This window comes from Nicotiana tomentosiformis, chromosome 1, assembly GCF_000390325.3.
Source record: "Nicotiana tomentosiformis chromosome 1, ASM39032v3, whole genome shotgun sequence".
NCBI classification, from domain to species: Eukaryota; Viridiplantae; Streptophyta; class Magnoliopsida; order Solanales; family Solanaceae; genus Nicotiana; species Nicotiana tomentosiformis.
In genome coordinates this window covers 152,180,916-152,253,004 of record NC_090812.1, presented here as the reverse complement: position 1 = coordinate 152,253,004, position 72,089 = coordinate 152,180,916, and positions in this window count along the sequence as shown.

The window sequence follows — 72,089 nt, the reverse complement described above, 5'->3', positions numbered from 1 at the left end:
TTACCCATTGGTTCAGGTTCTTATACAATCTATTGTGACGTATCTCGTATTGGTCTGAGTGCGGTATTGATGCAGGGTGGTAAGGTTATTGTATATGCTTCACGGAAGCTGAAGGTTCACGAGAAGAATTACCATGTTCATGATCTAGAACTGGTAGCCATTGTTCACGTGCTGAAGATTTGGAGGCATTATCTTTACGGCGTGCCATGTGAGGTATTCATGGAACATCATAACTTGCAGTATTTGTTCAAGAAAAAGGAGCTTAATTTGAGGCAGATGAGGTGGTTAGAGCTATTGAAAGACTATGATATCACCATATTGTATCATCCCGGGAAGGACAATGTGGTGGCCGATGCTTTGAGTAGAAAGTCATCTAGTATGGGCAGCCTTGCTTATATTCCAGTTGGCGAGATACCGCTGGCATTAGATGTTCAGGCCTTGGCCAACCAGTTTGGGAGGTTGGATGTTTCTGATCCCAGTCGTGTTCTAGCATGTGTAGTTGATCGTCCTTCTTTGTTTGAGTACATTAGAGATCGGCAGGATGACGATCCTCATTTACCTGTCCTTAGAGACATAGTGTGGAACGGTGGTGCCAAGTAGGTTACTGTTGCAGTTGACGGAGTTTTGAGGATTTAGGGTCATATTTGTGTGCCTAATATGGATGGACTTCGTGAGTTGATTCTTGAGGAGGCCCACAGTTCTCGAAATGCTATTCTTCCGGGCACAACCAAGATATATCAGGACTTTCGGCAGCATTATTGATGGAGGAGAATGAAGAAAGACATAGTTGCATATGTATCTTGGTGCCTAAATTGTCAGCAGGTAAAGTGTGAGCATTAGAGACCTGGTGGTTTACTTTAGAGGTTAGAGATTCCTGAGTGGAAGTGGGAGCGTATCACTATGGATTTTGTTGTTAAACCCCACGAATTCAGAGGAAGTTCGATGCAGTTTGGGTCATTGTGGACAAGCTGACCAAGTCAGTGCACTTCATTCCTATGGCAGTTACCTATTCTTAGGAGCAGTTGGCAGAGATTTACATTCATGAGATCGTCCGTCTTCATGGTGTGCTTGTGTCTCTCATTTCCGATCGAGGTACGCAGTTCACCTCGTACTTCTGGAGGGCATTACAGCGTGAGTTGGGTACGCGAGTTGAGTTGAGCACAACATTTCATCCTCAGACGGTCTGGCAGTCCGAGCACACTATTCAGATCTTGGAGGATATGCTCTGCGCATGTGTTATAGACTTCAAAGGATAGTGGGATCAGTTCTTGCCCTTTTCAGAGTTCGCCTACAACAACATCTACCAGTTGAGCATTCAGATGGCTCCCTATGAGGCATTATATGGTAGGTGGTGTCGGTCACCAATTGGGTAGTTCGAGCCGGGGGAGGCTTAGTTGTTGGGCATAGACTTAGTACAGTATTCCTTGGATAAGGTCAGGATTATTTAGGATCATGTTCGCACAGCTCAGTCCAGGCAGAAGAGTTATGCCGATCGCAGAGTTCGTGATATTGCATTCATGGTCGGGGAGAGAGTGTTGCTTCGGGCATCACCCATGAAGGGTGTAATGAGGTTCGGACAGAAGGGCAAGTTGAGCCCTAGGTATATCGGAACTTTTCAGATTCTAGAGAGGGTGGGAGAGGTGGCTTACCGACTTGCGTTGCCACCTGGTTTATCATCAGTTCATCCGGTGTTCCATGTGTCCAAGCTTCAAAAGTATCACGGTGATCCATCCCATGTGTAAGATTTCAGCTCTGTCCAGTTGGACAAGGATTTGACTTACAAGGAAGAGTCTGTGGCTATTCTAGCCCGACAAGTTCTCTAGTTGAGATCAAAGAGTTGCCCTTAAGTTCGAGTGTAGTGGAGAGGTCAGCTTGTTGAGGCAGCAACTTGGGAGTCCGAGTACGATATGCGGAGTAGATATCCCCACTTTTTCACCAGCTCAAGTACTTTTCTATGTCCGTTCGAGGACGAACGGTTGTTTTAGAGGTAGAGAATATAATGACCCAAAAGGACATCGAATGTTTAGAACTTGAATTTGTGCTCTTAAGCCTTAAAAAATCTCATTTTTACCCTCCTCGTTTTGCGTGCATAGTCCGGGTGTGTTTCCGGAAAACTTTTATGTTAAAAATTAATGAAAATAAGAATTTTGCTTTAGAAATTGATTTCAGTTAACTTCGGTCAGCATTTTTGGTAAACGGGCCCGGATCATTATTTTGACGGTCCTGGTGGGTCCATATCAAATTATGGGACCTGGCCGTATGCCCAGTATCGAATTCGGAGGTCCCTAGCTCAAGTTATTATTTTTTGATAAAAATTAAAAGTCTAAAAATTTATGCATTTTTAAGAATTGATTGAGGTTTGGCATTGTTAGTACATGGTCCGTATTTTTGTTCCGGAGCCCGGCACAGGTTCATTATAATATTTAAGACTTGTCTGTGAAATTTGGTGAGAAACGGAGTTGATTTGACGTGATTTGGATGTCCAGTTGTGAAGATAGAAATTTTAAAGTGTTCTTGAGAATTATATTTGATTTAGTGCTAAGTTCGTAGTTCTAGGTGTTATTTTTGCAATTTGATCGCGCGAGCAAGTTCGTATGATATTTATAGACATGTCTGCATATTTGGTTTGGAGCCCCGAGGGCTCGGGTGACTTTCGAATTGGCCACGGGATGTTTTGGACTTTGGAAAATCTGGTTTTCTGCATATTCTGGTGTTTTGGCATGTCCTTCTTCGCATTCGCGAAGGTCCTCTCGCGAACGCAAAGAGTAAACTGATGAGGCCGGAAGTTTCTACTTCACGAACGCAAAGGCTTGGTCACAAAAGCGGACCGATGGGGGCATTACCCTTCGCGAACGCGTAGTGTTACGCACTGGGGGGAGTCAGCCTTTCCTTCATCGCGAATGCGAGCAATGTCTCGCGAACGCGAAGGCTGGGGTGTAGCCTATGCAGACGTGAACAATGTCTCGCCAACGCGAAGTCTTGGCAACCAATAATCTTTGCGAATGCAGCAGTGGCCTCGTGAACGCGATTCATATTGTCGCCCAGCACTTAAAACAGAATCTAACACGGGATTAAGCCAATGTTTTCACTTTTCACAAAACAAATGGGCTAAAGGTGATTTTCAGGATTAATTTTCTTCCCCAAAGTATTTGTAAGTGATTCTAAACTATTTTCTTTCATTTACCCATTACATTTTATGAATTATAAACGTAAAATCTTGAGTTTTCATGGTAGAATTCGGGGTTAGGGTAGAAACTAGGGATTTCAAAACTTTGGGGATTTAGACCTCAATTTGAGGTCGGATTCCAAAACCAATTACATATTCGGGCTAAGGGGTGAATGAGTAAATGGATTTTGGTCTGAACCTCGGGTTTTACTGAATGGGATAAGAGTTGTTTTAATGATTCTCTAACGTTGGCTTGCGTAGTAAGTGAAATGTTAGGCGACATCACTGTCTTAACGGTGGAAATTTCGGGTCATAACAGTCTGTGTCTTTTACTTATATAGTAGATGATTTAGTGTATAGAGTTTAGCTTATTTACGGAAGATTAAATCATTTATTCTTATAAGTATAAAGATCATGTTCACAATCTAATGATGGAATTGGACAAACCATGAGGAATGATAGTAGCACAAGATTAAATAATTTATCTTGATTATGGGAATGGTTTAATTCCAACTTCTTGTGCTAGTACATTTTGTATATATTGAACGGACCAACTAGAGATAAGTATTTTATACTGACTTAATAAAATAAATCCTCTATCCATTAAATGTACTTATACTCTTAATCTTGATATAATTATTATTAGCTGTGTATATTACTATTGTTTTGATTTATTAAAAGGAGAGATCCTTTTGTGGGTCAATATTCCTAGTAAATTGAACAATAATGATATACATTGGGAAAGTAATAGTTAGTTGATGGAATCCATGTCTCGATCTAGATATTGATGATACACCTTTATGAAAGCTTATAAGTTTTCATGTGTAAACCCTGCGGGTGGATTTTGTATCCGTCACATGAAATAAGTTATGTGAAAGTCTAAAGAAAAATACGCCTACGGTTATCCTCTTTAGAAAATTTGAGGAGTTGGTTGTAACATTGTTTTGTGGTGGTGCTTGTTGAACTTGCAATATGGTTCTCTTCCTTGAGACATCTCCCATATTAGGGTACACGGATTGCGCATTTGTGGCTGGAGTTATATTGATGTGGCATGTTTGTTTGATAGTTGTGTTTAATAATATGTTATTAGACCTAAAATGGGTACTATCAGGTTTGATTACAGTATATTCGGAAGGATAATATTGAAAGTCGGCTTAGCAAGTGATTATGGTTCTGGTTGGGGCGAGAGAGCTCCATGATATGGTGATCTGATAAGGGGTCATGAGATTCCGCATGTTTCTTTCATTATCAGCAATATACGAAAATTTTGGAACGTGGTTTTGTTTGTTATGGGGTTTTACACTAGTACTTGGTTAATGTTTGAGTGTTACTATGATTGGGAATGGTGTTGCGAGTATGCGAGTTGTGTGGTATGTTATGTGATTATATCTGGGGTTATGGTTATGGCTTGATACAGGTTGTTCAAACTTATACATTGTGTAGATGTGCGATTCGGGCCTTGAAATGAAATGTTTGGATATTAGAAATTGGATTCCAAGGTTAATGGACTAAGGCTAAAATTGTTATTTTCAGTTATGTTGTGTTCTCAGGCCTATATGGTAAAGGGAGACGTAGGATCACCCATGGTTATGTGCGTGGTAAGATGGAATAGTGATTTGATGGGTTGGAAAACAAATCTTGGCACGTTCGAGGGCGAACGTATGTTTAAGTGGGGGAGAATCGTTTTGAGTAATTAATCTCCTTTATACTATTTGAAGTCTTGAATAGCTTCATGTCATGTATTATGACATGTGTGAATCGTCGGCTTTGATTTTCATGTGTTTCGGGATTAGTTCGGAAAAATGAATTTCATGTTGGAAGCTTAAATGAAAAGGGTTGACCGGAGTTTAACTTTTGTACAAACAACTCTGGAATGGAGTTTTTATTGTTCCAATATCTCCGTATGGTTATTTTGGACTTAGGAGTATGTCCGGAAAATTACTTGAAGTCAGTAGTTAAATTAGGATTGTAATGACTAAAATAGAAATTTAAGTTTGAAAGTTTGACTGGGGAGTTAACCTTAATGATATCGGGGTAGCAATCCTATTCTGGAAATTGGAATAGGTCCATTATGTCATTTATGACTTATGTGCAAAATATAAAGTTAATTAGACTTGATTTGTTATATTTCGGCATCGAACCTAGGATGTTTTGACGACACTTCTTCAAGTATTATGGTATCACATTAAGCAAATGAGCTCCAAATTCAGTTCTAATTTAATCATTAGATCCGTATTGCAATTATGGATCCATAGAAAAAACAAATCATCGAATTCGGACATCGTATGAGAGAGTTATGCCCATTTCCTTGTCGGAAACGATTTTCCATCGCCGCCAACGCATAGGGCAGCGTGGGGCGCTAGCCCTGGTGCTTGGAATTGTTAGGGTACTGGAAACTGCGCCACAGGCAGCGCCCCACGCTACTTGTGGCGCTCAAAAACACCAAAGGCTCTATAAATGGGGTTTTTGGCCATTTTTGTCAAAAATACAGTTGGGGAGCTCGGTTTAGGTAATGTTTGGGCGATTTTTATAGGTAAACATTAGGGTAAGTGTTCCTTATACTATATTGATTATATTTCATGATTCCATATTTATTTATATCATGAATCCGTGAATTTATGAAAGAAAAATCAAAATTTTATAAAATCTTCCAAAAATGTAAAATGAAGATTCGAAAGTCAATCCGCTGTCGAAATTTGATAATTTTTGTATGGTTGGACTCGTATCGTAATGGGTGTTCAGATTTTGTGAGTTTCGTTAGATTCCGAGACATGGGAACCAATGTCGATGTTTAGAGCGGAGTTTGGAAATTTTGTAAATTGTTAAATTGTAAGCATTAGAGTAAGTTCTGATTTATTTGCATGTTTGTTTGAATAGATACGAGTCATTTGGCTTGAATTGAGGAGATAGGAAGGCGTATGGAGGTTAATATGCGCGGAATGGAATTTTTGGAGTATTGTACAGCTTGCTCGGTATTGGATTTGGCTTGTTCAAGGTAAGTAACTCTTCTAATCTTGGAGCTGAGGGTATAAATCCTGAATTATACGTGTTATGAGTTTGGTGTTGAGGTGATGCACATGTTAGGTGACGGGCGTGTGGGCATGCACCGTGTTAACTATGATTTCGTTATTCCTGTGGTACTGTGTAGTTACTTGAACTTATCTGAAATCATGGAAATCTCTACGTACTAGAGCGATTGAGCTGAGAATCATGTTAAAATCATGTTGAGGCGATATGCCAGTATTATTAAGATCCACAAAGGTCATATTGTTGTTGACTCAGTTATGTTCATTCATTTCATATCATCTCTCAGTCTCTATTACTATTTATTGATTCATTATATCATCATTTTGGGCTCATTTTCATGATATTGTGAACCCAAGAGACTGGAGAGATTGATGACCGAGTGAGGCCGAGGGCCTGATTGAGAGAATAATTATGGGATCGGGTTGCACGCCGCAGCAGACCATATTGGCTTTATATACTTTATTATTATGTAGATCGGGGTTGCCCACCTGAAGTAGGACTTATAGGCTTTATTATAGCACGTGAGTTGTCCGTGCAACGCATGAGTTCTCCGGGCAGATTATAGTGCTAGGGATGAAAGAGCCCCTCCGGAGTCTGTACACACCCCTAGTAAGCGCAGGTACCTACTGAGTGCGAGTTTTGAGTGCTTGTGCCGAGTGCGAGTGCGAGTGACTTGGGAGGATTGAGTGACTGTGAGGCATGAGTTACTGTGAGGATTGAGTGACTAGGAGGACTGAGTGACTGTGAGGATTGAGTGACTGAGAGGACTAAGTGACTGAGAGGATTGAGTGACTGGGAGGACTGAGTGAAATGATACTCTGAGAGTATGCATCTGGTTTCATCTCTGAGATACATTGCATTGACATGCACACATGGCATATAGGCATAGAGATGTATTTTTCCTCATGTTGTACGATATTACGTCATTCATGATTTCTCACACATGTTGGCAGATGGGCATAGTGATGCATTTGTTTTAATATGGTTATCTGGAAAGAAAAATGAAACATCTTGTTTATTATTGAAAGGATTTTGAGAAAATTATTGTTTTCAAACTTATTCACATTTTTGGAAAGTTCGGCAAACGATTTTGGGTTTCACTGATATACTTTGGGTTTCCTCTTAACTACTTCTTGTACTATTTGCTTTACGTTGTTATGGACTGTGGTGGACTATTGGTTCTAGACCCGACCTTGGTAAAAGTTTCTCAATGCTTTCAACCTAAGGTTAGGTTTATTACTTACTCAGTATGTGAGGTCGGTTGTACTGATACTACACTTCTCTACACTGCGTGCAAATGCTGGCTATTATTGTTGTTGTGCTCGATGGTTGCCGGTTTTGAAGATGTACCTGCGTTCTTGTGGTAGCTACCTCTTGTTCAAGGTAGCCTTAGACTATAAAAACTTTGCTTATGTACTTTTCAAACAGAAGATATATTTACTTCATATCATCTTTGTAAATTCTATTCTTAGAAGCTCATGATTTGTACTACTAGTCCTTGGGGAATGTATTATATTCAATTAATTATTGATTGAATCAGATTGTGTTATTTGGCTTACCTAGCGGGTGAGGTTAGTTTCCATCACGACTAGTTGGATTTTGGGTCGTGACAATTCTTCTCAGTGATGCTAAGATGTATAAGGATTTGAGGTAGCATTATTGGTGGACAATAATGAAAAAATATATAGTTGAGTGTGAAAGTACAAGAGGGGGGAGGGGGAGGGTGAATTGTAGCCTATTAAAAATTTCTAGTTGACTATGGTGTACTCTTCGTCCACTGATGCAGAGACAGACTGCCCAATACTGTTAGTACTTTAATTCAATCAAATACTAATCTCAACAAATAGTAATTGCTTATAGTAACATATGAAAGCAGTAAGGTAAATAACACCAGAAATTTTATACTGGTTCGGAACCAATGTGGTATCCTACTCCAGTCTCCTTGGGTTGCAATGATGTTATCTCTTGATCTCTTTGTGATATGAGTTGTGTATAGTTTGTGTGATTTTCAATGTTCACCGCCAACGTTTACAAGGTTGGTTTTCACTCGCTCACCAACAATGAACAAGGGTTGGTTTTAACATGCTCACCAACAACGACTTGGTTTTCACTCGCTCACCAAAGTAACGAATAATGACACAACCTCTAAGGACACACTGCCTCTCCAATATTTCTCAGTCTATCTTTACCATTTTGTGTACACAGTAAATCTACTAAAAGTAAATCTCAATGCTTGTTAAAAGTAGAACGAAGAACTTGTAGTTGGATAGACAATTGTATAGAAGGCTGCGTAAATCAATCCTTGAGTTTTTCAGTATTCTTATAGTCGAGTATTGTTGTATATTGGTCTTTTTATGCCGACGATATGTTACTGATATTTGATTCTAGAAATGTGTCTCTGATTCCTTCAAGAATGTTGGGCTAGATTAATTAATCCAAGGAGTGCTCTTGTTCCATGCCAAGATGCTCCACGCTTTACTTAAGAAATGAGCACCACTTCAATTTGTTTCCATTTGGTGGGGTAGATTAATTTATTCAATGAGTGATTTATGTTCTATCAAAGAAAGAGACAGCAAGCACCACTTCAATTTGTCTCCATTTTGTGGGGTAGATTGATTTATTTAAGGAGAGCTTCATGTTTTAGACAGCACTTCCAGTTGTCTCCCACTATGTTGTGTTTTCCATTGCTTTATTCCTTCCTTCTTATTTTTGCATACTTGAGAGATCGATCAGTGTTGATTGATTTTCTTTTTGAGCTTCTTGTCCTTGCCTTAATTCCTATAATCAGAGTAAACCACTTTGAATCTCTCATTTTACAGAATCTGCATACACTTGTATAACATTAGTCAAGACTTCTTTATGAATATAGATCATTATTAAAATTCTAAACTTAACAATCTCCCTATTTTTGATGATGACAATAATCTAAAAAGAGTTTGACTAATTTATGGCCCTTTTCTTTTCAAGTGTGCTCCTCCTGTCTTTAAGCTGGTTGTTGATTTGAATCTGCACTTAAGAACCTGTAGAACACCTGCAACTCTTTTTCTTTCTTCTCCCCATTTGACATCAATCAAAAAAATAATAGTACTAACTAAGCAAGCATAAAATTTGTACAGCTGAGCAATTATAGTGAGCATAGTCGACCAATGCTCACCCCAGAAACAACTAAAAAAAATAGTCTTAAACTGTCACACAAAGCAAAAAGTATTGTCTTAAGCATCCTATAAATTCATTTCCTTCCAAGGAAATATTTCAGGGTGTTGATCACTTTTAGTGATGAAGCTTTCATAAGAGGCATCAATGTCCTTGATGAGGTTAGTAATTTCTTTATACCTGCAATGATGTGTTGTATCAGCATCAGCTAGTCTAAATAAGAGGATTTTTTGGGTTCAGATTTAAGTCCCACACTACTCTGAGTAGGGATGACTTTTGATGCTTTGTCCTTTTTAAGACAAGTTCCCTCAATTAAGGTATACCCCATCATGGCAAATGTAGTCTTGACATAGGTGCTGGAGATAATCTTTGGAACATAGAGACAAATAAACTATAATTCAAACAATTTCAACTCCCAAAACCCGGTAGAAATAAGTCACAATCTTCTAAGAATTTATTCTCAATGTCTCTATATGTCAAGGTCTAAATAAAATATAAGGAAGAAACATAAAATGATAGAAGGGGACTCCGGAGTCTGCGAACGCTAGCAGATATACCTCGAAGTCTCCGTGAGCAGGTAACTCACTGACGTCTAGGCTGGTAAAATATACCTGGATCTGCACAAAAAGATGTGCAGAAGCGTAGTTTGAGTACACCATAACGGTACCCAGTAAGTGCCAAGCCTAACCTCGGTAGAGTAGTGACGAGGTCAGGTGAGGCCCTACTGGAATATAATAATAGTTTGGTAAAATATTTATCAATGTAGTAAAATAAATTGACATTGGAAATGAATCAAATAGTATGTCACATTTAATGACATCAAATAATTACAAATAATATCTCGTGGAATTAAAACAGAATTTCCTTCAACTTTATGAAAATCACAATAATTAATCTAAAGCAACTATGGCCATAAATCAATATCAACAAGGGCACTCCCGAGGTACCGCCTAGTAGTCCCAAATAATAAATAAATTCAAAATATCTCATTTCCTTATATCACCGCGGGAGCCTTCACAATTTATTTAAAGAAAACATTTTTTTCCCGAAATAGCATCCCGCGTTTTAGTCACCCTTATCACACTGCATGACTTCTAGTAGTTCCCCTACTAGCCACGCATATCAAGCCACCCTTATCTCACCGCATGTGTTTCAACACCCAGACATTATACCACCGCATGCGTATCAATATCACAATATATAACAATTTTCACCTCAAGTGCTCAAATAATTTAACTTGCCAAAATAATTCAACAACAATATTTTTCCACAATAAAGAGCTCACGGCTCATGCCAAAATAAATCATCAATAATATTTTCCACAATAAAGAGCTTACGGCTCCCTCACAATGAGTATAAAAATATTCAGGAGTAAATAATTTACGAAAATAATATTTCAAAATCTTTACTACATTGCTTCAATATCAAGTTTAAAAATGTCAAATACTTCATATTAATAATATTTAATTTAAAGAAAATCAACCTTCAAATAATGCACAGAATAAAAGAAACCAAGTTTTAACTAAACAAATAAAACAATTAGTAAGAAAAGATCAAACAAATTTGAAGTATATATCTTAGATCAATGATGAAGAATGTAACAAGAAAAAATAATTTAATAAATGCGCAACATTGATCTACACAATTTAAAAATATAATATTTCGCAATTTAGACCATGTACACACTCGTCACCTCGTGCACACGACTTTCAACACATTTCAATAATCACATTAATACCAATTCTAGGGGAAATTTTCCCCACACAAGGTTAGACAAGTCACTTACCTCGACTTGCTCCAATTTAACCAAGTATTATGCCTTTTCCTCGAATTTCCGACTCCGATCGACTCGTATCTAATCATAATTAATTCAATACAGTCAACAAAAATTATAGTAATCAATTTTATAAGAAAATATTACATTTTCATTAAAATCCGAAATTAGCTCAAAATTTGCCCGTGGGGCCCACATCTCGGAATCCGGCGAAACTTTCAAAATCCGACAACCCATTCAATTACGAGTCAACCCATACCAATTTTACCAAAATCCGATAACAACTCGACCTCCAAATCTTAAATTTTCGTTTTTGGAAGATTTTGTAAAAATCTTGATTTCTTCCATTTAAATCCGAAATTAATGATGAATATGACCATGGATTTATGAAATATAATCACATTTGGATATAGGACACTTACCCAAGTTGAAGTCTTGAAGAAATCCTCAAAACCGCCCAAGAATCGTGTTCCAAAACTCCAAAACGAAATGAAGGAAATGACCATTTTTGATCCTTAAGTTTCTGCCCCAAAAACACTATTCCGGTCGCTAAAAGTCCAATCCCGTCGCTAAAAGTATCACATCTGGTCGCTAATTGTGCACACCAGTAATATTTATACCAGCAATTTTATTTCACTCAAAAGTCTCTAACTCCATCATATGAACTTGGAATTGGACGATTCTTGTTCCTATGAGTCACAAATAAAACTACGAACCCATTTGTTCAATCGAAATTCAATTCGGAACTCATTTGCTCAATGTGATATCAATTTTGCTCGTTAAACAATTAACTCATATTTCGCGCTTAAAACTCAATCGCGACTTGATGACATTAGGCCAAACTTTCCAGATCACTCCTATAATTCATTATCAAAATGTCGAAAGTCTCAAAATCGAATTTCGATCTCTAGAACTAAAAATGGACTTTTGGATCATTACATGCGTATGTTGAAAACATCAAACTCTTCCTCGATAGCCTGTAGTGTATCAATCATAACTTCTTGTACTCAACTCCAACTTCCAAACGGTTTAAAGTTCTGCAAACTAGAAACAAAGTACTACAACTTTCATGTTTTTCTCATCGCCCAACTCCTTATAGATTGCGATATATAAGCTCCCAAAGTCAGCCTTGTGCAGCAGAAATTTCTGGCGATGGACACTGCTGTAGCCAAAATCTTCAGTACCAGCTTCAGTCAATCGATCATAACATTTTGTATAAATGTCTGAATGATAAATGGTTTATCATTCTGGAAACTAGAATCAACGTGCTACAACTTTCATGCTTTGATAATGTTCAGATTCCTTATAGATTTTGAGATATAAGCTTCCAAATTCAGCTCTGCGATTGCACCGGTTGCTGTCCAAAAATAGCTTGTGCAGCAGAAATATTCCAGCAGTTCCTTTTTTTCCGAAATCCATTCTGTTAACCTTCCGAAATCCACCCGAGGCCCTCGGGACCTTAACCAAATATACCAACATGTCCCAAAATATAATATGAACTTAGTTGAGGCTTCAAACCATGCCAAACAACGCCGAAATTACGAATCGCGCATCAAATCGAATTATGAGTTTTCAAATCTTTCAACTTCTATATTTTGCCCCGAAATATATCAAATCAATTCCGATTGACCTCTAATCTTGCACACAAGTCATAAATGACACAATGGATTTATGAAAATTTTCAGAATCGGATTTCGACCCCGATATCAAAAAGTCAACCCCTCGGACAAACTTCCCAAAAATTTAACTTTTTTAAGCCTAATTCAACTACGGACTTCCAAATAAAATTTCGATCACCCGCCTAAGTCCAAAATGACCATACGGAGCTATTGGAATCATCAAAATTCTATTCTGGGGTCATTTGCACATAATTTGACATCCGGTCACTATATGAACTTAAACTTTTAATTTTTCATAAAATTCCATATCTCGGGCTAGGGACCTCAGAATTTGATTCCGGGCATACGCCTAAGTCCCAAATAATGATACGGACCTACCGGAACTGTCAAAACACTTAATCGAGTCTGTTTGCTCTAAATATTGACCAAAGTCAACTCACTTGAGTTTTAAAGCTCTAATTTATATTTTAATTCATTGTTCACCTGAAAACTTTCCGGAAAATTTTACGGATTGCGCACGCAAGTCGAAGAATGATAAATAGTGCTTTTCAAGGTCTTAGAATACAAAATTAATTATTAAATTTAAACATGACAATTTGGGTCATCACATTCTCCACATCTAAAACAAACGTTCATCCTCGAACGAAGTTAGAAAAAGTACCTAAGCTGGTGAATAAGTGTGGATAACAGTTGCGCATATCATGCTCAGTCCCCCAAGTCGCCTCTTCGAGTGGATGACCCGTCCACTGAACCTTCACGGAAGCAATATTCTTTGACCTCAGCTTTCGATCCCGCCTATCCAAAATAGTCATTGGTTCCTCAACATAAGATAGATCCTTGTCCAACTGAACCGAACTGAAGTCTAACACATGAGACGGATCGCCATGATATTTCCGAAGCATGGAAATATGGAATACCGGATGAACCCCAGAGAGACTAGGTGGTAGTGCAAGTTTGTAAGCCACCTCTCCAACTCTCTCAAGAATCTCAAAAGGCCCAATATACCTAGGGCTCAACTTTCCCTTCTTCCCGAACCTCATCACAACCTTCATAGGCGAAACCCGGAGCAATACCCACTCACCAACCATGAATGCAATATCGCGAACCTTCCGATCCGCATAACTCTTCTATCTAGATTGGGTTGTACGGAGTCAATCCTGAATCAACTTAACCTTTTCCAAGGCATCCTGAACCAAGTCTGTACCCAATAGCCTAACCTCGCCCGGTTCTAACTAACCCACTGGGGACTGGCACCACCTACCATACAAGGCCTCATACGGAGCCATCTGAATTCTTTACTGACAACTGTTGTTGTAAGAAAGCTACGCAAGTGGTAAGAACTGATCCCAAGCACCCCCAAAATCTATCACATACGCACGAATCATATCCTCTAGTATTTGAATAGTGCGTTCAGACTGCCCGTCCGTATGAGGGTGAAATGTTGTACTCAACTCCACACGAGTACCTAACCCTCTATGTAAAGCCCTCCAAAACTGTGAGGTAAACTGTGTACCCCGGTTAGAGATGATGCATACCGGTACACCGTGAAGTCTGACAATCTCGCGAATATATACCTGAGCCAGCTGCTTTAAAGAGTAAGTAGTAATCACAAGAATAAAATGAGCTGACTTAATCAATCTATACACAATCACCCAAACTGCATTGAACTTCCTCTGAGTCCGTAGGAGCCCAACAATGAAATCCGTAGTGATCTACTCCCATTTCCATTCTGGATTTTCCAACTTCTGAAGCAATCCCATTTCCTCTCTACTACCGGTAATATGCTAAGCTTCCCAAACTCTCCGCCTTATGACTCAAGGCATCGGCCACTACATTGGCCTTCCCAAGATGATAGAGAATGGTGATATAATAATCCTTAAGTAACTCCAACCATCTCCGTTGCCGCAAATTAAGATCCTTCTATTTAAACAGATATTGTAGATTTCGATGATCGGTGTAGACCTCACAATGGACACCGGACAAATAATGGAGCCAAATCTTTCAAGGCACGAACTATAACTGCTAACTCAAGGTCGTGGATCGAATTTTTTTTTTCTCATGTACCTTTAACTGTCTGGACGCGTAGGCAATCACCCTACCGTCTTGCATAAATATCGCGCCGTGACCAATATGCGACGCGTCACAATACACAGTATAAGACCTTGAATATGTAAGTAATACCAACGCTTGTGTCAGAGTCAAAGTGATCTTGAGCTTCTGAAAGCTTAACTCACACTCGTCTGACCCTGCAAATGGGGCACCCTCTTGGATCAATTTGGTCTTAATAGTTATTCATAATCAATTACAGAATCGTCATTTAACCTCATGTTAACAAAAATCTCGTTGCAAACCTTCACAATACTGATAACTAGATGCGAGGCATGAAGACTTCATAATTATTTACCTAAATTAACGAGTAACATTTAACGCCACCTAGGCGGGCACCTACCTCGTAGGTTAAAAATTAATAATTACAACACGAATTTGACAACTATGCACAGAGAATTTCATATAAGAATTTTCAAATAAGCCTAACAGGCATGACTCCCTATTAGTATTATAGTACAAATTTAATTTCACAAGGGAGAACTTAAACACAAGAATTTTTCTAGCAAGGATCTCGTCCTTATATTACTCCCACCGCAGCTCGTAGCCTAGTTTAAACATATCAATTTATATAAAAATGTGATGATCTCGTCCTAAGTTCTGAATCACAAGTAATATGCACATCGTGCCAATTGAAAATTTCTATTTTCTCCTTTTAAATAATTTCGGTTACACCAAATCACAACACATAATGAACCCCACACCGGTAGGGCATATAATTCATAATTTGCAATTAATTATTCGGAATTTACATCAAATTTACCGAAATGAGTAACAGAAAGCCACATTTAGCCTCGCAGCTCTTATTAGTGACCAACACAAAATGAGAGGCGTAGTTATCTCCATAAAATCTCCCAACAGTGGTAAACACATAAGTAAATTATAGAATTATGAAGCTCACTCATAAGTGGAGCACAATAGGAAGACTCATTTCGATATTGAGAACCGAATAGAGTTAAGGAAATCATTCCTTTATATTATATCAAAGTCATACCTGTAACAACATCAACTGATGAAGCGACTTTCGCCATACCATAAAAGAAATATATCAATGGCTGGGTCTTTACCTCTAGGACGCCTTTTACCCGTCTGTCCTCCACCCATAACTGGTCGTGTGGGTGGTGGAGTAACTGCAATGGGGCACGTAGCCTGAGTAATTTAATGAAATAAGTCTCTCCCAAATTTGGGAAATTTTTCTCCTGATGTTCCAGTATCACCGTATTCATAATAACCCCTTTGCGGGTTAGGCTGCTCATATTGAGTTTGTGCCAGATAACTGAAATAACCATTGTAGGAACTCATATCGGTGGTGCATTAAAAGAACTTACTAGAGTACCCCGAGTAATCCGATGTGTGGACTGGGTTGGACGACTGCCTAAGCCAAGTGGGCGGTGTTGCATTGGCTGGTCTGCCTTCTTCATAGGCTTACCACGAACACTGGTGGAGAATTATCTCTCCCAAGGCAAATTTCTTCTTTTGTTATGCTGACTCAACACTGTTGAGATGACCCATTTCTTAAAATACTCTCTGATTCTTCTTTGGGGTAACCCTTACCCCTATTTATACACAACGATCACAAAAGTAAAGCTCCATTAAGACAAATCTTGGCACGAACCACATAGTCCAGAATCTTATCAAAAACTATACTTACTCTGAAGCACTCCAAAATCCGCAACCGTGACGTCCACGCTGAGTAGACCTTCTATAAATTTAGAGTTGTTTCTATAACTCCTTTGGTATTGAAGTATAGGATTATTAAGGAGGCGGACATACTGCAAGTCCCAACCTTATCCTCTACAAAATCTCAGGTCTTAAACATGTGTAAATTTTAGGGAACCTTTCAGTACCACATATATACATTTCAGGCCAAAACTGATATAATACATGACCTGCAATCCACCCATTGGTAGTGGACTCCCCCTACTCAGCGCGAAGTCATAGGTCACAACGTCCGATGATCCACAATAATAATCTTTACAGCTTGTATAAATCAACCAGACGCCAACATCCTTTGCACCCCCACATGATTCACTAGGTGATCTCTCAATACGTCCACATCTTCAGTCACAACCACACGTTGAGGAAATGTTTGAGCATCTCTGACTCCCTCATAGTCCATCTATGCCATCACGAACCATCGACGCACAACTGATACTGAGTGCGCAATGTCACACACGAGTGGATACAAAGGAATATAAGATATACGCTTCAAGCTAAATCAATGTCGCACGATAAGGAGTCAAAGAAGTGAATATTTCCTAACAGTTCCATAGCCTCTCGAAGATAAGTACAGACGTCTCCGTACCGATCTGCAAGACTCTACTAAACTTGCTTGTGACTCATGACACCTATGAACCTAGTGCTCTGATACCAACTTGTCACGACCCCAAATTCCCTCCGTAGGATGTCGTGATGACACCTAGTCTCTAAGACTATGTAAGCCTATCAATGCGGAATAATATTAAATATCTGAAATAAATAAACTATAATTCAATCAATTTCAACTCCCAAAACCCGGTAGAAATAAGTCACAAGCTTCTAAGAATTTATTCTCAATGTCTCTATATGTCAAGGTCTAAATAAAATATAAGGAAGCAACATAAAATGATAGAAGGGGACTCCGGAATCTGCGGACGCTGGCAGATATACCTCGAAGTCTCCGTGCGGATCCAGATATTGATACTATAGCATGTGAGTTGTCCGTGTAGCATGTGAGTTAGCCGTGCGGATCCAAATATAGATACTATGGAACGTGAGTTGTTCGTGCAACACGTGAGTTGGCCGTGAATATTATAGCGCTTAGGCAGTTAGAGCCCTTCCGGAGTCTGTACACCCCGAGTGAGCGCTGGTACCCATTGAGTGTGAGTGTTGAGGGCTGAGAGCCGAGTGACTGAGTTGTTGTGATGAGTTGAGTGATTGTTTTCTGAGAGGTTGTACTTGCTTTCATTGTCGTTGCAGTTAGTTTCTATATGTCATTGTTGTGAAATTCTCTGAAAGATTTTATATTCGGATTACATGAACTTGAACTGTATAAATAGATTTGACTTAAACTGCTGGATTTGAAAGCATGTCTATTCTTTGCTGGAATTACTGAAAATGAATTATAATTGTATAACTCGTCACTATTTTCAGTTCCTTATTTATATTGTTACTTGCTGAGTTGGTTGTACTCATACTACACTCTCCACGAACGTGTGTAGATCCAGCTGTTCCCGGACATAGCGAGTGTTGATTCTTTTGCGCAGTTGATTTTTCGGAGATTCTGAGGTAGTTGTCGTATTTCGCAGACCTTGCCTCTCCTTCCCTATCTCCTTGTTTACTGTATTTGGTCTCAGACTATTATATACCGTATTTTCCAGACTTTATTCATAATAGATGCTCATGTACTTATTGACATCAGGTTTTGGGGGGTGTTATATATGTATTTGTGAGTTTTTCTTCCGCTAAATTTAGATATTATGCTTTCAAACTTAAAGGAAATCGGGGGTTATTGATGTTATTGACTTGCCTAGAATTGAGATAGGCACCAGTATGACCGGGTAGATTTTGGGTCGTGACACTATGGTACAGACTTTTTGGGTTGGACAGTGCGTTGGGGATTTGAAGAAATGTCAAAACCCCAAATTCCTCCGTAGGATGTCGTGATGGCACCTAGTCTCTAAGACTAGGTAAGCCTATCAATGCGGAATAATAATAAATATCTGAAATAAATAAACTATAATTCAAACAATTTCAACTCCCAAAACCCGGTAGAAATAAGTCACAAGCTTCTAAGAATTTATTCTCAATGTCTCTATATGTCAAGGTCTAAATAAAATATAAGGAAGCAACATAAAATGATAGAAGGGGACTCCGGAGTCTGCGGACGCTGGCAGATATACCTCGAAGTCTCCGTGCGCAGGTAACTCACTGACGTCTAGGCTGGTAAAATATACCTGGATTTGCACAAAAAGATGTGCAGAAGCGTAGTATGAGTACACCATAGCGGTACCCAGTAAGTGCCAAGCCTAATATCGGTAGAGTAGTGATTAGGTCAGGTGAGGCCCTACTGGAATATAATAATGGTATGGTAAAATGTTTATCAATGTAGTAAAATAAAATGACATTGGAAATGAATCAAATAGTATGTCACATTTAATGACATCAAATAATTACAAATAATATCTCGTGGAATCAAAACAGAATTTCCTTCAACTTTATGAAAATCACAACAATTAATCGAAAGCAACTATGGCCATAAATCAATATCAACAAGGGCACTCCCGAGGTACCGCCTCGTAGTCCCAAATCATAAATAAATTCATAATATCTCATTTCCTTATATCACCGCGGGAGCCTTCACAATTTATTTAAAGAAAACATTTTTTTCCCGAAATAACATCCCGCGTTTTAGCCACCCTTATCACACCGCATGACTTCTAGTAGTTCCCCTACTAGCCACGCGTATCAAGCCACTCTTATCTCATCGCATGTGTTTCAACACCCAGACCTTATACCACCGCATGCGTATCAATATCACAATATATCACAATTTTCACCTCAAGTGCTCAAATAATTTAACTTACCAAAATAATTTGACAACAATATTTTTCCACAATAAAGAGCTCACGGCTCATGCCAAAATAAATTATCAATAATAGTTTTCCACAATAAAGAGCTCACGGCTCCCTCACAATGAGTATAAATAATATTTCAAAATCTTTACTACGTTGCTTCAATATCAAGTTAAAAAATGTCAAATACTTCATATTAATAATATTTAATTTAAAGAAAATCAACCTTCAAATAATGCACAGAATAAAAGAAACCAAGTTTCAACTAAACAGGTAAAACAATTAGTAAGTAAAGATCAAACAAATTTGAAGTATATATCTCAAATCAATGATGAAGAATATAACAAGATAAAATAATTTAATAAATGCGCAACATTGATCTACACAATTTAAAAATATAATCTTTCGCAATTTAGACCGTATATACACTCGTCACCTCGTACACACGACTTTCAACACATTTCAATAATCACATCAATACCAATCCTAAGGGAAATTTCCCCCACACAAGGTTAGACAAGTCACTTACCTCGACTTGCTCCAATTTAACCAATTATTGTGCCTTTTCCTCGAATTTCCGACTCTGATCGACTCGTATCTAGTCATAATTAATTTAATACAGTCAACAAAAATTATAGTAATCAATTTCATAAGAAAATATTACATTTTCATTTAAATCCGAAATTAGCTCAAAATTTGCCCGTAGGGCCCACATCTTGGAATCCGGCGAAACTTATAAAATCCGACAACCCATTCAATTACGAGTCCACCCATACCAATTTTACCAAAATCCGATAATAACTCGACCTCCAAATCTTAAATTTTAGTTTTTGGAAGATTTTGCAAAAATCTTGATTTCTTCCATTTAAATCCGAAATTAATGATGAATATGACCATGGATTTATGAAATATAATCACATTTGGATATAGGACACTTACCCAAGTTAAATTCTTGAATAAATCTTCAAAATCGCCCAAGAACCGTGCTCCAAAACTCCAAAACGAAATGAAGGAAATGACCATTTTTTATCCTTAAGTTTCTGCCCCAAAAACACTATTCTGATCGCTAAAAGTCCAATCCCGTCGCTAAAAGTGTCACATCTGGTCGCTAATGGTGCACACCAGTACTATTTATACTAGCAATTCTATTTCACTAAAAAGGCTCTAACTCCATCATACGAACTCGAAATTCGACGATTCTTGTTCCTATGAGTCACAAATAAAACTACGAACCCATTCGTTCAATCGAAACTCAATTCGGAGCTCATTTGCTCAATGTGATACGAATTTCGCTCGTTAAACAATTAACTCATATTTTGCGCTTAAAACTCAATCGCGACTTGATGAAATTAGACCAAACTTTTCAGATCAGTCCTATAATTCATTATCAAAATGTCGAAAGTCTTAAAATCGAATTTCGATCTCTAGAACTAAAAATGGACTTTTGGATTATTACATGCTTATGTTGAAAACATCAAACTCTCCTCGGCAGCCTGTAGTGTATCAATCATAACTTCTTGTACTCAACTCCAACTGCCAAAAGGTTTAAAGTTCTGCAAACTAGATACAAAGTACTACAACTTTCATGTTTTTCTCATCCCCCAACTTTTTAGAGATTGTGAGATAAAAGCTCCCAAAGTCAGCCCTGTGCAGCAGAAATTTCTGGCGATGCACACTGCTTTAGCCAAAATCTACAGTACCAGCTTCAGTCAATAGATTATAACATTTTGTATAAATGTCTGAATGATAAATGGTTTATCATTATGGAAACTAGAATCAACGGGCTACAACATTCATGTTTTGATAATGTTCAGATTCCTTATAGATTTCGAGATATAAGCTTCCAAAGTCAGCTCTGCGATTGCACCGGTTGCTGTCCAAAAATAGCTTGTGCAGTAGAAATATTCCAGCAGTTACTTTTTGTCAGAAATCCATTCCGTTAACCTTTCAAAATCCACCCGAGGCCCTCAGGACCTTAACCAAATATACCAACATGTCCCAAAATACAATATGAACTTAGTTGAGGCTTCAAACCATGCCAAACAATGCCGAAATTACGAATCGCGCATCGAATCGAATCATGAGTTTTCAAATCTTCCAACTTCTATATTTTGCGCCGAAACACATCAAATCAATTACGATTGACCTCTAATTTTGCACACAAGTCATAAATGACACAATGGATTTATGAAAATTTTCAGAATCGGATTTCGACCCCGATATCAAAAAGTCAACCCCTCGGACAAACTTCCAAAAAATTCAACTTTCGGCATTTTAAGCCTAATTCCACTACGGACTTCCAAATAAAATTTCGATCACCCTCCTAAGTCCAAAATCACCATACGGAGCTGTTGGAATCATCAAAATTCTATTCCGGGGTCATTTGCACATAATTTGACATCCGGTCACTATTTGAACTTAAACTTTTAATTTTTCATCAAAATTCCATATCTCGGGCTAGGAACCTCAGAATTTGATTCCGGGCATACGCCTAAGTCCCAAATAATGATACAAACCTACCGGAACTGTCAAAACACTTAACCGAGTTCGTTTGCTCAAAATGTTGACCAAAGTCAACTCAGTTGAGTTTTAAAGCTCTAATTCACATTTTAATTCATTTTTCACCTGAAAAATTTACGGATGGTGCACACAAGTCGAGGAATGATAAATAGTGCTTTTCAAGGTCTTATAATACAAAATTAATTATTAAATTTAAAGATGATATTTTGGGTCATCACAAGAAAATATTTGGTAGTACAGGGGATTTTCTGCGGTCCATTTTACTATCGCAAAACTAATCAATAGACCGTAGATCTACTGCGAAATGAAGTAGAAACTTGAGCTAATTTTAGGACCATTGTATTATCCATTATGTGGTCGCATAATCATTTCGCAGGCCGCACTATCCATCATAGATCCAACATAGAAATTTCTCGAGGGAAGTTCTACGGCGCATTATGCGACAGCAAAATTGGTGTGTGGACCGCAGACCTTTCGCAGAGTAAAGTAAAAATGCCAAGTTTTGGAGGGCCATTATGCGGTCCATTTTGCGCGCCACAGAAACGTTATGCAGCCGCATATGCGACCGCAAATCTGCATCGGGGCTTCATTTTTCTAATTTCTTTTAACTCGGACCTATTTCGATATATAGTCGTTGATGACCAATTGTAAGAAAGTGAAAGGGGGTTCCTAAACTTATTGTTTCTCAATGTTTGCTCAAGGCTTGGAGAATTAGCAAGGAAAATCTCACTAGGCTTTCATCAGAAAGATAAGATTCTACTCTCTAACCCTCAATTTCGGGATTTAACTGAATATAGGTAATGAGAAAAGTAATTCTTAGGTATGAGAGTTGTCCATTATGCATTCATGTACTATCAAGGTTTGGGGGAGATTTTAAAGCAAAACTGGATAGACTTTGGGTAGTGGAATGAAGGAATCCACCATAGGAGGATCTTGAAATCATAATACCCACCTAGTGTTTGATAAAATTCTCAAATGAGATGGAATCATGAAATCCTTCATAATTTATGTTCAATCTTGCTATATCTCTGAATAGATCAAAGTTGCTAAGACTTCCGGAACTATGTAGTAAATTAAGGAAATCACAAAGCAAGGTGGGTTGGACATTTTAAATTGATTATTATGAATAAGCCTTGTGTCGAAAGATATATGCGTTCAATATGTATTCCAAATGTTCTTGTTATGTTGTGTCACTATTTGAGAAGGTGATTTAAGTATGGGTTGTGTTTTAATATGTTATGAATTGAAAATGTGATTCTAATGAAAGCTATCATTTCTAATTGTGTAAGAAATCACAAGTGCATAAGACCGTAATTGCTCAAATGTCTACTTAAAGCCTTGAATAGAAATGTTTGTTGTTGACGATCTATGATGATGTTTGAAAGTGAAATAGTAAGTATAGAATATGAAATACGGCCAACGTGCCAACAATGACATTACATTTTGGACCATTGTGCCAATGAAACAAAGAGACGAGAACAAGATGTTGAAATAAGTTGTGAATCCTTTTAATAATAAATGCTTTGGGAGTATCATTTAGTCACCGAGGAAGGGTAGGTCAGAATAATCTAACTCCAAAACTACACGTGCCAGTGTAGGAGTGATTGTGGGGTAAATCTTCGTGTTAATGTGATGAGGTTGTTTCCCCTTTTACATGATGATAATGATGTGCTGAGATGTTTCCCCTTGAAAGTGATGATATTATTGCTAGCGAGAAGTTATGTGATGTCGACCCATACGAGATTGTGGTGAGACGGCTTAGCCGTTTAGGCTGATATCAGACGCCATGCCACGCACGTGGTGATATTGTGAGTGGATGTCTCGGGGCGAGACGGCTTAGCCGATTGGGCTGAGATCGTACTCCGTGCCACAACAACGGTGGTGTATCAGTGTTATAGATCTCCTAACATAAAATATTAAAACTTACTTGAATTTATCTTTCCCCTAACTTGACACCTTTATGTTGTTGAATCTCTTAATGATTCCATATTTCCTTCTCCGTTTACTTTTATTCATTCTAATGAGAGGGTGTTTAGTTTTACATACTAGTATTATTGCACATGTACTAACATCCCTTTTGCCGGGGACGCTGCATCTTTGATGGATGCAGGTAGTTTCATGGCAGGTAGTGTTGACCAGTGATAGCAGCACACCCTCTTCTCAGCTAACTTGGTGAGCCCTACTTCATTTCGGGTCATGTTTCTCTTGTTCTTTGTACATAGCATTTTGAGGTATAGCCGGGAGACATGTTGTCGGCACTGTCTTAGAACTCTTTTGTTTATGTTAGAGGCTCCATAGACGTAGTGTGGGTTGTATCTTGTTTTGGGAAGGTTGAACTAAAAATGTTGTAATCGTATGATTTGTTCCACTTTAACCATGATTGTGTAGTTCTCTATTTTGGAGACATGTTAATGATGTAACTTATGCAAAAGAACTGGTGTTGTGCACATGACCTCTTACAATCTAATTAATTAAATGTATTCTTCTCTTTATCCATGGATGGGTTGGATAGACGACATTGTACAGACCCGCTCGACCGGGGTAATTCTATTGAGCGTCGGTCATGACCCTGAGGTTGGGTCATGACACCCGATCACCTACCTTGGATGTTCATCAAATGGGGGATGGACATCGTGGGCCCCCTCCTGGCAGGGCGAGGTAAAGTACGATTCCATTTGGTTTTAACTAACACTCGGTCAACTCACCTTGGCCGTTCATATTCCGTTTTGGCCTCCCCAATGAGCTCAGTTGCGACAACAGACCCCAATTCAAGGGAAAGAAAACCGCCGAGTTCTTTGAGAAATGGAATATCAAAAGGATACTCTCAATGCCAAACCACCACGTAGGTAACGGACAAGTAGAGTCCTCCAACAAGTCGATGCCAAGAATTATGAAGAAAAAGCTTGAAGACGCCAAGGTACGGTGGCCGAAAATATTACCACAAGTACCGTGGGCTTATCGTACATCTCCAAAAATGAGCACATGAGAGATACCCTACTCTTTAGTCTATGGGATCGAGGCAGTAATACCAGTCGAGGTCGGTGAGAGCCGAAAAACTACGAGCAAAATGCTATTATAACAAAAAGCAAAGTCCATGCCGCTAAAAGTCGGGGACTACGTTCTTAAAGCTAGAACACAAGCGCGCAAAGACCCATGGGAAGGCAAACTACGAAAAAATTTGGATGGCCCATACATAGTCACGGAGAAAATGAACAAAGGGTTATTCCAACTATAAACAAAGGAAGGAATATTACCTACCTCAAGTACTTCAACTTTTAAGAGATATAGCGTCCCCCAAGTCATACTCTTTTTCCCTCACTTAAGTTTTGTCCCAATTGGGTTTTCTCAAGGGGGTTTTTAACGAGGAGACGAAGGGAACACATCAAGTCGAAGTATGCAAAGACAGAACCAGAATGACTAGTTCATTGCTCGACCTCTCAAGCACTCTCCAGGTCAACCAATAAAGGCACTAGATAGACTGGGACTAGAATGCCAGCCAACGCCATAAAATTTACAAATTTCTCCAAGTGTATGACCAAAGCAACAATGCTTGAAGTTTATTGTTATTTATCCAATTGTACGACCAAAGCAACAATGCTCTATTTTATGGTTTCTGATAAGCTTCGTACTTATTCGAACATATTTCTAAATTAAGGTTATGTTCGACCTCGGTCGAACTAACACCTACCGACCCTCAGCCTAAATTGAATTTAGATTACGTTCGACCTCGCTCGAACAAACACCTACTAGCCCTCGAACATAATTAAGTTAGGTTATGTTCGACTTCGCTTTAACTAACACCTACTGCCCCTCGAATGAAACTAAATTTAGGTTACGTTTGACCTCGCTCGAACAAACACTTATCCGACCTCGGCCATAATTGAGTTATATTATGTTTGACCTTGCTCGAACTAACACCTATCGGCCCTCGGCTGAAATTAAATTCAGGTTACGTTCAACCTCTCTTGAACAAACACCTACCGTCCCTCGACCATAATTAAGTTAGGTTATATTCGACCTCGCTAGAACTCACACCTACCGGCCCTCAGCAGAAATTGAATTAAGTTTACATTTGACCTTGTACGAGCTAACACCTACTGGCCCTCATCCGTAACGAAGTTCAAGTATGTTCGAACTTGCTCGAACAAAGAAACACAAGCAAAGATCACGTAATCGTAGAAACAATTAACCAAAGAAAATGATAAAAATGCATAAAATAATATGAGCATTCCATATTTATACTTAAACATTTTTTACTAAAACTCGCGAAGACGCCTGCACAAAATACAAAAGCATACAATAAAATGAAGCAAGAAGAAGGAAAACTACTAGTCTCCGCCATCAGGACCTTCAGTACCATCACCCTGACGATTTAGGCCATCTCGATCTCCCCCTTCATCATCACCATCACCCTCAGGTATGCAGAATCATACCAGGCGTTCTCTTCACGTTGGTCCATATCCCCGTCCTCCTCTCGTCACCATCTTCAGGCATGCTGGGATCATATCCATAGGCAACCCGAGCCTTGTGGGTCTTAACGCTAACACCATCAAGGGAAGCCGCAGAAACAAACCCTACCTTGTACAAATCGCGAAACACATCCAACATGAATCCATTCATAGTAAATGTCCCGGGGAACGTTTGGAAAATTTGAAGTGCGGGAGGATGACGGTTGCACAAGCAGGTGATCCTTCTCAGCCTCTTAGGGGGGCACCTTGTTTTGAAGGAGGGGGTTGTCTTTTGCCTTCACTGTAGATTGGTCAATCTCATGCTTAGCCCGGAAAGTCTAATTTTCCAACTCTAACATCTCTGACTTTCTCCGAGCCTCCAACTGGAAGGCTCCATGAGTAACCTTTATCTATAGGTGGCACTCTTCCAATTTCCTATGCAACTCGACCACTTGTGTCTAGAGGTCACCACATTGGGCCTCAACGGCTCTGCTAACCTCGAGCTCTTCCTCCTTACTTCTCAACATCCACTCAAGGACACTGCACTTCTCGATGACCCTCACCAGCTCATCATCCTTCTCCTTCAACTCATCACTAAAGGTCTGCAAGTTGCCAGCCTCACCAAACTGCCTGTGAAACTCTCGGTACTTGTCTCGGTACTCAAAGTATTTAGGTTGCAACTTTGCAAAAATCACCTTATGCCTCTCCTCCCTTCGAGCACTTTCAATCTACAAGATCATGGTTTGTATTCATAAAAATAAAGAAAAAGAAGAAGCTACAAAAATGAGAACGCCTTCGCTGACAAAGGCAAAGCACTAAAAAGAGACTCTAGATTTTGAACATAACAGATAGAAAAATGAAGCCTTGAAATACTTACCCTGAGAGTAAGGCCGGATATACTCCTTGATAAAGTGACATCATCAATCCCTTTGAGGGTTTCACCCTCCACGTCGTAGCAAAGGGGGCTGAGGGCAGGGACCACATTCTCTTTATTCTTCAATAGATCACGATCCGTGGGAATCACAGTGGTCCGTGTGGATCCTTCCAGCCTCACCTCAAGCTGGGTAAATCCTTCCTCCATCATCCTAAGCTCTGTGACGTCGATGTCTGAACCCATCTCATAGTCGTCTTCAACAATGTCCTTACCTCTCCTCTCGGCCAATGAAAAAGCATCATCAGCTGGCTGCGAGGTCGACGGCCCCTCTTGCCTCAAAGTATTATTCCTAGCGGCCGACCCTTCAGTTTCCATCATCGTATGAGGATGCGATACTCCCTCGGGGGCCTCCACCGACCTCAGAAACTCAGGCATCAGCCCAACATCGTCCTCTATGACGATAATCGTTGTCTCATAAAGTGTAAAGTCATCCATCACCGAATCAACAGCTCGGGCAACCCCTTCACCCACGTCCACTGATATTCTCTTACGTGGCTACAAGTCCCCATCACCAGGCTTTGATTCCTCCTCTTTTTCTATGAGACGATACAAGGGAGAAACCGAGGCTTCTGCTACCGAAGTCTCCACAGATAAAGAGGGAGTTGATGCAAGATTAGTCACGGTCGGAGAAGGGCAGGAACCAAAGAGGCGCAAGCCTTTCTCTTATGAAACGTAGGCACGGGAGTTCTCGACCTCCTCGAGGATCCCCTAGATGGAATCAAGGGATGCATAAAAGGATAAGAGAGTTAGACAAAACACCAACACAAGAGAAATAACCAACAAAACAAAAACAAACATAACATACTACTCTAAGTAGGAGCCTACCCAAACCTCTTAAAGAAGACGATCAGTCGCGAATTCTCGCAATTTGAGGGAGGAGCTGGCCAACCCAACTAGAAATGTCCTCGACCAAAGGGGGAGGCAAGGTCTTGGATGCATAATAAAGGGATGAGGGGTCAGAATCCTCAACTAAGCAAAGTAAACAAAGTACCTACGTGCAAGGGAGTGAGCCGCTTAGGAGTGCAATTCCATGCTTCGGGGAAATCATCGACGTTGGCTACTATATCTTAAGTTCTAACAAAGATGAAGTTGAGCTAAAACTAGCAGTTAGACTTATCATCCATCTTCACCACCATGCATTTTCCCCCTCGATGGCAGAGATTCAGCATCGTCCCTTGGTCGAAGCTGGGGGTGAACAAGTGCATTAGATGTCGAAGTGTGATCTCGACCCCAGCCAACTCAACAAACTTGGTGAATATCCTGATGAGTTTGTAAACATACGGAGCAGGTTGAGCTGGGCAAATGTCGTAGAAGCGATGGAATTACTCCACCATAAGGAGGAGAGGAAAGATTCAACCGACATGAATGGGGTCGGCATAGAATATGAAATACCGAGGACGGTGATGCTGCACCGCATCCCACCCAATGGGAATAAATTTGACGTGGTCAGGAAGATCGTACTTCACTTTAAGCTTTGTCAAATCAGCCTCTGACATCGCCGATTAAAGGTTTCGGGCTCGACTTCAGGCCGCTTCGAGAAATCAGACCTAATGTCGGGGTTGCGTGGAACTATCCCTTCCACATCCGGGAATCTTCCATCCTCTGTAGTAGTAGGAATGCTCTCCGCATGGGGAGGAAAGAGAATCGCCAGTAGGACCGGGTCATTTCCCTCGCTATATGTAGAAGGTGAATTAGACATATTTTCAACAAGAGGGAGAAAGGTATCAAACAATGGAGAATCGAAAATGATAGAGATCTTTAGAACATGAAGAAAAAATTCACAACAATGGAGCAGAAAGAAGAAGGTATAGACTTTTTGATGCAAGAATTTCAACAAAGATGAAACTATACCCGTACACCCTTATTATAGAAATTCAAGCGTCGAAACAAATCAATTAACTCATCATTACCTGGCACCGTAACCGAAGCAACAAATTCAATCAAAAGACATAGGAGAAACGAAGCAACGCATCGAGAAAATGCATCATAATGACACATGACGTCATGATGTCACTCTGATTCGTTGAACTCACTACTCTAGAGTTTGTGGTTCACAAAGGGACACGCTGCCACCTCACCCCAATAATCATGACTCGGTCAACTCGTCCAAACGTTTCAACCGCACTAAACAGAATCCGCTCATCAAGCCTGTCTAAGGCTAGCCTCAATAAACGGAGGGACAAACTATATGGGTCAAAATTTGCCCTAAAATATTTAAGATATGATGACATCAAAGGTAGAGTCACCAAGTCGTCGTCAGTCGAGGTCGACCAAGAAACAACGAGATTCGTGATCGAGATGCCAACAATGGTCGAGGTCGAGCACCGTTGATGAAGCTGCAACGTCTAGTTTTCGAAATAGGATATTAAAGAGTTTTAATGGTTATTCTATGAACTTCTACTATTAGGGTTTGTTAGGAAAATGTCTCATATAAATAGAAAAAAGACAATGGTGTAAAGTGGACATCCATTTTTGATAAGAACATACTTTTGATAAATGATTCTCTCTACCTTACTAAGATACAAACACTACCTTTTTCATCAAGATTCGTGCTCATATTATTTCACACTTTCCCATCAGATCCAAAGAGAGGGATCCACTTACGAGTGAACTTCCAGGCTTCGGGGAATTGTCCACGTTGGCTACTATATCTTCAGTTCTAATGAAGAAGAAATTGAGCTAGAACTAGTTGTTAGCCTTATCGTCCATCCTCACCACCATGCATTTTCGCCCTCGGTGTCGGAGATTCAGCATCGTCCCTTTGTAAAAGCTGGGGGGAACATGTGCATCAGATGTCGAAGTATGATCTCGACCCTGGCCAACTCAGCAAACTTGGTGAACATCTTGATGAGCTTGTAAACATACAATGCAAGTTAAGCTGGGCAAACGCCGTAGAAGCTATAGAATTACTCTGCTTGAGGGAAGAGAGAATTGTGTAGGCGTAGAATGTGCAATACCGAGGACGGTGATGTTGCACCGCATCCCACCCGATGTGAATCAATTTTATGTGGTCAGGAAGGCCGTACTTCGCTTAACGCTTTGATAAATTAGCCTCTGTCATCGTTGATTAAAGGTTCCAAGCTGGGCTTTAGGCCGCTTTGAGAAATCAGACCTAACGTTGGGGTTCCGTTGAACTATCTCTTCCAAAGTCGGTAATCATCCATCCTCTGTAGCAGTAGGACCACTCTTCGTATTAGGAGGAAAGATAATCGTCAGTGGGATCGGGTCACTTCCCTTGCTGGGGTCAGAAGGTGCGTTAGACATATTTTCAACAAGAGAGATGAAGGTATCAAACAATAGAGTATCGAAAAGGATAGACATCATTAGAACAAGAAGAAAATATTCACAACAATGGAGGACGGAGAAGAAGGTATAGAGTTTTTGTTGCAGGAATTTCGTAAAGGTTGAAACTATACCCTTACACCCCTATTGTAGAAATTCAAGAATCAAAACAAAGGACTTAACTCATCATTACCTCGCACCATAAACAAAGCGACAGATTCAATCAAAAGCCGTACGCAAAACGAAGCAGTGCATCGGGAAAATTCATCTTAATGACACATGATGTCATGATGTCACCCTGATTCGTGGAACTCACTATTGTAGAGTGTGCTGTTCACAAAGGGCCACGCTTCCATCTCTCCCCAATCATGATGACTTGGTCAACTCGTCCAATCATTTCAACCGCAATTAACAGAATCTGCTCATCAAGCTCGTGTACGGCATGCCTCAATAAATGGAGGGACTAACTGTATGTGTCAAAAGCATCCCTAAAGTACTTAAGATAAATGACATCAAAGGAAGCGTTATCGAGTCGTCGTTAGTCGAGGTCAACTAGGAAACAACGACTTTCGTGGTCTAGAGGTCAATAATGGTCGAGGTCGAGCATCGTTGACGAAGCTATAACGACTAATTTTCAAAATAGGATATTAAATAGTTCTAATGGTTATTCTCTGCACTTGTACTATTAGGTTTTGTTAGAAAAATGTCTCATATAAATAGAAAAAAGATAATGGTGTAAAGTGGACATCCATTTTTTGATAAGAACATACTTTTGATAAATGATTCTCTCTACCTTACTAAGAGATACAAACACTACATTTTTCATCAAAATTCGTGCTCATATTATTTCACACTTTCCCATCAGATTCGAAGAGAGGGATCCACTTACGAGTGAACTTCCAGGCTTCGGGGAATTGTCCACGTTGGCTACTATATCTTCAGTTCTACCGAAGAAGAAATTGAGCTAGAACTAGTTGTTAGCCTTATCGTCCATCCTCACCACCATGCATTTTCCCCCTCGGTGTCGGAGATTCAGCATCGTCCCTCTGTAAAAGCTGGGGGAGAACATGTGCATCAGATGTCGAAGTTTGATCTCGACCCTGGCCAACTCAGCAAACTTGGTAAACATCCTGATGAGTTTGTAAACATACAATGCGAATTGAGCTGGGAAAACACCGTAGAAGCTATAGAATTCCTCCGCCTGATGGAGGAGAGGAATGGTGTAGCCGACATAAATGGGAGACGTAAAATGTGCACTACCGAGGATGGTGATGCTGCACCGCATCCCACCCTATGGGAATTAATTTGACGTTGTCAGGAAGTCCATTCTTCACTTTAAGTTGTGATAAATCGGCCTCCGTCATTACCGATTATAGGTTCCAGGCTCGAATTCAGGCCGCTTTGATAAATCAGACCTAACGTCGGGGTTGCGTGGAACTATCTCTTCCATAGTCGGGAATCTTCCATCCTTTGTAGTAGTAGGACCGCTCTCCGCATGAGAAGGAAAGAGAATCGTCAGTGGGACCGGGTCACTTCCCTCGCTGGGGCCAGAAGGTGCGTTAGACATATTTTAAACATAAGGGAGGAAGGTATCAAACAATGGATAATCGAAAAGGATAGAGATCGTTCGAACAAGAAGAAAAGATTCACAACAATGGAGGAGGAAGAAGAAGGTATAGAGTTTTTGATTCAGGAATTTCGTAAAGGCTGAAACTATACCCTTACACCCCTATTATAGAAATTCAAGCATCCAAACCAAGGACTTAACTCATCATTTCCTCACACCATAACTGAAGCAACATATTCAATAAAATGACATATGCGAAATGAAGCAGCGCATTGGGAAAATGCGCCATAATGACGCATGACATCATGACGACATCCTGATTCGTGGAACTCACTACTGTAGAGTTTGTGGTTCATAAAGGGCCACACTTCCATCTCACCCGAATCATCATGACTTGGTCAACTCGTCCAATCGTTTCAACCGCACTAAACAAAATCTACTCATCAAGCCCACCTACCGCCGACCTCAATAAATGGAGGGACTAACTGTATGGGTCAAAATCTTCCCTAAAATACTTAAGATAAATGACATCAATGGAAGCGTCTTCGAGTCGTCATCATTCTAGGTCGACTAGGAAACAACGACATTTGTGGTCGAGAGGTCAATAATGGTCGAGATCGAGTATCGTTGACGAAGCTGTAACGGCTAGTTTTCGAAATAGGATATTCAATAGTTCATATAGTTATCTTGTGCACTTGTACTATTAGGGTTTGTTAGGAAAATATCTCATATATATAGAAGAAATACAATGGTGTAAAGTGGACATTCATTTTTGAAAAGAACGGACTTTTGATAAAGGATTCTATCTGCTTTACTAAGATACAAACACTACATTTTTCATCAAGATTCTTGCTCATATTATTCCACTCTTTCCCCTCATATCCAACGGGAGCGAGCCTCTTACGAGTGCAATTCCAGGCTTCGGGGAAGTTGTCGATGTTAGCTACCACATCTTCAGTTCTAACGAAGAAGAAGTTGAGCCAGAACTAGAGGTTAACCTTATCGTCCATCTTCGCCACCATGCATTTTCCCCCTCGGTGGTGGAGATTCAGCATCGTCCCTTTGTAAAGGATGCAGGGCCAACATTTGCATCAGATGTCGAAGTGTGATCTCGTCCCCGACCAACTTAGCAAAGATGGTAAACATCCTGATGAGCTTGTAAATATACGGCACGAATTGAGCTGGGCAAACACCATAGAAGCTATAGAATTACTCCGCCTGAGGGAGGAGAGAAAAGGTGTAGCCGACATATATGGGAGATGTAGAATGTGCAATACTGAGGACGGTGATGCTGCACCGCATCCCACCCTATGAGAATCAATTCGACATTGTCAGGAAGTCCGTACTTCACTTTAAGATGTGATAAATCGGCCTCCGTCATTACCGATTATAGGTTCCAGGCTCGGGTTCAGGCCGCTTCAAGAAATCAGACCTAAGGTCGGGGTTGCGTGGAACTATCTCTTCCACAATTGGGAATTTTCCATCCTCTATAGTAGTAGGACCGCTCTCCGCATGAGAATGATAGAGAATCGTCAGTGGGACCGGGTCACTTCCCTCGCTGGGGACAGAAGGTGTGTTATAGATATTTTAAACATGAGGGAGGAAGATATCAAACAATGGATAATCGAAAAGGATAGAGATCGTTCGAACAGGAAGAAAAAATTCACAGCAATGGAGGAGGAAGAAGAAGGTATAGAGTTTTTGATTCAGGAATTTCGTAAAGGCTGAAACTATACCCTTACACCCCTATTATACAAATTCAAGCGTCGAAACCAAGTACTTAACTCATCATTGCCTCACACCATAACCGAAGCGACATATTCAATCAAAAGACATACGCGAAACGAAGTAATGCATCGGTAAAATGCATCATAATGACGCATGATGTCACCCTGATTCGTGGAACTCACTACTATAGAGTTTGTGGTGCACAAAGGGACATGCTTCCATCTTGCCCCAATAATCACGACTTGGTCAACTCGTCCAATCGTTTCAACTGCACTAAACAGAATTTGATCATCAAGCCTGCCTAAGGCCAGCCTCAATAAACGGAGAGACTAACTGTATGGGTCAAAATCTGCCCTAAAATATTTAAGATAAGATGACATCAAAGGAAGAGTCATCGAGTCGTCATCAGTCGAGGTCGACCACGAAACAACGAGATTCGTGGTAAACCTCATTTCAAAATAGATTTTTTCCAGGTGGCAAGCACTATTATCTAGTTTTGATTTTCAAATTGATTTTATTAAAGGTGAAGAAAACTATGTCCCTGATTTTCTAACCAGAGAATTCCTACAGGGAAAAAATGAGACCAAATCAGAAGGGTCCCTTCAGGGCCTCACCAAAGAGAGAAAATAGGTACTCTGCACTTGCATATTACTACCCACATTTACGCGTGAGACCACCTATAAATATAATGGTAACCCCTCCTAGTGTTCCCACCAAAAATAAACCAGCAATAATGACAGTCCTTGGTACTATTCCAAAAATGGAATGACCATTCCAACAAGCTTCTTCGAAAGCTTCGACAAGACAAACTGGTAATACACTGATCAGTTCAGATTACGAAATGAAGACCCCAGAGTCATTCACACAAGCAGTCAAGCCAGAGACACCATCCAAAAAGGAAGGTAAAAAACCAGTTTCTCAGGAGAAAGAAACATTTGAAATAATTTTCAAAGCACCAATTAAAGTGGTAGCACTAGACAAAGGTTACGAAAACTTTGATAAACAAGATCTAATCTGACCCTGTTACACCAACAGAAACTATGTCGAAACCAGTGACGCCCTAAAATCAAGGAGGTATTACGAATTTATTCTTACAGATACAGGATCAGTCACTTTTGAGCATACCCTTAGAGATGACAAAGACCATAACAGTATTAGGTATTCTAGATTTACCATTAACAAATTATTAGCTGTTTTGAATGGGGAATGGATAACTTGCACACCCCGATTATGCTCTTTGTACAATTCCGACCCCAAACTTATAATTTTAAAGACTACATGGACGCATGGTATAATTTTATTTACCTACGCCCAGGTTCACATACATGGTTCGTAAAATATAGCGAACAAGCAGCAAAGTCAATCATACCAAGATGGTTCTATGACTGGTGGAAAATATTTGGTGGAACATAATAGTCAATGCCTCGAAGCTTCCACACATATTATGAGAGATTCCAGAAAGTCTCTACTTTACCCGACCATATTAAAATCTGAAAATATTATTTTGCAAAAAGAATTTCATTTATAATTAGTTGGACGTTCGAAATTGAACAGATCGAACGAATTCAATATTTAGTTAAAGTACCAAATATAAAAGGATGGGTTCCTGAATCAAGAGAGATCAAGAAACCCAAACCAGCCAGCAGAAGTGGATCAACCAGTTCACAAGCAGAATTTAAAAAGTGACTCTTGGAAGTATTAGCAAACATTGATACATCAAGCCAGTAGAAGTACAAGCTATGTTAGACACAATATTAACATCCTCCTCAACAGAGAACCAGGACAATGGGTACATGGAAGACCCACACGGTATAGCCCAAGCCTACCGTACCTATGCAGAAGAAGAATAGCATCTAAAGACAGTAACTCACCAGACAAAGACAAACAACTCTTCAAAAAAGGAGAAGTCACCTGACAACGACAACCATAAGAAGATAAAAACAGATCTTGTGGGGATTCTGAATTTATTAGTATCCTTTAATTGATTTGAAATTATATGTAATAAGTTGTTTGTGTAATTATTTTGCATAATTATTTTATTAATATCTTTGTTAGTTGGTCCACTATCTCTCTGAATACTTTCTCTTTTAAAAGGGGAAGTTGTGATTACTTCACTTTGAACTAGTATTAGAATTTCTTCTAACGGTGGATTAATTTCTTCTATTATAACTTAGTTTTGGTATATCATTTATTAAATAACATATGTAGAGATTCCTTTTGATTTGGAATTTGTCCTGTTATTTAAAAATCACAGGTTTTATCTTTAAAATAGATAAAATAAATACGGAATTAAAATAGTAAGATAGAAACACTTACTTGTTAAAAGCTTTATTCAAACATAAGAGAACAATTTGACAGAGGGGAGAGAAAGGATAGGGAAAATCTTGGGAAATTTTCGGCTTTTATAATTATCCAATTTTTGTACTAAAGTTTTTATTACTTCAGAAATTTCTTCTAAAGTTTGTTTTCTTGGTTCAATAAAAACAAGTTCCTTATAAATCTGAATATTGTAGTCAGCACGGAATATTCTTTTATCAATTTTTCTTAATTCTTTTAAACTTCTCCATTTTCCTCTATTTAATAATCTTATTTTATTAAAAGAAGGATGATTTTTCATTATGATAAACTTTTCAAAGTTTTAACAGAATTTGTGAGATATACTATCTTTAAGGTGTAAGTCTATTATCTTTGTTATCTAATCATGTAATAATAGTCTTAATAGTTCTATAATATTCTTAACTGTATAGTGTTTACTATTTATCTTCTTATTTACTACAACTTCTCAATGTAGTGTACTTAGTTCTAAGTTATCTTGGGGGTTGGGGATTAAACGTGTTAACTGTGTCCTGTTGTGTCATGTCTCTCGCGGCACTCCCTTGCCTATGGACGACGTCAACTGACGACAGTTTAATAAGATTTAATCGACATCCTACAAGGATCCTTCACACTATGAACATAGAACAATTAGAGAATAAAATCTGAAGCTTTAAAGAAGATGAATAGTAAAACTATGCAGAAATGAACAGTATAGAAATAATTAAGAATTATAGCATGAACATGATATCAAGATTTCGACGAACCCTAAAGACATTATAAGAGGTTTAGCCTCTCATGCTCAACATGGCTCTAATACCATTAGCAGGATCATAGGTTTTATCTTTAAAATAGATAAAATAAATGCGAAATTAAAATAGTAAGACAGAAACACTTACTTGTTAAAATCTTTATTCAAACATAAGAGAACATTTTTACATAGGGGAGAGAAAAGATAGGAAAAATCTTGGAAAATTTTTGACTTCTTTCTATTAAAATTTAGAAAGTCTTAAATAAAAGAGACTTATTAAAAAAACTTATAAAGCCAATATCTACAACAAATTTGATATGAAGTCAGGATTCTGACAAATCCAAATTAGTGAAAACTATAAATATAAAACTGCTTTCAATGTCCTATTCGGACAATATGAATGAAATACTATGCCTTTCGGGGTTAGAAAATGCCCCTTCATAATTCCAAAACATTATTAATAATATATTCAATCCTTACAGTAATATGTTAATAGTTTACATTGATGACGTTTTAATATTTTCTGAGGATATAGACTCTCACTTTAAACATCTAAATACGTTTTTTAAAGTCGTAAAACATAATGGATTAGCGGTGAGTACTAAGAAGATTAAGTTGTTCCAAACAACTATTAGATTCTTAGGACATGACCTATACCAAGGCACCTATAACCCAATTTGTAGAGCCATTGAGTTCTCATCCAAATTACCTGATAAAATCTTAGATAAAACACAATTACAAAGGTTCATAGGAAGCCTTAATTATGTAACAGACTTCATTCCCAATATCAAGAAAATCTGTGAACCACTATATAGACGTCTCAGAAAGAATCCAGTCCCATAGAGTCAAGAACAAACTAACACCGTCAAAAGAGTCAAATCTATTGTTCAAAAACTTCCTTGTCTAGGTATTACTAATCCTGAGGTATTCATGATAGTTGAGATCGACGCTTCTGATGAAGGGTACGGTGGTATTCTCAAACAACAAATCTCTTCAAACTCTCCAGAACAATTAGTTTGTTTTACCTTCGGAATCTGGAATTCGGCTCAGAAAAATTATAGTACAGTAAAAAAAGAGATTTTGTCTATAGTACTATGTATTACAAAGTTTCAAAATGATTTAATAAATAAAGAATTTTTATTAAGAGTTGATTTTAAATCGGCTAAAGAGATTTTACAAAAAGACGTTAAAAACCTCATTTCAAAACAGATTTTTGCCAGGTGGCAAGCACTATTATCTAGTTTTGATTTTGAAATTGATTTTATTAAAGGTGAAGAAAACTCTTTACCCGATTTTCTAACCAGAGAATTCCTACACGAAAAATATGAGACCAAATCAGAAGGGTCCCTTCAGGGCCTCACCAAAGAGAGAAAATAGGTGCTCTGTACGTACATATTACTACTCACATTTACCCGTGAGACCACCGATAAATATAATGGTAACCCCTCCCAGAGTTCCCACCACAAATAAACCATCAACAATGACAGTCCTTGGTACTATTCAAAAAATGGAAGGACCATTCCAACAAGCTTCTTCGAAAGCTTCGACAAGCCAAACTGGTAAGATACTGAAAAGTTCAGATTACGAAATGAAGACCCCAGAGTTTTTCGTACAAGCAGTCAAGCCAGAGATACCATCCAAAAAGAAATGTAAAAAACCATTTTCTCAGGAGAAAGAAATATTTGAAATAATTTCCAAAGCACCAATTAAAGTGGTAGCACTAGACAAAGGTTACAAAAACCTTGATAAACAAGATCTAATCTGACCCTGTTACACCAACAGAAACTATGTCGAAACCAGTGACTCCCTAAAATCAATGAGGTATTACGAATTTATTCTTACAGATATAGGATCAGTCACTTTTGTGCATACCCTTTGAGATGACAAAGACCCTGATAGTATTAGGTATTCTAGATTTACCATTAATAAAATTATTAGCCCTTTTGAATGGGGAATGGATCACTTGCACACAACGATTGTTTTCTCTGTACAATTCTGACCCCAAACTTATAATTTCAAAGTCTACATGGATGTATGGTACAATTTTATTTACCTACGCCCAGATTCACATACATGGTTCGTAAAATATAGTGAACAAGCAGCAAAGTCAGTCATACCAAGATGGTTCTATGACTGGTGGAAAACATTTGGTGGCACAGAACTGTCAATGCCTCAAAGCTTCCACACATTATATGAGAGATTTCAGAAAGAACAAGAAATCTCTACTTTACCTGACCATATTAAAATCTGCAAATATTATTTTGCAAAAAGAATTTTATTTATAATTAGTTGGACGTTCGAAATTGAACAGATCGAACGAATTCAATATTTAGTTAAAGTACCAAATATAAAAGGATGGGTTCCTGAATCAAGAGAGATCAAGAAACCCAAACCATCCAGCAGAAGTGGATCAACCAGTTCACAAGCAGAATTTAAAAAGTGACTCTTGGAAGTATTAGCAAACATTGATACATCAAGCCAGTAGAAGTACAAGCTATGTTAGACACAATATTAACATCCTCCTCAACAGAAAACCAGGACAATGGGGACATGGAAGACCCACACGGTATAGCCCAAGCCTACCGTACCTATGCAGAAGAAGAATAACATCTAAAGACAGTAACTCACCAGACAAAGACAAACGACTCTTCAAAAAAGGAGAAGTCACCTGACAACGACAACCATGAGAAGACAAAAACAGATCTTGTGGGGATTCCGAATTTATTAGTATCCTTTAATTGATTTGAAATTACATGTAATAAGTTGTTTGTGTAATTATTTTACACAATTATTTTATTAATATCTTTGTTAGTTGGTCCACTATCTCTGTGAATACTTTCTCTTTTAAAAGGGAAAGTTGTGATTACTTCACTCTGAACTGGAATTAGAATTTCTTCTAACGGTGGATTAATGGCTTCTATTATAACTTAGTTTTGGCATAGCATTTATTAAATAACATATGTAGAGATTTCTTTTGATTTGGAATTTTTCCTGTTATTTAAAAATCATAGGTTTTATCTTTAAAATAGATAAAATAAATACGGAATTAAAATAGTAAGACAGAAACACTTACTTGTTAAAAGCTTTATTCAAACATAAGAGAACAATTTGACAGAGGGGAGAGAAAGGATAGGGAAAATCTTGGAAAATTTTCGGCTTTTATAATTATCCAATTTTTGTACTAAAGTTTTTATTACTTTAGAATTTTCTTCTAAAGTTTGTTTTCTTGGTTCAATAAAAACAAGTTCCTTATAAATCTGAATATCGTAGTCAGCATGAAATATTCTTTTATCAATTTTTCTTAATCCTTTTAAAATTCTCCATTTGCCACTATTTAATTATCTTATTTTATTAAAAGAAGGATGATTTTTAATTATGACAAAGTTTTAACAGTATTTGTGAGATATACTATCTTTAAGGTGTAAGTCTATTATCTCTGTTATCTAATCATGTAATAATAGTCTTAATAGTTCTATAATGTTCTTAACTGTATAGTTTTTACTATTTATCTTGTTCTTTACCACAACTTATCAATGTAGTGTACTTAGTTATAAGTTATCTTGGGGGTTGGGGATTAAACGTGTTAACTGTGTCCTGTTGTGTCATGTCTCTCGCGGCACTCCCTTGCCTATGGACGACGGCAACTGACGGCAGTTTAATAAGATTTAATCGACATCCTACAAGGATCCTTCACACTATGAACATAGAGCACTTAGAGAATAAAATCTGAAGCTTTAAAGAAGATGAATAGTAAACCTATGCAGAAATGAACAGTATAGAAACAATTGAGAATTATAACATGAACAAGATATCAAGATTTCGACGAACCCTAAAGATAGTATAATAGGTTTAGCCTCTCATGGCACAAGTTGAGCTGGGCAAACAACGTAGAAGCTATAGAATTACTTCGCCTGGGGGGAGAGGAGAGGTGTAGACGACATGAATGGGGTAGGCGTATAATATGCAATACCGAGGACAGTGATGTTGCACTGCATCCCACCCTATTGGAATCAATTCGACATGGTTAGGAAGTCCATACTTCACTTTAAGATCTGATTCGAGAAATCAGACCTAACGTCGGGGTTGCGTGAAACTATCTCTTACACAGTCAGGAATCTTCCATCCTCTATAGTAGTAGGACCGCTCTCCGCATGAGAAGAAAGAGAATCGTCAGTGGGTCTGGGTCACTTCCCTCATTGGGGCCAGAAGGTGCGTTATACATATTTTGAACAAGAAGGTATAGAGTTTTTGATGCAGGAATTTCGTAAAGGCTGAAACTATACCCTTACACCCCTGTGTCACGACCCCAAATTTCCTCTATAGGATGTCGTGATGGCATCTAGTCTCTAATACTAGGTAATCCTGTTAATGCAGAATAATAATAAATATCTAAAATAATTAAAATTATAATTCAAACAATTTCAACTCTCAAAACCCGGTAGAAATAAGTCACAAGCATCTAAGAATTTATTATCAATGTCTAAAGAAAAAATGAGGAAGCAACATAAAAAAGATAGAAGGGGAATTCGGAGTCTGCGGATGCTGACAGATATACCTCAAAGTCTTCGTGTGCAGGTAACTCACTGACGTCTAGGCTAGTAAGATACACCTGGATCTGCACAAAAAGCTGTGCAGAAGTGTAATATGAGCATACCATAGCGGTACCCACTAAGTGCCAAGCCTAACCTCTGTAGAGTAGTGACGAGGTCTGGTGAGGCCCTACCGGAATATAATAATGGCATGGTAAAATGTTTAACAATATAGTAAAATAAAATGACATTGGGAATGAATCAAGTTGTATGTCACATTTAACTGCACCAAATAATGGCAAATAAATACCTCGTGCAAACAAAACATAATTCTATTCAACTTTAAGAAATCACAACAATAATCAAAGGCAACTACGGCCATAAATCAATATCAACAAGGGCACTCCCGAGGTACTGCCTCATAGTCCCAAATCATAAGCAAATTCACAATATCTCATTTCCTTATCTCACCACTGGAGCCTTCACAATTTATTTGAAAGAAAACATTTGTCCAGAAATAGCATCCCGCATTTTAGCCATCCTTATCACACCGCATGACTTCTAGTAGTTCCCCCTACTAGCCACGCGTATCAAGCCACCCTTATCTCACTGCATGCGTTTCAATACTCAGATCTTATACCACCGCATGCGTATTAATATCACAATATATCATAATTTGCACCTCAAGTGCTCAAATAATTTAACTTGCCAAAATAATTCAACAACAATATTTTTTCACAATAAAGAGCTCACGGATCATGCCAAAATAAATCATCAATAATAGTTTTCCACAATAAAGAGCTCACTGCTCCATCACAATGAGTACGAAAATCTTACAAATATATTCAGGAGTAAATAATTCAAGAAAATAATATGTCAAATACTTCATATTAATAATATTTAATTTTAAAAAAATCAATCTTCAAATAATGCACCGAATAAAAGAAACCAAGTTCCAACTAAACAGATAAAACAATTAGCAGGAAAAGGTCAAGTAAATTTATAATATAAATATTAAATCAATGATGAAAATATATAACAAAATTAATTAATTAATTAATGCGCAATAGTGATCTTCACAATTTAAAACATAATCTTTCACATTTAACCCGTGTACACACTCATCACCTCGTGTACACGACATTCCACACAATGCAATTATCAATCCTAGGGGGAATTTCCACCACACAAGGTTAGATGAGTCACTTACCTCGACTTGCTCCAATTTAACCAACTATTATGTTTTTTCCTCGATATTCCGACTCCGATCGACTCGTATCTAGTCATAATTAGTTCGATACAGTCAACAAAAATTATAGGAATCAATTTCATAAGAAAATACTACATTTTTCAATAAAATTCAAAATTAGCTCAAAACTCGTTCGTCGGGCCCATGCCTCGAAATCCGGCGAAACTAACAAAATCCGACAACTCATTCAATTACGAATCCAACCATACCAATTTCACTCAAATCCGACTCCGGATCGACACTGAAATCTCAAACATTAGTTTCTATGAGATTTCTAAAAGTTTCTCAAATTTCTATTTCAAAACACTAATTAAATGGTGAAAACAATGATATGTTTACGTATATTGACCAAATCCGAGTTAGAATCACTTACCCCAATATTTTTCCTTTAAAATATATCAACCTCACCTCTCCTCAAGCTCCAATTCGTCAAAAGGGCAAAATGGGACGAAGTCCCCTGTTTTTATAATTTACAGATTTGTCACGGAGCTTGATTTGTTAGGGAGCTCGATTTTGTTAGGGAGCTCGATTTTGTCAGGGAGCTCGATTTGTCACGGAGCTTGATTTGTTAGGGAGCTCGATTTTGTCAGGGAGCTCAATTTTTCAGGGAGCTCCATTTTGTCAGGGAGCTCGATTTGTCAGGGAGCTCAATTTTGTCAAGGAGCTCGATTTTGTGAATGAGCTCAATTTGTCAGGGAGCTCAATTTTGTCAGGGAGCTCGATTTGTCAGGGAGCTCAATTTGTCAGGCAGCTCGATTTTATCAGGGAGCTCGATTTGTCAGGGAGCTCGATTTGTCAGGCAACTCGATTTGTTAGGGAGCTCGATTTGTCAGGCAACTCGATTTGTCAGGGAGTTCGATTTTGTCAGGGATTTATCAGGGAGCTCAATTTGTTAGGGAGCTCGATTTGTCAGGGAGATCAATTTTGTCAGGGAGCTCAATTTGTTAGGGAGCTCAATTTGTTAAGGAGCTCGATTTTGTCATGGAGCTCGATTGGTTAGGGAGCTCGATTTGTCAGGGAACTTGATTTGTCAGGGAGCTCGATTTTGTCAAGGAACTCGATTTATCAGTGAGTTCGATTTTGACAAGCAGTCCGATTTTGACAAGCAACCTGATTTTGACAGGCAGTCCGATTTTGATAGGCAGCCCGATTTTGATAGGCAGTTCGATTTTGACAGCATTTCAGCAGCAAAATTGCAACAGCTTTTGCAGCAGCTAAGTCCCACTTATGATCCGTTAACCATCTGAAACTCACATGAGGCCATCGGGACCTCAACCCAATACACCAACAAGTCCTAAAACATCATACGAACTTATTTGAAACCTCAAATCATATCAAACAGCGCTAAAATCAGGAATCGTTCTCCAATTCAAAATTAATGAAACTTAGAATTTCCAACTTCTACATTCTATGTCAAAACCTATCAAATCAAGTCTGATTGAACTCAAATTTTGTACCCAAGTCGTAAATGACATAACAGAGTTGTAAAAATTTTCAGAACTGGATTTCGACCCCAATATCAAAAAGTCAACTCCCCGGTCAAACTTCCAAACTTTAAATTTTTATTTTAGCCATTTCAAGCCTAATTTCACTACGAACTTTCAAATAAAATTTCGATCACGCTCATAAGTCCAAAATCACCATACGGAGCTGTTGGAATCAACAAAACTCTATTCCGGGGTCGTTTGTATATAATTTGACATCCGATCACTATTTGAATTTAAACTTTTAATTTTCTTCAAAATTTCATATCTCGGGCTAGGGACCTCGGAATTTGATTTTGGGCATACGCCCTAGTCCCAAATCACGATACAGACCTATTAAAACTGTCAAAATACTGATCCGAGTCTGTTTTCTAAAAATGTTGACCAAAGTCAACTCCGTTGAGTTCTAAAGCTCTAATTCACATTTTAATCCATTTTTCACCTGAAAACTTTTCTGAAAATTTTATGGAATGCACACGCAAGTTGAGGAATGATAAATAGTGCTTTTCGAGGTCTTAGAACACATAATAAATTATTAAATTTAAAAATGATATTTTGGGTCATCACACCCTATTATAGAATTTCAAGCATCGAAACCAAGGACTTAACTCATCATTGCCTCCCACCATAACCGAAGTGACATATTCAATCAAAAGACATACGCGAAACGAAGCAACGCATTTGGAAAATGCATCATAATGACGCATGACGTCACCCTGATTCGTGGAATTCACTACTGTAGAGTTTGCGGTTCACAAAAGTCCACGCTGCTATCTCGCCCCAATGATCACGGCTTGGTCAACTCGTCCAATCGTTTCAACTGCACTAAACAGAATTCGCTAATCAAGCCCGCCTAAGGCCGGCCTCAATAAATGGAGGGACTAACTGTATGGGTCAAAATATGCCCTAAAATATTTAAGATAAAATGACATCAAAGGAAGAGTCATCGAGTCGTCGTCAGTCGAGGTCGACAAGGAAACAACAAGATTCGTGGTCGAGATGTCAACAATGGTCGAGGTCGAGCACTATTGATGAAGCTGTAACAACTAGTTTTCGAAATAAGATATTAAATATTTCTAATGGTTATTCTCTACACTTATACTATTAGGGTTTGTGAGGAAAATATCACATATAAATAGAAAAACGACAATAATGTAAAGTGGACATTTAGTTTTGATAAGAACACACTTTTTATAAACGATTCTCTCTGCCTTACTAAGATAGAAACACTACATTTTTCATCAACATTCTTTCTCATATTATTCCACACTTTCCCATCAGATCCGAAGGGAGCGGACCACTTACAAGTGCAATTCCAGGCTTTGGGAAAGTTGTCGACATTTTCTACCACATCTTCAGTTCTAACTAAGAAAAGGTTGAGCCAGAACTAGCGGTTAGCCTTATCGCCCTTCTTCACCACCATGCATTTTCCCCCTCAGTGGAGGAGATTCAGAAGCATCCCTCCGTAAAAGCTAGGGGAAAACAGGTGCATCAGATGTCGAAGTGTGAACTCGACCCCGACCAACTCAGCAAACTTGGTGAACATCCTGATGAGCTTGTAAACATACGGCGCGAGTTAAGTTGGGCAAACGTCGTAGAAGCGATAGAATTACTCCGCTGAAAGGAGAAGAGGAAAGGTGTAGCCGACATGAATGGGGTAGGCGTAGAATTAGCAATACCGAGGACGGTGATGTTGCACTGCATCCCACCCGATAGGAATCAATTCGATGTTATTAGGAATGTCAAACTTCGCTTTAAGCTCCGATAAATTGGCCTTCATCATCGCCGATTAAAGTTTACAGGTTCGGCTTCAGGCCGCTTCGAGAAATCATACCTAATGTCGGGGTTGCGTGGAATAATCTCTTCCACAGCTGGGAATCTTCCATCCTCTGTAGCAGTAGGACTTCTCTTCGCATGAGGAGGAAAGAGAATCGCCAGTGGGACCGAGTCACTTCCTTCACTAGCGCCAGAAGGTGCGTTAGGCATATTTTCAACAAAAGGTAGAAAGGTATCAGACAATGGAGAATCGAAAACGATAGAGACCGTGAGAACATGAAGAAAAAATTCACAACAATGGAGGAGGAAGAAGAAAAAGGTATAGAGTTTTTGATGCAAGAATTTCGTAAAGGCTAAAGTTATACCCATACACCCCTATTATAGAAATTCAAGCATCGAAACCATAGAATTAACTCATCATTACCCGACACCGTATCTGAAATGACAGATTCAGTCAAAAGACGTACACAAAATGAAACAATGCATCAGCAAAACACGTCATAATGACGCATGACATCACGACGTCACCCTAATTTGTGGAACTCACTACTCCAGGGTTTTCGGTTCATAAAGGTCCGCGCTGCCATCTCGCCCGAATCATCACGACTAGGTCAACTCGTCTAATCATTTCACCCGCACTAAATAGAATCTGCACATCAAGTCCTGTAACGACCCGGCCGATTGTTTTGAGTGTATTAGCCCCTATCCCCTATTTACTATTTTTCCCCAGATCTGTTTCTGCTTATGTGACTTGTCGGGAGGGCTTACTTTTCGTTTCGGAGTATTTTGGGATACTTAGTCCCTAAAACGGAAGCTTAAGTCTCGGGAATTTGACCATAGTCAGAAATGTGTAAGGACGACTCCGGAATGGAGTTTCGTTGATTACGTTAGCTATGTTGGGTAATTTTGGACTTAGGAGCGTGTCCGCACTGAGAATCTGATGTTTGTAGCTAATTCAGGCTTGAAATGGTAAAGTCAAATATTTGGGAAGTTTGACCGGCGGGTTGACTTTTTGATATTGGGGTTGGATTCTGATTCTGAAAGTTGGAATAGATCTGCAATGTCAAATATGACTTGCGTGCAAAATTTGGGGTCAATCAAATGTGGTTTGATACATTTCGGTATTTCAATCATACATGGTTTGATAAATTTAGCGTTGTTTGATATGATTTGAGGATTCGACTAAGTTCAGATGATATTTTGGGACATGTTGGAATGTTTGCTTGTGGTCCCAGGGGCCTCAGGTGAGTTTCGGGTGGTTGACCGATCATTTTTGGACTTGGCTTGATAGCTGAAGTTCTAGTTTCATCAGGTTCTGGTTTCCTTGTACACGATCGCAGGGATTCATTTGCGATCGCGTAAGCTTATTTGGGGTAGAGGTGAGCTTATTTGTGGCGTTTGTGTGCGAAGATGTGTTTCGCGAACGCATGGCTAAGGTCGCGTTCACATAGATGGAATTGAGCAAGAGGGGAGGTGTGGCCAATGCTCTATATGATCGCATGAGGTAGGATGCAATCGCATAGGTATGAGAGGCAGTGATCCACGATCGCGTGGGTGATTCCGCATTCGTGTAAAGGCAGCATAGTTGTGCTTCGCGATCACGAGGAATGTTCCGCGATCACGAGGAATGTTCTGTGAGCGTGATTAAGGAATCACTGGGCAGACTTATAGCATTTCAAAATGAGGGTTTGGCCATCTTTATCAAAACTTGAGTTTGAGAACATGGATGTTGACGGGATTTTGAGGGATTTTTAGAGACATCCATTGGGCAATGATTCTACATACTATTTTGGTATATCCCATTAATCTATCACTAATTTCATCTTTTAATTTCATATTTGGGTGGTATATTTGGGGGGGAAATGGTAGAAACTTTAAAGGCTAAAATTTTGAGTTTTGGAAGGTGAATTGAGGTTGGATTTGAGTAATTCTTGTATGGTTGGACTCATCAATAGATGGATGTTCATATTTTGCGACCTTTGTCAGATTTCGAGACGTGGGCCAAGGGGATGGTTTGAGCCAATTTCGGATTTTGGCTTATAATTTTGTATTTTTCTTGTGGGATTGATTCTTGTAGCTTATATTAATTACATCGTACTACTTGTGGCTAGATTCGCGGCATTTGGAGATTGATTAGAGGGGAAAGGGCATTGCGGAGTCGAATTTTTACGTGTGTTGAGGTAAGTAGTAATTTTAATGATGGAGCTGAGAGTCGAATGAGGGAGCTGTTGTGACGAATTGAGTGAATGTTGCCTTGAGAGGATGTACTTGGTTTTTTTCATTTGTTGATACACTTAGTTGTTATCTATCATTGTCGTGAAATTTCTGAAAGAATCTATATTCGGATTTACCTGCACTTTAACTGTATAAAACGAATTTGTTTGAACTGTCAGATTTGAGAGCATGTCTATCTTTTGCTGGAATTATTGAAAATGAATGATATTTGTATAGATCGTCACTAACTTCCTAGTTCCTTATTTATTTATGTTACTTGCTGAGTTGGTTGTACTCATGCTACACCCTGCACTTCATGTGTAGATCTAGGTGTATTTAATCACAGAGGTCGCTAAGTTCGTGTGCGATCGAGTACTGAAAACTACGAGGTAGTTGCTGGTGTCCACAGACCTTGTCTCTCCTTCTATGTTTTCTTTATTTTTTGTATTGATACTTAGACATTGTTTGTATTAGACTGGATATCTTGAAGCTCATGACTCAGTGACACCCTGATGTCGAGCTATTTTTCCGCACTTATACTTTGGGTTTTACCTCGTTTTATGAAAAACTTTAATTATTTTAAATGTCTTAATTCATTCCTATTAGATGTTGAAAGTGTTTGTTTTTAAATGTCGGCTTGCCTAGTATCACGATAGGCGCCATCACGACGGGTTAGGTTTTGGGTCGTGACAAGTTGGTATCATAGCCTAGGTCACATAGGTCTCACGAGTAATGAGAAGGTTTAGTACACTCTTGCGGATCGGTACGGAGACGTCGGTACATATGTTCGAGAGGCTGTCGAACCATTAGGAAACTTCACATTCTTGAATTCTTGTTGCACGAATCTTTGATTCTGGTAACTAAATTTCCGTTGTTGTAATTCTCTCACAAATGGTGAGGATGCGTACTACGGAGCAGGATGGACAACCACTTGTACCACCAGCCAGGCCCTCGAGAGACCAAAGTCGCGGTAGGGGTAGAGGTGTAGCCCGCACAACAGCTAGGGCAATACCTGTTGACCCACCAGTTCCTCAGTTCTAGAGCAGGACCTAGTTGTGGACGATCCTGTTGGACCAGCTCAAGCACCACGCTTGCCCATTATGATTCAAGGGCGTCAGGAAGCCGTAGCTCAGATTCTGACCACGTGTACGAGTCTTTCTCAGGCGGTCTCTGTTCCGGCCGCAGCAACCACTTCTTAGGCTGGGGGAGGTGCTTAGACTCCCACCGCTCGCACACCAGAGCAGGAGGTACAGGGATTCCAGACACCGAGGGCACCACCAGCTTAACCAGTTACAAATTCTCAAGACTATGTAGTTCATGTCATGCCTAATGATGAGCAACGTCGATTGGAGAGGTTTGGGAGACTCCAACCTCCATCGTTCAGTGCTACCGAGGGAGAGGATGCACAGGGATTCTTGGATAGGTGTCGGAGGATACTACGTACAGCAGGTATTCTTGAGGCCAATGGGGTCTCGTTCACTACTTATCAGTTCGCTGGGGCTGCCTTCAGTTGGTGGGATGCTTATGAGAGGCGTAGGTGCAGTTTTCTGGTCTATTTTTGGAGAAGTTCGTGCCACAGTCCTGTAGAGAGGAGATGTGCAGGCAGTTTGAGCAGCTTTGTCAAGGTGATATGTCTATGATGCAGTATGTGATAAGATTTCCAGAGTTCACCTGTCATACTATCTGGTTGGTTCCCATAGATAGGGAGAGGGTCAGGAGGTTCATAGATAGCCTCACGTTTTAGCTACGATTGCGTATGACTAGAGTGAGATAGTCTGGTGATACTTTTGATGAGGTTATCGACATTGCTAGTCTGATTGAGATGGTTCACAGCTAGGAGTGGGTTAAGAGAGAGGCCTCGTGGTCAGGGTGGATTTAGCGGTGTTCCTTCTAGGGGGCAGTTACACCATGGTAGGGGTTGTACTTTCAGACATGCTCAGACGGCTCGCCCAGTTCACCGTGGTGCATCATCTGGCCATGGTTCACATAGTTATCAGTAGAGTCATTCATCTCTCAATGCTCTCCCAGCTCAGAGTTAGTCTCGTGCTCCATCGGGTTAGGGCTCGTCTATGCTAGCTCCTTCTACTAATTCTCCTAGCGCTCCAGGCTCCCTTTAGTCCCCAGCACTAGCACTGGGTAGTTGCTATGCGTGTGGGGAGTTTGGCCACATTATAAGACATTATCCCCGCCTTACGAGAGATCTGGCTCAGAATAGGAGCCAGTAACGACATCAGCACCAATTTTTTCACCACCCGCTCAACCAGCTCGGGGTGGAGCCTAGTCAACTAGGGGCCGCCCGAGAAGGGGGAGGCTGATCAGGGGTCGGCCAGGCCCATTTCTATTCTCTTCCTGCCATACCAGATGACATTGCTTCGGATGATGTGATTATATGTATTGTCTCAGTTTTCCATAGATATGCCTCTGTATTATTTGACCCTAGTTCCATTTATTCATATGTGTCCTCGTATTTCGCTCATTATCTGGTTATGCTCCGTGAGCTCTAGTTTTATCTGTTTATGTATCAACTCTAGTAGGCGATACTATCATTGTGGACCATATATATCGGTCATGTATGGTGACAATTGAGAGTTTGAAGACTATAGTGGATCTCCTGTTGCTTAGTATGGTCGATGTTGATGTGACTTTGGGTATGAATTGGTTGTATCCATATCATGCTGTTCTAGAATGTCACTCTAAGACCGTGACATTGGTAATGCCGGGATTGCCGAGGGTTGAGTGGAGAGGCTCTATAGACTATGTTCCTAGTTGAGTGATTTCATACTTGAAAGCTCAGCGGATGGTTGAGTAGGGCTGTCTATCTTATCTGGCCTTTGTAAGGGATGTTAGTGCAGAGGCCCCTCCTATTGATTTTGTTCCGGTGGTGTGAGATTTTTCGGATGTGTTTCCTGCAGACCTGTCGGGTATGCCTCCCGATAGGGATATTAATTTTTGTATTGATTTGGTGTACGGCACCCATCCCATTTCTATTCCACTTTACCGTATGGCACTGGTTGAGCTGAAGGAGTTGAAGGAGAAACTTCAAGAACTCCTTGATAAGGGGTTTATTCTGCCTAGCATGTCACCGTAGGATGCACCAGTTCTATTTGTGAAGAAGAAGAAGATGAAGAATGGTACTATGAGAATGTGCATTGATTACAGATAGTTGAACAAGGTCACAATCAAGAACAAGTATCATTTGCCGCATATTGATGATTTGTTTGATCAACTTCAGGGAGCGATGGTGTTCTCTAATATTAATTTGAGGTCAGGGTATCACCAACTGAAGATTCGGGACTTAGAAATTCTTAAGACAACTTTCAGGACCTGATATGGCCATTATGAGATCCTTGTGATGCCTTTTGGGCTGACCAACGCCCCAGCAGCGTTCATGCATATAATGAATAGTATGTTCCAGCCTTATATTGACTCGTTCATTATTGTATTCATTGATGACATCTTGGTGTACTCTCGTATCTAAGAGGAGCATGCCCAGCATCTGAGGATTGTGTTACATCAGTTGAGACACGAGAAACTTTATGCAAAGTTCTCCAAGTGTGAGTTTTGGCTCAATTCAATGGCGTTCTTAGGGAACGTGGTGTCCAGTGAGGGTATTCTGGTGGATCCGAAGAAGATAGAGGCGGTGCAGAGTTGGCACAGACCGTCCTAAGACATAGATATTCTAAGATTTCTTGGGTTGGCAGGCTATTACCGTCATTTTGTGGAGGGTTTCTCATCTATTGCATCGCCCTTGACTAAATTGACCTAGAAGGGTGCTTCTTTTAGGTGGTCGAAGGAGTGTGAGGAGAGCTTTCAGAAGCTCAAGACCGTTTTGACCACAGCTCCAGTTCTAGTTCTACCATCAGCTTTTGGTTCTTACACAGTGTATTGTGATGCCTCATGGATCGACATTGGGTGTGTTCTGATGCAGGAGGGTAGAGTGATTGCTTATGCTTCGCGCCAGTTGAAGCCCCATAAGAAGAACTATCATGTCCACAACCTTGATTTAACAGCTATTGTTCATGCCTTGAAGATTTGGCGGCACTATTTGTACGGGGTCCATTGTGAGATTTACACTGATCATCGGAGTTTACAGCACCTGTTCTAATAGAAGGATCTTAACTTTTAGCAGAGGTGGTTGGAGCTTCTTAAGGACTATGATATCACTATTTTGTACCATCCCGGGAAGGACAATATGGTGGTCGATGCCTTGGGTGGTCGGGCGGAGAGTTTGGGGAGTTTAGCATATCTTTCAGCAGCAGAGAGGCCATTGGCATTGGATGCTTAGGCCTTAGCTAGCCAGTTTGTTAGATTGGATGTTTATGAGACGGGTCGCGTATTGGCTTGTGTGGTCTCTCGGTCTTCTCTTTATGATCGTATCCGGGAGCATCAGTATGATGACCCCCATCTTCTTGACCTTAAGGACACGGTCTAGCACGGTGATGCTTAAGAGGTCACTATTGGGGATAATGGTTCATTAAAGATGCAGGGTAGGCTATGTGTGCCTAATGTAGATGGTTTGCGTGAGTTGATTCTCCGGGAGGCTCACAGTTCATGGTATTCTACTCATCTGGGTGCCGTGAAGATGTATCAGGACTTGAGACAACAATACTGGTGGAGAAGAATGAAGAAGGACATAGTGGAGTATGTAGCTCAGTGCTTAAATTGCCAGCACATGAAGTATGAGCATCAACGACCAGGTGGGTTGCTTCAAAAGTTAGATATTCCGGAGTGGAAATGGGAGTGAATCACTATGGATTTTGTTGTTGGGCTTCCACGGACACAACGGAAGTTTGATGCAGTTTGGGCGATTGTGGACCAGCTGACCAAGTCAGCTCATTTCATTCCTGTGATGACTACCTATTCTTCCGAGCAGCTGACTCGAGTGTATATCGACGAGATCGTAAGGCTTCATGGTGTACCGGTATCTATCATTTCTGACCGGGGTACACAGTTTACATCACGATTCTGGAGGGTCATACAGCAAGATTTGGGTACTTGAGTGGAGTTGAGCATATCATTTCACCCTCAGACGGACGGACAGTTTGAGTGCACTATTCAGATATTAGAGGATATGCTTTGTACGTATGTGTTGGAGTTTGGGGGTTCGTGGGATTAGTTCTTGCCACTAGCGGAGTTTTCCTACAACAACAGTTATCAGTCGAGTATCCAGATGGCACCATATAAGGATCTGTATGGTAGGCGGTATAGGTCTCCAGTGGGTTGGTTCGAGCCGGGCAAGGCTAGACTATTGGGTACAGACTTGGTTCAACATGCTCTGTAAAATGTTAAGGTGATTCAGGATAGACTACGCATAGCCCATTCCATATATAAGAGTTAAGCGGATCGGAAGGTTCGCGATGTTGCATTCATGGTTAGAGAGCAGGTCTTGCTCCGGATGTCACCCATGAAGGGTGTTATGAGGTTCGGAAAGAAGGGCAAGCTAAGCCCGAGGTTTATCGACCCATTTAAGGTATTGCGACGTGTTGGGGAGGTTGTTTATGAGCTTGCATTGCCTCCCAATTTAACAGGAGTTAATCTAGTATGTCATGTTTCTATGCTCCGGAAGTATCACGGTGATCCGTCTCACGTATTGGATTTCAGCTCAGTCGATCTTGGATAGGTAGGTTCGAACGCTGAGGTCGAAGAATATTGCTTCTGTGAAGGTTTAGCGGAGGGGTCAGCCGGTCGATAAGGCGACTTGGGAGACCGAGTATGATATGTGTAGCCGTTATCCTCGTCTTTTCACCACTTCATGTATGTCTCTATGCTCGTTCGAGGACGAACGATTATTTTAAGAGGGGAAGTATGTAACGACTCGGCCTATCATTTTGAGTGTATTAACCCCGATCCCCTATTTATTTTTTTCCTTGTATCTTCTTTTGCTTATGTGACTTGTCGGGAGGGCTTGTTTTTGGTTTCGAGTTGTTTTGGAACACTTCGTCTCTAAAACGAAAGTTTAAGTCTCAGGATTTTAATCGTAGTCGGAAGTATGTGAAGACGACTCTAGAATGGATTTTTGTCGGCTCCAATAGGTCCGTTGGCTGATTTTGGGCTTGGGAGTGTATCGAGACTGAGAATGTGAGGTCTGTAGCTAATTTAGGCTTGAAATAGCAAATGTCAAATTTTTGGGAAGTTTGACCAGGGGTTGACTTTTTGATATAGGGGTCGGATTCTGATTTTGGAAGTTGGAGTAGATCAGTAATGTCAAATATGACTTGTGTACAAAATTTGGGGTCAATCGGATGTGGTTTGATAGGTTTCGGCATCGGTTGTAGAAATTGGAAGTTTCAAGTTCATTAAGTTTGAATCGGAGGGTGATTCGTGTTTTTAGCATTGTTTGTTGTGATTTGGTATGTTTGGTTGAATTTTCGGAGGCCTCAGGTGAGTTTCAGGTGGTTAACGGATCATTTTTGGACTTGGCTTGATAGTTGAAGTTCTGGTTTCAGCAGGTTTGGGTTTCCTTGTATGCGATCACAGGGAGTCATTCGCGATCACATAAGCTTATTTGGGGCAGAGGTGAGTTTTTCTATGTGATTGCATAGTTAGGAATGCGACCACGTATATGTGCGAAGATGTGCTTTGCGAACGCATGTCTAAGGTCACGTTCGTGTAGAAGGATTTGAGCAGGAGGGGAGGTGTGGCCAATGCTCTATGCGATCGCGTGAGGCAGGATGCGATCGTGTAGATATGAGAGGCATTAATCCGCGATCGCGTGGGTGGCATTCGCATAGGGTAAAAATGTGGGGCAGCATAGTTGTGCTTCGCGATCGTGAGGAATGTTTCACGATCGCGATTAAGGAATCACTAGGCATACTTATATCATTTCAAAACGAGGGTTTGGCCATTTGTTTCAAAACATGAGTTTGAGAGTTCGGATTTGGACGAAAGTTTGAGGGATTTTCAGAGACATCGATTGGGTAATGATTCTTCATTCCATTTTGGTTATATCCCACTAATCTATCACTAATTTCATCTTTTAATTTCGAATTTTGGTGGAAAATTTGGGAAACAATGGTAGAAACTTCATAGGCTAAAATTTCTAGTTTTGGAAGATAATTTGAGGTTGATTCGAGTAATTCTTATATGGTTGGACTCGTGAGTGGATGGGTGTTCATATTTTGTGACCTTTGTCAGATTTTGAGATGTGGGCCTGGGGGCCGGTTTGAGCCTATTTCGGATTTAAGCTTATAATCTCGTGTTTTTCTTGTGGGATTTATTCTTTTAGCTTATATTAATTATATCGCAATGCTTGTGGATATACAGCGGGGCGATTGGATATTGATTCGAGGGGAAAGGGCATTGGGGAGTCGGATTTTTGTGCGATTTGAGGTAAGAAGTAGTTTTAAATCTGGTCCCGAGGCTTTGAAATCCCGGATGTTGGTATGATATGATTATTTTGGAGTTGACGCACCTGCTAGGTGACAGGCGTGTGAGCGTGTACCGTGGGGGATTGTGACTTGATCTGTCCTATGAGACTGTAAAGTCGAATAGTTTATTGTTAATTACATGTTTCCTCTGTTTTCTAGAAATTTGATTGTTATTCATGTTAGAAACTATTCTTAGGCCATATGTTATCACTTTTGGGACCCACATCGGTCGAGTACTTATTGAATTAACTGTTATTTGTTGTCATGAACTCAGTCACTGTGCTACTTGCGAGTCATATCCCCGTTTCCATTTGTTTTCTTTTTGACACTTGTTAATATCTCTTTTGGCTTATTTGTATGTTTTCTGAAAGCCCGAGAGGACTGGAGAGGTTACTGACTGAGATAGGGCCTGAGTGCCATGATGTGAGCTATGTGAGGGTATATGGATCGGGTTGCACGCCACAACGAGTCTTGAATTTTCTCCACGAACAAAGTTGTGAATTTTTTAGATTAAGCGGAAAAGGTCCAAATATGCCCTTATACTATATGAAATTGAGCACATTTGTCATTCGTTAATATTTTAGCTCAAATATGCTCTTACCGTCACATAGTTGGTCCATATATGCCCTTAGAGTTACACAGTTTACCCATATATGCCCTTTTCGAAACGAAATCCACCCAAACTAATTAGTTCTTTCGTTAATTGTATTAAAGTGTATTACAAACACTATTTCCTTTTTATTAGTATTTTTTTTTTCTTTACCTTTCTCTTTTCTTTCTTCTTTTTTCTTTTCTTCTCTTTTTTTTTCTTTTTTCTTTCTCCCTTAACTGATTTCCTCCATTAATGATGTCTTCTCCATTTTCATTACCAATTTCACTTGACAAAACTCATAAATTCCAATTACTAAGAAAATTTTACAATATGAGTTATTACTATTGCACCTACGCTTTCTATGTGACTTGTCGTTGTTGTTTTGTCTTTGTTCTCTACCTCAATTATTACGGTATTATACATGCCTTCTATTTGTTTAATTTATAAAGATCATGTTATCCTTCTTGTTTGTTATATCTACATCTATGCCATTTTTTATTTGTTGCACTTTCTTATAAGTATTATACTATGTTCGTTACAGAAGTTTAATTGTTGTCATTACTTATATGCCTCCTAACTAGTCTGTTACCGTTGTCTATATGAATCGCCTTGTTCGTTATTGCTACATGTGTACTTCCCATTTGTGTTACCATTATTGTCATTTCTTCACCTGGTTAGTATTGTTATATATGTGTTTGGTTATTGCTTTAAGATAAGGATTGGTTGTGATATTGAAACTTTTTTACCGTGATTTCTTCTAGTAATCATTTATCGCTTCGCATATTTGTTCTTGTTCCCTTTTCTGTTATGTCCTAGTATTGTTTCTAATGCAATTCTACTGCACAAGTTATATCAGTGAGTATTATTTAACTAAAAAGCTTTGTCACTACTTCACCGACGTTAATCGAGATATTTACTGAGCACATGGGGTAGGCTATCCTCATACTGCACTTCCACACCTTACGTGCAGATTACGGAGCATGGCGTTGGAGGCGTATCATCATTCCAGACACAGACTACCATTTGTTTGCAGTAGTTTAGGATTTATATTTCTGTTTATGTAAATTTCAAACAGATGATGTATCTTTTCTCGAACCGAATTTGTAATCTTATTCGTAGTCACTTATGACTTGTACTACCGGTTATTAGGAGGTTGTATATAATTCAGTCTTTTACTTCTTGCTATGAATAATATATCATGTATTTTTTATTACCTTGTTGTATGTTTGACTAACCTAACATTGGGGTTAGATAGAGCATGTAATATGAAATACCTAACTCAGACTACTGATATCCAATGCATATGACAATTGCATCAAGTAAACATATATAGGTGATACGCACTAGTAAAACATATAAGAATGCGTAAATAGGAACAAAGGATATGTTAAAACAAATAAAGCTTCTACCTTTATTCTCCAGTTCGTCAATCGATATCATAATCAGACCTGCATATATGCTAGTAAGAGAGAAACATGAAGGGAGGGTCATGAGGGACAAATCCATATCTATGCACAACAGAGATGTAAATCCTTTATGCCCTACAAGAAAATGTGTTTATATTCCCTAATTTATACCCCAACAGGAACGTGGTTTAACATACCTTACAACTCATAACAGTCTCTAATAAGTACTAGGTATATATGCTAACAAAGTGTTTAAACAATGTATGACTAAGCAGTTCAATCATATAAATCAGGTACGTGAAATTCATAATATTAAACTACCATGTAAATAATGGTAATAACATTATACTAGAATAAATAAGATGCTAAAGTAGTCATACAATAAGTAAAGCATGTGAAGCTTATCTCTTTACCCAAACATAAAGCACATGGTATATGCATATACACTCGTCACCTGCATGTATGTTACACCCAAGCACATAGCACGTAGAAAACAAGACCATTTGGGAAAATTTCCCTCATCAAAGCCAAACTCTCAACTTACCTCTAACCCGAGCTAGCTCTATTCTTTGAGATCCTCCTACCCTCGCTGAAAATTCAATGAACAAGATCAATCTAGTCAAACGATTACTCCACGTGTCAAACAATATAATATGATATTATTCCATTAAAAAAAGGTTTATGATGATGTCAACAAAGGTCAACCTCATGCTTAAGGGGTCAAACTTCAAAACAAAAGTCGAATCTCGTTGGCCAATAACCTTATTAGTTCAAATCAATGATTAGATTTCAATCTAAGGTTATATAGGCATCCAAATCATTATTCAGGTGTTTCTAGGTTTTATATAGAAATTCAACTCATCATTTTGGGTGTTTCTAGGTTTTCTCCAAAATTTCACCTTCAATCCATGTCCCCGAGATAATATTGATGATAGGTTTGTAATATATTCATAGATTCGAGTTAAAGTTACTTATCCCAATATCGTAGATGAAGATCTAAGCCAAAACCACCAAAATTCAATCTTCCAAGCTTCAAAGATAGTGAATTATGCCCAAACATAAAATGGTTCTATTTATAAAAGAAAGCGGAAGTAGAAGATTTTATGTCCTAGAGATGTCCTTGTGCCGCGGACTACGACGTGCTAGTGCGACATTTTGTGGTTTGCTAGTTTTTCCCTTAAGAACCTCTTTGTACACCCAGAAACTCACTCAAGCTCCTCGAGACCCCTCCGAACTATCCCAATAAGTCCAAATACCCTATATAGACTTATCTTTCTGGTCCTAATTTGAACATACGTACAATTTCTAATACATCATATAAATGTCCTAGAGAAGCTTGGACCAAAGCTAAAATGGCAGCAGAAGATGAGGTCAAATCCGAGCGCCAGAAAGTCAGACGCCCTCTTCGATTTCCATAGATTTACTACATTTCACATCATTGACCAAGACACAGCATACAACCCCATAGTAAGGCGACCATGGATACACATCATGAGAGCTGTCCCTTCAAGTTTATACCAGGTCATTAAGTTCCCGACTCTGTGAGGAATATTCAGTATATGAGGGGAACAACACACATCCCAGGAATGCTACCTCATCGCCTTAGATAGCACGGTTACCCAACGAAAGAAAGAAAAAGAAAAAGAGGTATAGCAATCAACGTGGTAGAGGTCTGCATATGACGATAGTAAGGATGCCATCAGAGACCTTGATATGGTAGAAGCTGCAGGTTCAACCATAGAAGAGTTTGACCCCATTCAATTATACCTCAACGATCACAGCAAGAAAGCTTACATCGGCTGCAAACTTCAGGAACCAGGCAAATTATGTCAATTCTCATCAACTAATGCAAATTTGTTTGTTTCATCCATGTAGATATGCCAGGAATCCCAAAGGATATTTCCAAGCACAAACTAAAAGTTGACCTATTCCACCCCCGGTAAGACAGGTCAGACGTAAGTTTAACTCCATAATTAATAACTTAGTACGTGAAGAGGTAGAGAAATTGTTGGAGAATATCTCAACCAGGGATTCAAAGTACCCCCAATGGGTCGCCAACATGGTCATGGTAAAGAAGAAGAATGGGAAATGGCGGATGTGCGTAAATTTCACAAATATGAACAAAGCATTCCCTAAGGATTCATTCCAATTACCCTATATCGACAAACTCATCGATGCAACAGCCGGGCACAAGCTACTGAGCTTTTTGGACGCCTATTCAGGTTATAATTAAATCCTCATAGAAGAAGAGGATCAGGAAAAAACCACATTCACCACCCATCAAGGGACGTACTGCTATGGGTCATGCCATTCGAGTTAAAGAACGCAGGGGAAATTTATCAAATTTTGGTGACGAAGATGTTCAAGGGCCAACTCATAAAAACAATGGACGTCTATATAGATGACATACTGGTCAATGTTGGTCAAGTCCAAAAGGAAAGAAGATCACATTAACCATCTGAGATAGACTTTTGACATACTTAGGCGATACAGAATGAAGCTGAACCCCAAAAAGTGTGCGTTTGGCATGGCCTCAGGAAAGTTTATAGGTTTCCTGGTATCACAAAGAGGGATCGAGGTCAATCCTGGCAAAATCAAATCCTTCGAGGGGATACCGTAACACTTGACCACTATAAAGCAGGTTCAAAGGCTGACTAGCAGGATCACCACCCTATCAAGATTCATTTCACGATTATCGAATAAATGTCCTAAATTCTTTGACGTACTCACGAAGGATAACAACCTCCAATGGACTTCAGAGTGCGTCCAAGCCCTGAAGGTTTTAAAATCATACTTGTTGTCGCCACCACTGCTTTCAAAATCAAAGCCAGGAGAACGTCTCATCATTTATCTCGCTGTATCCGAAATAGTTGTGCGCATAGTCCTTGTTTGAGAAAACAAAGGTACGTAATTCCCCATCTATTATATTAGAAAAACATTCGACGCCGAGATGAGGTATCCTCACCTCGAAAAGCTGGTCCTAGCCTTAGTCGTAGCTTCATGAAATATTTGACCGTATTTCCAATGCCACCCCATCTCGGTCTTCACGAATATTCTCCTAAGAAGAATTTTGCATAAACTCAAGCTATCGGGAAGGCTGACCAAATGGAAGATCAAGCTGAGCGAGCACTATATCATGTACCAGTCACAAACAGTGATAAAGTCACAAGTGCTCGCTGACTTCGTCGTCGACTTTAGCGCAAATGTAATGCCCGAAGTTGAAAGAGAAACCGCTCACACTTCCCCCCAAGTACAAGACCCCTAGGTCCTGTAAACCGATGGCGCTTCCAACGCATCCGGGTCCGGACTGGGTCTCATACTCGAAGTTCCAACCGACGAGGTAATCCGCCAATCCATAAGATGCACAAATATGACTAACAATGAGGGTGAGTATGAGGCCATAATTGCAGATTTGAGTCTAGCACTCAAGTACGGGGGAAAATGGTTAAAGCTACGTTGTGATTCCCAACTCGTAGTCAATCAAGTCATAGGGATTTTCTAAATCAAGGAACAAAGTTTGCAAAAGTATCAGACAGAAATTTGCAAGTTGTTGCCGGGGTTCGACTAATTGCAACTCGACCAAATTCAATTGGCACAGAACGCTGAGGCAAAAGGCCTTGCTAAGCTAATCGTAGCCACCAAGAACATTATAACCGGAGATAGAAGCGTAGTCCACCTCCTCAACTCGTCACTAGACCAAGTCGAGGTAAGAACCATAAACATAACTTGGGATTGGCAAAATCATATTATTACATATTTACAGGACGACACTTTCCCAGATAATAAAAAAGAAGTAAAGAAACAGAGAATGTAGGTGGCCAGGTACATTATCATCCACAACAACCTGTATAAGAGAACTTACGGCGGCCCTCTGGAAAAATGCTTGGGCCTAAAACAAACGCGGTGCATCCTTGAAGAGGTCCACTAGGCCATTATGGAGCTCACTCCGAAAATCGGGCTCTGGTCAGATGCTTCATACGGGCAACATATTACTAGCCCACTATGAAAAAAGAGGCCACAGACATTGTCAAAATATTTGAGCAATGCCAAACGTACGCTTTGATGATCCAGTAAGCGGGCGAACAACTTCACTCGGTGTATGACCCCATAAACGTTTACCTAAATCACGGTGTTTTGTGGTGCCGAGGTAGACTTATGCGTTGATGATTGTAAAGATTCTTCGCATTGAGCTTGCGAGCCATGGTACATACTTTTTCTCTTGGACAATGCGTTGGGTAGTTGTAGAAAAGTTTTTGTAGTACAGGGAATTTTCTGCGGTCTATTTTGCGATCGCAAAATTGATCTACAGACTGCAAATCTACCGCAGAATGAAATAGAAACGTGAGCTAATTTTAGGACCATTGTGATGTCCATTATGCGGTCGTATAATAATTTTGCATGTCGCACAATCCATCACAGATCCAACATAGAAATTTTCTGAGGGAATTTCTGTGGGGCATTATGCGACCGCAGAATTGGTCTGCGGGAACTGTCGTAGAGTAAAGTCAAAATGCCCAATTCTGGAGGGCCATTATGCGGTCCATTTTGCGCGCCGCAGAAGCGTTATGTAGTTGCATATGCGACCGCAGATCTACATATGGGCTTCATATTTCCAATATTTTTAACCCGGCCCTATTTCGATGTATTATCGTTGAAGACCATTTGTAAGTTACAAATCTGATAGTTTGAGAGTGGGGGAGTGCTCTAGAGTGAAAAACTCATTGTTTCTCAATATTTTCTCAATACTTGGAGAATTAGCAAGGAAAATCTCACTAGGCTTTCATCCTAAAGATAAGATTCTACTCCCTACCCCTCAATTTCGGGATTTAACTAAATATAGGTAATGAGAAAAACAATTATTAGGTGTGGGAGTTGTCCATTATGTATGCATGTACTATCAAAGTTTGGGGGGAGATTGCTGAGCTAAATTGGATAGCCTTTGGGTAGTGGAATGAAGGAATCCATCATATGAAGACCTTGAAATCATAATACCTACCTAGTGTTTGATAAAATGCTCAAATGAGCTGGAACCATGAACTCCTTCCTAATTTGTGTTCAATTTTGCTATATCTCTGAATAGATCAAAGTTGCTAGGTGTAACGACCGTCTAGTAGTTTTGAGAGTTATAGCCCCAATCCTCTATTTACTGCTTTCCCCGTATCTATTTCAGCTTATGTAACTTGCCGGGAGGTTTTGTTTTAGTTTTTGGGGTATTTCAGCTTAAGTGTTAGGATTTTGTCCGTAGTCAGAACTGTGTGAAGACGACTTCGAAATGTTGTTTCGTCGGTTACGTTAGCTCCGTTGAGTGATTTTGGAATAGGAATGTGTCCAGATTATGAATTGGAGTGTTATAGCTAATTTAGGCTTGAAATGACGAAAGTTGAAATTTTGGAAAGTTTGACAAGAAGTGGACTTTTTTTATCGGGGTCGGATTTCGATTCCGATTCCGGATGTTGGAGTAGACCTTTAATGTCAATTATGACTTGTGTGCACACTTTAGGGTCAGTCAAACATGATTTGATATGTTTCGGCATCGGTTGTAAAAGTTTGAAGTGGTAAACAGACTTGTTTTGGACTTGAAAGATTTTAGAAATTTCTGGTGTCTTCAGTTACTGGTTTCATCTTATGCGGTCGAATAGAAAGAGACGCGATCGCGAAGCTTTGAATTAGGCAGTGACCTTTTTGTTCTATGCGATAGCATTAGCTAGTCCATGATCACGAAGTTTGCATGGCCATTGATATGCAAACGCATAGCCCTTTCCGTGTTCGCAGTGAAGAAGAGAGGACCTGGGCAGTGGGAGGATTTACTCTATGCGGTCGCGTGTAATGTTACACGATTGCGTAACTCAGCTTGGCATTGGTACGCGTTAGTGAATATATATCCGCGTTCGTGCTAAGTATTTTTAAATGGTTGGAATTTTGTTCCACGCAATCGCATGAAATGTTCCGCGATCGCGTAGTGTGAAGACCTGGGCAGAATATAACATTTCAAAATCGAGGGTTTAGCCATATTTAACATAACTTAAGATAGAGAGCTCGGATTTGGACGAAAATTTGAGGGATTTTCAGATGCATCGATTGGTTAATGATTCTTCACTTGTTTTTGGTTATATCCCACTAATCTATCATTAATTCTATCCTTTAATTTCGGGTTTGGGTTGAGAAAATTGGAAAAAATGGGAAAAGTTCTTCAACCAAATTTTTGGGTTTTGATTGAGATTTTGACATCGGATCTGTGTAATTTTGGTATGAGTGAACTCGTGAGTGAATGTGTGTTTGTATTTTGTGACTTTTACCAGATTCCGAGACGTGGGCCCAGGGAGACTCTTTGGGGTGATTTTCTAATTTTTTGCTTTAACTTTGATTTCATTAACTAGATTAGTTTCTTATAGTTATATTTATGATATGTAATTGATTTTGGTTAGATTTTGGTCATTCGAAGTCGGATATTCGTGGAAAAAGTATTGTTACGGATTTATTTGAGCTTGGTTCGAGGTAAGTGGCTTGCCTAACCTTGTGTGGAGGAAAATCCCCTTAGGACTTGGTACTGTTGTGATATGTGTGCGTTATGTACGTGAGATGACGAGTGCGTACATGGGCTATTGTTGTAAAAACCAATTTTTGACTGAGTAGTGACCTATTTACATTTTAATTGAGTTATACCAGCATGTGTAGTTATCCTGTTTAGTCTAATATCCCATGTGTACGTGCTTTAACTGCTTATTTGAACTCTGTGCAGCATGCCTAGTTGATTTCCTATTTTTCCTTGATCTTTATCAGTCTTAACTGTAGAATTCTTACTGTTAACTGCTATATTTATCGGTTTGAACTGTGTGTTTACTTTTGAGATTACGAGGCGGTTCCTCGGGAGTTCTTCCTGCACATTTACTTTTGAGACTACGAGGCGGTTCCTCAGGAGTTCTCCCTACACATTTATTTTTAAGACTACGAGGTAGTTCCTCGGGAGTTCTCCCTGCATATTTACTTTTGAGACTACGAGGCGGTATCTCGGGAGTTCTCCCTGTATATTTAGTTTTGGGACTATGAGACGGTATCTCGGGAGCGCCACTCGTTTATACTTCTTGTTTATTATAGCATCTATCTTATTATTATATACCAGTAGGGCCCGAACCTGAACTTGTCACTACTCTACCGAGGTTAGGCTTGGCACTTACTGGGTACTGTTGTGGTGTGCTCATGCTAATCTTCTGCACATGTTTTGTTTGCAGATCCAGGTACTTCTTATGAGCCCCGCTACTAGCTGAGAGTGCTTGCTGCTGTACATAGACTTTAAGGTATATTTGTTGCGTCCGCAGACCTCGGAGTCCCTCTCTATTCTCTTTTATATCATCTAATTTCTGTATTTCTTTTATTAGACTCTGGTGTATAGAGATTCCATTATCCTTCTGTGACTTGTGACTTATGATGTTTCGAGTTTTGGGAATACTGTGTACGTCTAGTGTTTTGGTTATTGTATATGCCGAGCGATATTATTATTGGTTATTTAGTATCTAATGTAGTTAGCTGTTTAGTTTTGCTTACATTATTGATATTGCCGCAATTTGTTAGGCTTACCTAGTCATAGAGGCTAGGTGTCGTCACGACATGTCTCGATAGCAGGTTGTGAGTATTGCCAGGAGATTGGAGGGCATGCTTTCCAGGGATAGAGAGGAGAGAGAGGCCAAGAGGTCTCGAGAGACTGATTCTTATTCTAGTGTTGATGCCCCAACAGCTCTCCATGGCAGGGGTTAAGTAAGTCACCCCGTTTATTCAGCACTTGCAGCCGCCAGTGGTATTCCGGTCCCTTCTAGGCCCCAGGAATTGTATTATGCACCGTCAGTATCTAGTGCACCTCCTGCACGTGGTACACATGGCCCGAGCCAGTCACATCAGCCACACTTTTCGAGGGCTTGTTTTGAGTGTATCGACACCTGCCATATAGTGAGGGATTGCCCTAGATTTAGGAGGGGTGCACCTCCACAGACTTCTCAGGAACAACGTGCTCTACTGGGTCCTCATGCTATGATTCCAGCACCATCTATGGCCCTACCTACTCATCCATCTTGAGGTGGAGGTCGGGGAGGTCGAGATCTCCCTAGAGAGGGAGGCCAGGCCAAATATTATGCTCTTCCGGCTCATACAGAGGCAGTTGCTTCCAACTCTGTCATTACAGGTATTGTTTCGGTCTGTCATAGAGATGTGTTGGTATTATTTGACCCAGGCACTACATATTCCTATGTGTCCTTTTATTTTGCCCCGTATTTGGGCGTATCTCGGGGTTCTTTGAGTTCCCCTATTTATGTGTTTACTCCTGTTAGAGATTCTCTTATTGTGGACAACATGTAGCGGTCATGTTTGATTGTTGTTAGTGGTTTTGATGTTATCTTGGGCATGGACTGGTTGTCGCCCCATTATGCTATTCTTGATTGTCACGCTAAAACCATGACGCTGGCTATGCCAGGATTACCGCGATTAGAGTGGAGACGTACCTTAGAGTATACTCCCAGTAGAGTTATTTTATTTCTTAAAGCTCAACGAATGGTTGATAAGGGGTGTGACGCGTATCTAGCTTATGTGAGAGATTTCAGTATTGATGCCCCTACAGTTGAGTCAGCTCTAGTAGTGAGGGACTTTCCAGATGTGTTTCCAACTAATCTTCTAGGCATGCCGCCTGATAGAGATATTGATGTTGGCATTGATTTGTTGTCGGGCAATCAGCCCATATCGATTCCTCTATATTGTATGACTCCTCTTGAATTGAAGGAGTTGAAGGAGCAGTTACAAGAGTTGCTTGATAAGGGATTCATCCGGCCTAGTGTGTCACCTTGGGATGCTCCAGTCTTATTTGTGAATAAAAAGGATGGTTCTATGCATATGCGCATTGATTATCGCCTGTTGAACAATGTTAAAGTGAAGAACATGTATCTATTTCCTCGTATTGATGATTTATTTGATCAGCTACAGGATGCCAGAGTGTTTTCCAAGATTGAGTTACGTTCCGGCTATCATCAGTTGAAGATTCGAGAGCCATATATCCCGAAGACCGCTTTCAGGACTCGGTATGGTCAGTAGAATCATTTATGCACTTGATGTACAGTGTATTTCGACCTTATCTTGACTCCTTCGTAATTGTGTTTATTGAAGACATTCTGGTGTACTCCCGGACTTGGGAGGATCATGAGAAGCACCTGAGGACTGTGCTTTCGACCTTGAGAGAAAAGAAGTTATATGGGAAATTTTTAAAGTGTGTGTTTTGGGTAGACTCAATGACATTCTTGGGTCATTTATTATCGAGTGATGCGATCCATGTGGATCCGAAGAAGGTGGAAGCAGTGTAGAGTTGGCCTGGACCGTCATCAGCTATGGAGATCTGGAATTTTCTTGGATTGGCGGGGTATTACCGCCGTTTTGTAGAGGGATTCTCATCCATTACAACACCTATGAACAGACTTTCCTAGAAGGGTGCTCCGTTCAGGTGGACACATGAGTCTGAGGAGAGGTTTTAGATGCTCAAGACAAGTTTGACTACAACCCCAGTATTGGTATTGCCTACAGGTTCGGGGCCCTATACTGTATATTGTGATTCATTGCAGATTGTCTCGATGCACTGTTCATGAAGGAAGGTGGGGTGATTGCCTACGCTTCCATACAGTTGAAGGTACATGAAAAGAACTATCTTGTCCACGTCCTTGAGCTAGCAGCTATTGTTCATGCCTTGAAGATGTGGCAGCATTATTTGTACGGTGTTCCTTGTGAGATTTACACCGATCACTGGAGTTTGCAGTATCTGTTCAAATAGAAGGATCTTATCTTGCGTCAGCGCAGGTGGTTGGAGTTTCTTAAGAATTATGATATCACCATTTTGTACCATCCCGGGAAGGCCAATGTGGTAGTCAATGATTTGAGTCGCTGGGCGGAGATTTTGGGGAGCTTAGCATATCTACCAGCATCAGAGAGTCCATTGGCGTTATATGTTTAGGCCTTAGCCAGCCAAATTATTAGATTGGATATCTCTGAGCTGAGTCGAGTATTGTCTTTTATGGTCTCTCGGTCTTCTCTTTATAATCGTATCAGGGAGAGTCAGTATGATGAACCCAATCTACCTGTCCTTAAGGACTCGTTCCAACACGGTGATGCTAAGGAGGTCACTATTAGGGATGATGGTGCATTGGGGATACAAGGCAGGCTATATGTGCCCAATGTAGATGGTTTGCGAGAGTTGACTCTTCAGAAAGCTCACAATTCACATTACTACATCCATACGGGTGCCGCGAAGATGTATCAGGACTTGAAGCAGCATTACTGGTGGAGGAGGATGGAGAAGGACATAGTGGAGTTTATGGCTCATTGTCTAAATTGCCAGCAGGTTAAGTATGAGCATCAACAGCCAGGTGGATTGCTTCAGAAGATAGAGATTGCTTCTGCGAGATTGTCAGGCTTCATGGCATACCAGTATCTATCATCTCTGACCGGGGTACGCAGTTTACATCACGCTTCTGGAGGGCAGTACAACAGGAGTTGGGTACTCGGGTTGAGCTGAGCGTAATATTTCACCCTCAGATGGACGGACAGTCCCAGCACAATATTCAGATATTGGAGGATATGCTCCGTGCTTATGTGATAGATTTTGGGGGTTCTTGGGATCAATGCTTTTCACTTGCGGAGTTTGCCTACAACAACAGTTATCAGTCGAGCATTTAGATGGCACAGTATGAGTCTTTGTATGGTAGGCGGTGTCGGTCTCCAGTAGGTTGGTTCGAGCCGGTCGAGGCTAGATTATTGGGTACGGACTTGGTTCAGGATGCCATGGATAAGGTGAAGGTGATTCAGAATCTACTTCACACAGCCTAGTCCATAGATAAGAATTATGCGGACCGGAAGGTTCGCGATGTTGCATTCATGATTGGAGAATGGGTCTTACTCCGGGTTTCGCCTATGAAGGGCGTTATGAGGTTCGGAAAGAAGGGCCAGATGAGCCCAAGGTTTATCGGCCCATTTGAGGTGTTGCGACATGTTGGGCAAGTTGCTTATGAGCTTGCCTTGCCTCCCAGTCTTGCAAGGGTCCATCCAGTATTCCATGTTTCTATGCTCCGGAAGTATCATGACGATCCGACTCTTGTGTTGGATTTCAGTTCAGTCTAGTTGGACAAGGATCTATCTTATGTTCAGGAGCCAGTGGCTATTTTGGACAGACAGGTTTGAAAGCTGAGGTCAAAGAACATTGCATCAGTGAAGGTTCAGTGAAGGGGTCACCCGGTTGAGGAGGCGACTTGGTAGACCGAGCAGGATATGTGCAACCCTTATCCTCATCTTTTCACCACTTCAGGTATGTCTCTATACTCGTTCTAGGACGAACGAGTGTTTTAAGAGGGGGAGGATGTAACGACCCGGCCGGTCATTTTGAGAGTTATAGCCCTGATCCCCTATTTACTGCTTTCCCCATATCTATTTCAGCTTATGTGACTTGCCGGGAGGTTTTGTTTTGGTTTTTGGGGTATTTTGGAACACTTAGTCACTCAACGAAAGTTTAAGTCTTAGGATTTTGTCCGTAGTCAGAAATGTGTGAAGACAACCCGAAAATGGAGTTTTGTCTGTTCTGTTAGCTCCGTTGAGTGATTTTAGACTTAGGAATATGTCCGGATTATGAATTGGAGTTTTGTAGCTGATTTAGGCTTGAAATGGCGAGAGTTGAATTTTTGGGATGTTTGACAGGATGTGGACTTTTTGATATCGGGGTCGGATTCCGATTCTGGAAGTTGGAGTAGGTTTGTAATGTCAATTATGACTTGTGTGCAAAATTTGGGGTCAATCGTACGTTATTTGATAGGTTTCGGCATCGGTTGTAGAAGTTTGAAGTTTCAAAGTTCAATAAGTTTGAATTGGAGGATGATTTGTCTTTTTAGCATTGTCTGATGTGGTTTGAGGGATCGACTAAGTTCTTATGATATTTGAGGACTTGTTGGTATGTTTGGTTGAGGTCCCGGGGGCCTCGGGTGTATTCCGGGTGGTTAACAGACGCGTTTTGGACTTGAAAGATTTCAGAAATTTCTAGTGTCTTCAGTTACTGGTTTCCTCTTATGCGGTCGAATTGGACGAAATGCGATCGCGAAGCCTTGAATTAGGATGTTACCTTTTTGTTCTATGTGATCACAGTAGATCGTCCGCGATCGCGAAGTTTTCGTGGCCATTGATACGCGAACGCATAGCCCTTTCCTTGTTCTTAGTGAAGAAGAGAGGACCTGGGCAGTGGAGGATTTACTCTATGCGGTCGCGTGGAGTGTTACGCGATCGCGTAAGTCAGCTTGGCATTGGTACGTGTTAGCGAATAGATATCCGCGTTCGCGCTGAGTATTTTTAAACGGTTGGAATTTTGTTCCACGCAATCGCATTAAATGTTCAGCGATCGCGTAGTGTGAGCACCTGGGCAGAATATAACATTTAAAAATCGAGGGTTTAGCCATCTTTAATATAATTTGAGATAGAGAGCTCGGATTTGGACGAAAGTTTGAGGGATTTTTAGATGCATAGATTGGGTAATTATTCTTCACTTATTTTTGGTTATATCCCACTAATATATCATTAATTCCATCTTGTAATTTCGGTTTTGGGTTGAGAAAATTGGAAAAACAATGGGAAAAGTTCTTTAACCAAAATATTGGGTTTTGATTGAGATTTTGACATCGGATCTCAGTAATTTTGGTATGAGTGAACTCGTAAGTGAATGGGTGTTCGTATTTTGTGAATTTTACCCAATTCCGAGACGTGGGCCTGGTGAGACGTTTTGGGGTGATTTTCTAAGTTCTTGATTTAGCTTTGATTTCATTAACTAGATTAGTTTCTTATAGTTATAATTATGATATGTAATTGATTTTGGCTGGATTTGGGCCATTCAGAGTCGGATATTCGTGGAAAAAGCATTGTTATGGATTGATTTAAGCTTGGTTCGAGGTAAGTAGCTTGCCTAACCTTGTGTGGGGGAAAATCCCCTTAAAACTTGGTACTGTTGTGATATGTGAGCGTCGTGTACATCTGGTGACGAGTCATTGGTTGAGAAACTAGTTAAGGATTTGACGTTTGACCACGGTCAATATCGGGTCAAGATGATCTCTTTTCGATGTTTCGAGTGTGCCAGCAGGTTCATAGCGTCTTTTATGATTAAAATTCATATATGGTTTGTGTCCGGGCGGATCCAAACGAGGTATGGGTGCTAAAATGAAGATTTTCGTATTGCTGGCTTTTTTTTCTGGTGTAAGTAATTACGCAATTGCTACTGATGTCCTTGAAATTTTTAGATTTATTTTAAAGCATCAAAACATCACATCTCCCTCAACTTAAGGCCAAATTGGGTGATTCAAGAGGCTATCTTGGGTGTGATCTCGCAAGGATCATATTAGGCTTATCAAACATGAGTGTCCGGATCATCTAGTTGTAGAGATTGTAAAATTAATTAATTGATAACATTTATGGGTTGGGAGTGAAGTGTTGGGCATGCATATGCTAATGGAAGTTGTGAGGTGAATCATTGGTGTGGAAGGTGGTTGTTAGGTGAAGAAATTCCATTGAAGGAGGTTGTAGTAAGATATGCACATTAGATAAAAAGTCTAAATGACTTAATGTATAGAAGTCTTACTAATATTGGCGCAATTGTGTTGCATTATTGTAGATTGAAGTTGTTTAGTGTGGTGTACCATCATAGTATTATTAAGGGGCGAATTTTATGTATGAAGACTAAACTTTTTTCCTAGTATTGGAGTTCCCGTGTTATTACAAAACTCCATCCTGTAAAGTTTGGACAAGGAATGCTATTAATGTGGAGTATTCAAACTAGTAGAATTGATACCCGATTGGCATAACGTGTTAGAACCCTCGTGTGTTAATGATTCTCTATTTTTGACTTAATCATGTTATACCCCTATGGGAAGAAGATCTTGTATGAAATCAATTTGATTAAACACTTATTTCTCATCTGATTAAACTTTATGAATTTACACTTGCTAAGGCCAAAGGTGCCAAACAATTGATTAAAAAGGAACTCTTTTATACATAATATTATCATTTTGGGAACTCGAGCTGTGGCATCGTGGTTACACCTCCACCCGTGTCTAGTTATCATGTTTTGTCTAATATCCCACGTCTACGTGCATTAACTGCTTATTTGAACTCTGTGCAGCATACCTAGTTGATTTCCTATTTTTCCTTGATCTTTATCAGTCTTAACTGTAGAATTCTTGCTGTTAACTATTGTATTTATCAGTTTGAAATGTGTGTTTACTTTTGAGACTACGAGGCGGTTCCTCGGAAGTTTTCCCTGCACATTTACTTTTGAGATTATGAAGCGGTTCCTCGGAAGTTCTCCCGGCACATTTACTTTTGAGACTACGAGGCAGTTCCTCGGGAGTTCTCCCTGCACATTTATTTTTGAGACTACAAGTCGGTACCTCGGGAGTTCTCCCTGTATATTTAGTTTTGGGACTACGCGACGGTATCTCGGGAGGGCCTCTGTTGTTATATCATTATGCGGTGTTGTTATT